At 36.7% G+C, this 72089-nt stretch overlaps 2 protein-coding genes across 5 annotated transcripts; one reads left to right on the top strand and one right to left on the bottom strand.

The window, feature by feature from the left end:
• Positions 1–36212: 36212 nt before the first annotated feature.
• Positions 36213–39647, top strand: LOC107805832 (uncharacterized). Of its 2 annotated transcripts, none has more exons than XM_016629922.2 (7): positions 36213–36511; positions 36611–36691; positions 36820–36996; positions 37648–37818; positions 38053–38265; positions 38347–38435; positions 38743–39647. In XM_016629922.2, exons 1-7 carry the CDS (start codon positions 36424–36426, stop codon positions 39391–39393), a joined length of 1470 nt encoding a protein of 489 aa, XP_016485408.1. In that variant the 5' UTR covers positions 36213–36423; the 3' UTR covers positions 39394–39647. The 2 variants fall into 2 exon arrangements, with proteins under 2 accessions (XP_016485408.1, XP_016485406.1); XM_016629920.2 differs by having other exon boundaries at positions 38737–39647.
• A 1973-nt stretch (positions 39648–41620) lies between these two features.
• On the bottom strand, positions 41621–48338 carry LOC107805830 (uncharacterized). Of its 3 annotated transcripts, none has more exons than XM_016629916.2 (6): positions 48083–48338; positions 47819–47989; positions 47098–47265; positions 42757–42954; positions 42398–42495; positions 41621–42318 (listed from the first exon to the last, which is right to left on the bottom strand). In XM_016629916.2, exons 1-6 carry the CDS (start codon positions 48210–48212, stop codon positions 41818–41820), a joined length of 1266 nt encoding a protein of 421 aa, XP_016485402.1. In that variant the 5' UTR covers positions 48213–48338; the 3' UTR covers positions 41621–41817. The 3 variants fall into 3 exon arrangements, with proteins under 3 accessions (XP_016485402.1, XP_016485404.1, XP_016485403.1); XM_016629918.2 differs by having other exon boundaries at positions 41621–42322; positions 48083–48336; XM_016629917.2 differs by having other exon boundaries at positions 41621–42322; positions 42429–42495; positions 48083–48298.
• Between the last annotated feature and the right edge of the window lie 23751 nt (positions 48339–72089).

Raw genomic sequence — 72089 nt, 5'->3', positions numbered from 1 at the left:
AGACTCTTTTTCATTGTCATTTTTAGGGGAAGACAAACTATTTTCCTTTTTATATATATATATATTTTTATTTTTATTTTTAATTTTTTTTTGAAAAATAAGACAGAACAACGATTTTTTTTTCTATTTTTTCTTTGGTTTTAATAAAACAAACTAATAAAACATTTTTTTTTCATTTTCTCGAAATTTCGGCAGAGTTTTGACAGTATTTGGGCATTGGTTTTTTTTCAAAAATAAACAGTCAATTCCCTAACCGCTATTTCTTTTTTTCAATTTTAAAATATTATTCATGATATTCAAAAGTCAGTCAACACACAAATCCGGATCAAATAAATGCGCAAGTAGCAGCAAGTAAGATGCATCAGGATGGTCATTTTTTTTGGTACACCTGTCCTAGACTGACCCAACCCCTGTGTTGAGTCTCCAAAGTCAAATGCACGTGATGCAAACAATCGCTCCTACTAGGGATCCGGCATGAAGCTGAGTTATTCTAAGTGAAAAAACCTGAGGCATATTGATCTAGCCCTGGCTTACCCAAGTGGACAGCTTGAGCCGAAATGGGGGCAACGTACCGGGAGCACGAAAGTCTGCCCGGCCTAGTTACTTGTCCCAACTTCGTCTTATTTGGTATGACTTCTAACAGAAAGGTGGGTCACGCGCACGTGTACACTATAAATTTAGAAGACTCAGAAAGAAGAAGGGTTTCGTAGCAGTTTTATACACAATTCAGATAATATTAAAGCGGTAAAAGTGTCATTTAGCACATTGGGCATATATCATGTAAAAAAATCAGATAATAAATAAAGCCAACTATAACAATTATTTTAAGCTCGAATTTCTAACCCTGAACCAGTGGTTCTGGGTTAGTTGTCCCCAGCAGAGTCGCCAGAGCTGTCGCACCTCCTTTTTACGCACCCGCGGGGGGCGTAGAGAGTTTTTTCCAATTAAAGGACAGTCGAAACGAGATTTTATTTCTTTATTTCAGAGTCGCCACTTGGGAGATTTAGGGTGTCCCAAGTCACCTATTTTAATCCCGAATCGAGGAAAAGAATATGACTCTGTCTATTTAACAGTCTGTGCACCAGAAATCCGGATAAGGAATTCTGTTAACCCGGGAGAAGGTGTTAGGCATTCCCGAGTTCCGTGGTTCTAGCACGGTCGCTCAACTGTTATATTCGGCTTGATTATTTTGATTTGTTAAATACATTTTTATTGCATGATTTTATTGTTACCGCTTCTATTTAGATTTAAAGACCCTTCTTTGAATCGAATCACGCGTACGTATATTCGTGTTATGAATTATATTTTTTAAAACATGCGGAGTTGTGTCACGCGCACGTGTACACAATGATATTGATAAAATAATTATTATTATTTTCGAATTTTTTTTTATTATTATAAAAATAGACTTAAGTTCGAAATTGTGCTTAAATAAAATTAAGAACGTCTGTCGCTCTTGTATGATTAAATAGTGAACTGCACATCTCGGGTTATATGAAATTAATATTGATGATCTCCGAAGAACCCCTTTTTATTAAAAATTTGCTCGAAGTTGCGCGAACGCATAATCCGAATCGCCTTTAGAAGTATAATCAAGTCACGCGAACGCATCCTTAATTATGCAAATATTCTTGACAGTAATATAAATTCTCTACAAATGTTTATTGCATCCATATATTTTAAATGTAAGAGTCATGAGAAATCACTATTTGAGATGCCTCTAAATTCCTTGAAAAGAATTCACAATTCATTAAGTGTTGACCGCAAATTATATTTTTTACGTGTGAATTATATTCCTCAAAAACCATGAGTTTAAAGAGTAAAATAAAAATAAAATAAAAATAAACAACGTGTGATTAATACTACCATTTTTATGGTAAATACAATATTTATCTACCCAAAAAGCGAATTGCGTATAAACTTAGGAAAACAATTGATTTAATAAATGAAGTAATATTTTTTTGAAGAATTTTCATTGTTATATTTGGAGCAAACGCTATTTACACATTTTTTGACTTAAAAAGTTACAATCTATAAATCTCATCCTTCTTTTACACCACTTGTTTTTAGTCCGAGGTTATAATTGTTTGGTTAATTTTGCTTACGAAGATTGGGTTTGAGATAAATAAACCAATTCTTATATTCTGCCTATGCGAATATTTGCAAACACTAACTCTATATTTTGTAAAAAATCATTGACATTATTTCATATATTAAAAGAAATGAGTTGATCGCGTTCCTAAAATAACTAAGCCATTTGTTATTAAGAAAGAGAACTAATCTACCAATTGATTTAATACTATATTAACCAACTAAAACAAAACTGAAACTTAAACTAATAAAATTTAAATGAGTAGAAAACATCCTTATAATCAAACTTCATTTACTTGCCATGTTGAAGCTTTTCATGACATGAATTTTCAGATATGTACCTGATATTGGAAGCAAAAGAAAATGATGATGAGAATCAGCAGCAATAATAACAGTACAATAGCAACAACTGCCCAGCAATAGTAACAACCCAGTAACAGACCGGTGGAGTAGTAATCCCAAAAAACAAAAGCTTTAAGCTTTAAATGAAACAACAACCATTAATACTAATTTCAAACAAAGAAAGAAAGCAGTAGATTTTTTAGCTTTTGTTTTTATTTTTGAAAGCTTAAATATTTTTCGGAATTTTTCTCTCTTCTATTCTCTGTCCGTTTTTTTTTCTCTCTATCTGTATTCTTCTTTTCTTTTCTTCTTCTCTCTTATTTGTCTTCAAGACTTCACATATATAACACATCCCATAAACCTTTTAATTAATTAAAATCAATACTTTTTCTCTACCCAACCCATTATCTTTCCACTCATCCCCATTACATTAAATAAACATATCACACCACCCCATTATATTTTGTTCCCCATGCTTTATTTAAAATAATGCAAGATTCCCCTTTAATTTAAATCTTGTCCCCCCTTTATATTAAATAATCATATCACAACCCACCCCATTTCATTTTGTCCCCCATGCTTCAAATAAACAATTTCAAAATGTACAATTCCTAAACTACCCCCTCCGACCTTATTGAAATTACCAAACTACCCCTGAACGTACTACAAATTTACCAAACTACCCATCAGCTATAACACATCAATTAATCAAACTTAACCAAAATATAGACAATATGATCAATTTTCTAACAATGTTCAAACAACAATATGAACATGGATGAACATCATAACAACAATATCACATGAACACGATTTTAACAACATTTCAACAATAAATCACATGAACACAAATTGAACAACAAAGAACAACTAAAATTTGTTTGAACAATATTTTAGCAACAAACAATCCTATTTTCGGATTCAACAACAACAACAAACAAAGTATGAAGATTTCTAAATTCAATCATATTGAACTTAAAATCAATTCTAACAACATTACAACAAACAATTCTTATATTAAACTTTAAACAAGATTATGAGAACAATTCAAGCAATAATCATAAATGGTAAACAAGAAATCAAACTATACAAAAATTCGGATTCAAGATCATCCGAACAAAGTATGAACATGAATGAATCTATTTTAAGACAACAAACATGACGGATTAAACGATTAAAACAATATATTCCTTTAATGCAACTAAATTCTTTAAACAAATAACAAGATCGACGAAGAAACAATTATGAATTTAAACTTGAACTTAACAATATTAACAATTTCTAACAATACATAAACACATGAAACAAATTGAAGAAATAGTTGATTAAATTTCAATTTGAATCTAACAAACATCAAACTAACAAATACATACTTAAACAATAATACAAACATGAAATAAACATGAAAACAACTAATTAAACTTCTATTTTGAAATCTGAAAATTAATTTAACAAAACATATGAACAAACTAAAAATTATTTCAACGACGAACAACGAACAAAACAAGGATTAAATCATTTAACGATTTGAATCCGGAAAATATCAAACAAAATATGGACAAAAATAAAACTCAAAAACAACTAACCGGAGATGAATCAACGACGCACTTTTGTTGTAAGCAAATCTGTCCGAGCCTCGACCAAAGCTCGAACGAAGGACGACGAAGACGAAGAAAAAGTAGCAGCAGCTGCAGCTACTGCCGTGACGAGCAGCAGCACGACGTCGAGAAGCAGAAGCAGCGGCGGAGGAAGGAGTAGCAGCGGCAGCGTCACTGTTGCGACGAGGCAGCAGCGGCGACGACCCCAGCAGTGGCAGAAACGGGCGGCATCAACTCGACGGAGGAAGCAAAAGCAGTAGCACGGCACAGTAGTAACGGGCATGACAACGATGGTCGTTTGGTGGTGGCTCGGGTGCTCGAGGAATGCAGCCATGGCTGCTAGAGAAGCAGTGGTCGTCCATGGATGACGCAGCTGGGTCGTTTGGTTTCTTGGACGGAGAAGATGGAAGTATAAGGGTCATTTTGTCGTAGCAGAAGCAAAAAAACGAAATGGAGGAGGAGTAGCCATGAACGTCGAGCTCAAGCTCGAGCTTGACGAAGAACGAAGGAGGAGGAGTAGGCATGAACGTTGGTGAAGCTGAAGGCGCAGCTGGGTCGTCCATGGTGAGGATGAAGGGCAGCCATGGGAGGTGGGGTTTGGAAGGTTTGGAGAAGAAGATGAAAAAAAATGAGAGGGGGGGGGGGGCGGATGAGTGTTTTGTGTTTTTAGGGTTTTCTCTTTTTTTTTTTCTTATTTTGTTGTTTTGTAAGATAATAGGATGTTGGGTTATGGACTGGGTCGACCCAGTTCGAAATGGACTGGGTCATAGGGAAGGTTGGGCCATTTTTTGGGCCTATAGCTTGAAATTGAAGAAGAGGCCCAATTCCGACTTTCTTTATATTTTCGCTCTCTTTTCTTCTTTTGTTTTTCTAAAACTAAATTATAAAATACTTAAACTATTATTAAGAACTAAATTAAGTTATAACAGCGCAAATTAACTCCCAATAACAATTAACGCACAATTAAGTATTAATTAAGCATAAAATTGTATATTTGGACATTAAATGCTAAAAATGCAAACGATGCCTATTTTTGTAATTTTTAATTTTTGTAAACAAATTTAATTAGTAACAATTATAGAATTAAATCCTACATGCAAATGCGACATATTTTTGTATTTTTTTATTAATTTAACAAATAAACAAACACAGACAAATACAAATAATTATCCAAAATATCACAAAATCTCACAAAATTTCACACCAAGGAAAATCATTTTATTTTGAATTTTTTTGGGAGTAATTCTCATATAGGGCAAAAATCACGTGCTTACAACAGTTACGAGAAAGTTATAGATGTAATTCAAATACGTGTAAAGTGTTATTCAAAACTAGACAAAGTTCAAATAAAAACTTATCAAAGTTATTTCAAAGAAACATGTGTATTCTTATTTTTTTTTTATCGTATGTTAATATCATTATGAAGTTGAGATGTCTTCTTCATTAAGTGTGGAATATAAAAGGGCCCTCTTTTATAAAATTCATGATTAATTTGGATATTCATGAAGTTAACAGAAGCATTTTTGAAGAATAAAAATGCAAATTATTCTATAAGTCCTTAGAAATAAAGGCAAGAATAAACTAAACGGAAGTTCAAGATAGTAACGAGAAAACTTCTTAATATTAAAAAGCTTAAGACTAAGTACGAACTTAGTCATAAACTGCGAATTGTTTATACAAATTGCCCCATGAAAGATCTGGGGACTTGAATTTCCAAAACAAACCCTCAAATGAGACCAAGGGTTTTACCACAATTTTCTCAAAAAACAAAACAACACAAAGAAATTTAAATTACTTAAACTTATCACTAAGAAGATGTAGGAACTGAAGTAGGTGCATCAACAGCAGCGGGCTCAACTGGGCTTGAAGGAGTTGGGATACCCGTATCAACTTCAACATTCACGGAAGCTTCGACCACGGGAGAAGGAAAATCTTGAGTTTGTTGAGCCTTCTCAATAGTTTCATTGATTTTAGCTAACTCAGATTCCAAGTTAAAAGTCTCTTGGCTAGATTCAACTAGGGTATCACGACGAGAATTCAAAAACGCCCAACTCACTTCAATGGCAGATTTATCCTCAAGGATTTCATAATCCCTTTCCCAGTCAGCAATTTCATTCTTTAATTTCTCATTTTCAGCCAAGGCAGAAGTGTAAGAAGCTTGAAGAGAGGCATGGGAACTTTCCAAGGCACAAACCTTTTCAAAAGAAGCTCGAAGGTCTTCTTGTGCTTGAGTCAAATTCTGCACGAGCTCTCCAGCATAAGCCTCTTTCTCACCCAAGAGAGCCTTCAACTCTCTAATCTCTTCACTTGCCTTGTATAGCTGCTCGGAGAAAGAGGTTTCAAGACGAGCCTTTTCTTTATCCGCTTGACTTGAGGAAGCTTTTTCAACTGCCAACTCTGAAGTCAAGGCATGTACCTGCTGCTCCAAGGTACTCTTATTTTCTTTTAAGTACTCCACATCAATATGAAGGCTTTCATACTGTTCCCTCCAATTGTACGCCTCTAATTTAGAATCACGCGCTAATTGCTCTGAGAGGGCAACCCTTTTCATCATCTCCGTGCCGATAAGATTGGCCTATATATATAAAAAAAAAAGGGAAATGAGAATCTCAAAGATAGAAAAATTTTAAAGCACAACAAAGAAAAAAAGGGGGAATACCTTTAAGAAAGCATGCACAATGTCATTCATCAAGGTCAAGTAACTATGGCTCTCTAGCTTGGCTCTCTCAATAGGACCAATTAAGGGCTTTAACCACCCATCTGCTTGACCCGATTTCCTCAAAATATTGCCCTCAGTGGGGACTTCAATAATCACTTGCCTCATAGCACTACTCCTACTTGAGGAGCCAACCTTAGCACAATGAGTAAATGGATGAGGAATTGTCGAAGGTTGAACAGTAGAGGTAGTAAAAACAGCCTGGGGAGAAAGGAAAACAGCCGAGATCGACAAAGAAGGAGTCACAGATACGGGAGTAGAAAAAGAAGCCAGAGGTGCTTCATCAAAAACTGGGCCTAAACTTTCACTACCAAACCCGCTGATAAAAAGTTGTTCAATATAGTCATGAGCAGCAGCGGGAACAACATCATCATCATCAGGAATCACAACCGGGGCCTCAACAGACTCGTAAGAGGAATAGAATGGTGGGGGAATGCATCTGCTTCATCATCAGAAATTATGCGTCTACGAGCCCGTTGCCTTGTTACCAAAAAGCCTCCATCTTCTTCTTCTTCAGAGCCTTGGTCATCAACGGCTTTTCTTTTCGATGAAGAACCCAAGATTATTTCTTGGGCCCTTTCCAAAGATATACGAGAAGTCGCGTCCACCTCGGCAGTAACTCCTCGAATAGAAAATCCTGATAGAAAGAAGGATTGAAATAAGTTCAGGAGGAAACAATATGTAAAGTAAAATAAAAAAAGCTTTTACCATGGGTTTTTACTTTCCAACCAAATCGTTGGGAAAGGGTCTTCCAAGATCGACCATCCATTGGTGCAATCTTCAACAACTTTTCTACCCAATCACGGAAATTGGGAACATCTTCCACAACTCCCATGCTGCTGAAAAAGAAAGGCAAAATTAGAAAATCAACAAAATTGAAGAAAAAGGTACGAGAAAGTTAGAAGACTCACGTGAAAAATTCCACTTCTCAGGGAAGGGAACATTCTCATCACCCACTAAACCAACAGTGGGGGCAGCAAACCTTGCATACCAGCCACGGTCTTTGTCATCTTCAGGGCTAACTAGAACTCTTTTGCTCCTGGCTACTAGTGTAAAAACACCATTGCGAAAGAGTCTAGGGGAGTAAAGATGAATCAGATGCGGGAAAGTAAAAGGCACACTGGCTATGTTGGTCAAAAGACTCAAACAGGCGACAGCCCTCTATATTATTGGGCCAATTTGACCTAAGCAAACATCAAAGAAACGACAGAACTCGAGAATAACAAGATCAATAGCAGGTTTGAATCCTAAAGTGAAAGGGTACGTATAGACAAATGAAAATCCGGTTAAGTAGGAGGTAATTCTTTGATTCGGTGGGAATAATGATAGGAAAGTCATGATCCTAATGGCAGTCTCTACGAACTAAAGAAATCAAACCTTCAGTAATTTGAGTGGGATAGATATCAGCACGATCTAAAGAAGATATTTGATTTCTAAAAGACTCTCTGTCATTGTAAAAAGATAATTTCGCAGGAACTATCTTTTCTACTAAAGGTTCACGAAGAGGTTCAGAAGGTTCTTTACCTCTAGAAGAAGATCTTTGTGAAAGAGAACCCCTAGTTTTAGAAGAGGGGCCAAAAATAGGCGAAGGAAGAGAAGAACCACGCAAGGATGAAGATCCTAAATTACGAAGGCTACCTCCTCTTCTGCTCCTACTGGGGACATCAGGGAAGTTATCAACTATGGGGAACCTTCTAGGGTTAGGGTTTGATAAAGACATGACAGTACGAGGAAGAAACAAACAAAGATTCAAGAACTGAATATTTTGAAAACTTTATGTGATAAAGACAAAGAAGAAAATTATATTTATACTACGAAGCAACCGTCAAAGGAAAAGGAGCACTGATGGAAAATTCATAATGAGAATTGATGCTTCGTGATTAGTGAAGCTGTGAAAAAGCCCTAAAAAGCACTACAAAGTTGCAGATCCAGTAGAAGGGTGCCATGCGTAAAGAGCATTAAATGGAAGTAACAAATGAGGTGTTGATTTTATTATAGCATTAATGGTGATAAAAATTCCCGTTTTAATGAATTCCACTTCCCAAATATTCAATTGATGAATAAATGGCAAGTGGAGGGACTATCTGTATTGGTAAAAAATTGAGTTTACATATTAAAGTTGTGTAAAGATGACGTGTCATGACACATAGACTGGCCAAAGAGTTACAACTGGCAAAGAGGCACGAGTTGCAGCAGATACGAGCAGAGGCAAAGAAAGAGGCACGAGCGGTTATCTAAAAGACGCAGCGCTCGTACTCATTTAAGTCCAAGAATCCAGGGGAATGAATCTGACACTACATGGGAGTATAAATACAGTATTTACTGAGCCTTAAATACTAAAAACGTTAGAGAATCTATATTAAATGCAATGATTATGTAACGTAGCATTTAATGTCTTTAATTGTCCATAATGGCCTTATTATGACAAAGGCAAAACGCATATCTCCAAAGTATCTATAAAAGGGAGAGAAGGGATCAATTGTAGGGATACAAAATATTATCTGAATATACCGATTTACTTGTTTTTTTCTGATTATATTGATAGCCAAATTACTTTCTTTCTTATATTCTTTTGATTATCAGTAACCGGAGTTCTTCTAAATTAAAGCTTTGACCGAAATCCCATTTTTTGGTTAAACACTTTCCTCATTTGTGTAAGTAGTATCTAATTTGTTATGTTTAGAAGTAAATTTGATAATGTATCATACTAATAGTAAAAGAAAAAAACACAAGAATAGTTGTTAAAATAATGCTAGTAGTTTGTCAAGAACATTATGGTATCAAAATTAAAGGTTAAATTTTTGGATGAACTTATATTCTTAAAATATTACATTGAATAGAATAGTTTCAAGTATTTTTAGACGTTCTAAGGCAAAAGAGTTGCAATTGGAATTAGGAGCGAGTGAGTGAAATAAACTAAATAGGCTTCATGTTGAAGTAGCACTGTTTCCTTTATTTTCCTTGTGTATACGGTCAAAATCGTATGCCTCCGATTTATAGGCTAGAAGGTCCATCCTAGACCCTAGTCCGGGCAAGGTTGAGTTCGAAATCGGCCGACCAGACTCGGGCTCAAAGACAGAGTGCAGTGTCCGGAGATAGGAATTCGAGGAATACCGAGGCCAAGTATGCTCATCCCCGAAATAGTACCGTTATAGATTTGTACCAGAATGAGCTGGATTCTTGTCACGACCCCAAAGTCATGGCGCAAATTTCGGAATAGGGTTGTACAATTCTGTACTAGGCGGTTAGACAACTGTACCAAGAATATCCCTATTGTAAATAGAAATATTCCTTATTTAGGGTTCCCCTATTATATAAAGGGGACCTCAATTATTTGTAACATCATCTAATCATTGAGCAAAGAATATACTCTCTACTTTTTGGCCTACTGTTCATCAGAATTATCCTTAGCTCTACTTTTCTTATTTAATTGTTTTTACTATTCTAACACCACCTCGAGGTTACTAAGCTCGAGGACACTATTGTTGAAATAACATTGGTTTGATTCACTTGTCTCTTTCATCTCTACTTCATATTTCTTGATTATTAATTGGTATTGAATCACATATCTTTAAAACCACAAATTAAGTTTAATTGTTATTCGTATTTTCGAGGTAAACAGTTTGGCGCCCACTGTGGGGATAAAGATAATAGTGATTATTTCTTTACTGATTCTCATTACACACATTGATTTTACACTTTTTCTTGTCAAGATTTTTTGATTCTCAAGCTGAAACATAACTAGCTCACAAAACGCACCCATTCATGACAACGAAGGTTTTGGAGAAAACACCAACGTAGGAATCAGTGTACCACCGATAAACCTAGGGGAAGTGTCGAATGTGGAACTTGTTGATGTTAGTTCGCACATTGCTTTGAATGCAGATCTAGGCGTGGACCCCGAAGGAAATATACATAGGGAAGCCCGATCTGGTGGCCAAAGAACACAAGGAATGGAAGATGGGGGAATCAGCCTCCAAGTGATATTTGAGATGCTGCAAGCTCAGCAAGTCGCCATTGCTAAACTTCAGAGTCAGAATAAGACTCTGAATACAGCCGAACCAGTAAACACTCGGCATACTGAATCAGCACTAGAAAGGCCCGATGAAAGTGGCTCAGGGACTAACCCCATGATCATGAGAATGCTCGAGGAACTAACTAAGAGGATCGAGTCTGGAGAAAAGAAAATTGAAGACAATGATAAGAAGGTGGAAACTTATAACTCCCGGGTAGACCAGATACCAGGGGCACCTCTAGTTTTGAAAGGTCTAAACGCCAAAAAGTTCATACAAAAACCATTCCCCCCCGAGTGCGGCTCCGATGCCCATTCTCAAGAAATTTCGCATGCCCGATATACCCAAATATAATGGGACAACCGACCTTAACGAGTATATTACTTCATACACTTGTGGAATCAAACACAATGACTTGAATGACGATGAAATCGAGTTAGTTTTGTTGAAAATATTTGGGGAACCACTATCAAAGGGAGCCATGATTTGGTATCACAACTTAGCTCCTAACTCTATTGATTCATTTGCTATGTTAGCGGATGACTTCATAAAACACACGTCGGGGCCATAAAGGTGGCCACGAGAAAATCGGACGTCTTCAAAATAAAGCAAAGGAACAATGAAAGGTGACTAGTTGAAATACAGGCCTTTATGCAGGGTCTGATTGAAAGGAGCTCGATCGCGTCTCGATAGTTGAAACAAAACTTGATCGAATATCCAACTGTGACATGGTCGGATGTGCACAATCGTTACCAATCAAAAATCAAGGTCGAAGATGACCAGTTGGGAGCCCCCTCGGGTTCAGTTCATCATAACAGATTCGCAGCCAAGCCCCCAAGGGACACATACCAGGAATCCAGATTCAATAAAAAATGGTATCAACCATATGCCGAACGAAGGAACAGCGGCCCGAGCCACAACACTCCTCAGAGAAATCGGAGAAACGATTGAGGTCAAAGTTCTCGGGGACTCATGAGTAAAAATGGGTTCGAAAAGCACACCGACCCCGCCAAGGCCCCCCGATTATCAGAGTACAACTTCAGCATATATGCATCAGGGATACTAAGCTATTGGGAGAATTAAAGACACCAAGTGGCCCAGGGCAATACAGACCAATCCTTCTCAAAGGAATCCGAACTTAATATGCAAGTATCATAGAACACATGATCATAGAACGGAAAATTGCAGGTAGCTAAGGGAAGAAGTGGCTCGGTTGTTCAACGAGGGCCACCTTCGAGAATTCCTAAGTGATCGAGCTAAGAATCACTTCAGGGAGAGAGATGCAAGAAAAAATGAACAAGAAGAACCACAACATGTAATCCACATGATCATTGGCGGAGTCAATGTCCCTCAACGACCTGTGTTCAAGTGCACTAAACCAGAGAAAAACATATTCGAAGCTATGTGCCCGAGGACGTCTTATCATTCTGTGACGAGGAAGCAGAAAGAATATCTCAGCCTCACAACAATGCCCTGGTAATTTCTATACTTTTGAATAAAATTCAAGTTAAACGTGTTTTAGTGGATTCAGGTGGCTCAACAAACATAATCAGATCGAGTGTCGTGGGTCCTGAATGGCTTCAACATGGCAAGTGAAACAACAAAGGGAGAAATTATCTTGCTAGTAAATGTAGTCGGGACCATACAAGATATGAAGTTCCATGTCATCGAGGGTGACATGAGGTGTAACGCGCTCCTCGGGAGATCGTGGATACACAACATGAGGGCAGTGCCTTCAACTCTGCACCAGATGATGAAGTTCCCAACAGAGGAAAGAGTAAAGATAGTCTACGGGGAGCAACATACTGCAAAGGAGATGTTTGCAATCGAGGAAGTGGTGCCGACTCCAGAGCCTTCGACCTCGGAGAAATCGAGCATCGTAGGTAAACAAGCGGCCAAATAGCAATCACCGCCTCCGGCTTCGATGCAACAGGTAATCGAATACGAAGATGAGGATTTCCTTACTCCCCGAACCTTTGTCGTTCCCGAAGAATCTGATGCAACCAAATCAACTATCGAGGAGCTGGAGAACGAAAACATGCCCGAGAAAAAGGTATACCTGGGAAGGGATTGACCCCCGAACTCAGGAAAAAACTGATTTAATTTCTTATTGATAATATGGATTGCTTTTCTTTGTCCATTTAGATATGATAGGGATTCCACCGGAAATCACCACGCATCGGCTAAGCACTGATCCCAGGTTCAAACCGGTAAAGCAAAAAATGAGGCCTCAGTTCGAGGTAAAGCATGCTTTCATAAAGGACGAGGTAACTAAACTTCTTAAAATAGGATCTGTATGGGAGGTAAAGTACCCCGAGTGATTAGCCAATGTAGTTATAGTTCCTAAAAAGTAAAAAAAAACTTAGAATGTGTGTAGACTATAAGGATTTGAACAAAACATGTCCAAAAGATTCTTTCCCACTGCCCAACATCGATCGTATGATCGATGCCACGACCGGCCACGAGATCCTAACTTTTCTCGACGCCTACTCCAGGTACAATCGAATTCAGATGAACCCGGGGACCAGGAAAAGATTTCGTTTATTACTAAATTTGGAACTTATTGTTACAATGTAATGCCCTTCGGGCTAAAAAATATAGGAGCTACATACCAACGCCTAGTTAACAAAATGTTTGAAGAACAAATAGGTAAAACAATGAAAGTTTACATTGATGATATGTTGGTTAAGTCCTTGCGCACAGAGGACCATTTGACTCATTCGCGAGAAACGTTCAAAATCTTGAGAAAATACAACATGAAGCTTAACCCGAAGAAATATGCCTTCGGAGTCGGCTTGGGTAAGTTTCTCGGCTTCATGGTGTCGAATCGTAATTTTAGCAAGCCTTAGAAAAATTAAAGCGATATCTATCGAGCCTGCCTTTGCTTCACACCCCGAAGGTAGATGAAAAACTTTACCTATATTTGGCAGTGTCCGAGATAGCGGTGAGCGGGGTACTAGTTCGAGAAGAGCAAGATATGCAACTCCCTATTTATTACATAAGTTGAACTCTAGGAGATGTTAAAACTAGGTACCCTCACTTAGAAAAATTAGCACTTGCATTGATAAACGCATCTCAAAAGTTAAAACCATATTTTCGATGTCATCCTATATGTATATTAACCACCTATCCCCTTCGAAACATTTTGCATAAGCCCGAGCTACCGGGCCGATTGGCCAAATGAGTCGTCGAACTTAGTGGATACGATATCGAATATCAACCCCAAACAGCCATCAAATCTCAAATCCTAGTTGACGGCGTGGCTGATTTTACGCCGACCCTCGTACTCAAAGTGGAGAAAGAATTCCTGCTAAGCTCGGGTACAACATCAGGGGTATGGACCCTTTTCACGGATGGTGCCTCGAATGTGAATGGGTCCGGGCTCGGCATTGTCTTAAAGCCACCCACGGGTGATACCATTAGGCAATCTATCAAAACTACAAGGTTAACTAACAATGAGGCTGAGTATGAGGCCATAATTGCAGGTCTCAAGCTAGATAAAGCTTGGGAGCAGAAGTCATCGAGGCCAAGTGCGATTCTCTATTGGTAGTAAACCAAGTAAATAAAAGTTTCGAGGTTCGAGAAGATAGAATGCAATGGTACTTGGATAAACTACAAGTAACTTTGCATCGCTTCAAGGAGTGGACTCTGGATCATATGCCTCGAGAACAAAATAGTGAGGCCGATACACTTGCCAATCTGGGATCCTCGGCCGAAGAAGATGACATTGTCTCGGGGACTGTAGTCCAATTATTTAGGTCTGTGGTTGAAGAGGGTCATGCCGAGATAAATTCAACGAGTTTAACATGGGAATGGAGGAACAAGTATATCGACTATTTGAAGAGTGGAAAACTCCCATCGGACCATAAAGAACCGAGGGACTTACGAGCCAAGGCTGCTAGGTTTGCATTAGATGAAGATGAAACATTGTACCGAAGAATATTCGGTGGACCATTGGCGGTATGCCTGGGGCCAGGGGACACCGATTATGTCCTTCGAGAAATCTACGAAGGCACTTGCGGGAACCATTCTGGTGCCAAGTCTTTGGTCCGCAAAATTATCAGAGCAGGTTACTACTAGGATAGCACGGAAAAAGATACTAAGGGATTTGTCAGAAAATATGATAAGTGTTAGTGATTTGCACCGATGATCCATCAGCCCGGAGAACAACTCCATTCAGTCCTATCCTCGTGGTCTTTCATAAAATGGGGAATGGACATAGTTGGACCCTTACCAATGGCCCCAGGTAAAGCTAAGTTTATTTTGTTTATGACTGATTATTTCTCTAAGTGGGTGGAAGCACATGCCTTCGAAGAAGGTCAAAGAAAAAGAAGTTATTGACTTCATCTAGGACCACATCATATGCTGGTTCAGGATACTTGCCGAGATTGTATGTGACAATGGAAAATAATTCATAGGCAGCAAAGTGACGGAGTTCCTCGAGGCACACAAAATAAAGAGGATCTTATCGACACCATACCATCCAACTAGAAACGGATAGGACGAGTCAACAAATAAGACTATCATTCAAAATTTGAAGAAAAGATTGGGCAATGCAAAAGGGAAATGGAGAGAAGTTTTACCCGAGGTCATCTGGGCATATCGAACGACATCAAAGTCTAGCACAGGGGCCACCCCATTTTCTCTAGTATATGGCTTTGAGCCCCTCATCCTCATCGTGGTCAGGGAACCCAGTGCTAGGTTTCGACATGCATCAGAAAAGTCAAACCACAAGGCCATGAATTCTAGCCTTGAGTTGTTAGATGAAAAGCGAGAAGCAGCGCTTGTTCGGATGGTCGCGCAGAAGCAAAGGATCGAAAGACACTACAATAGAATAACCAACCTTCGACATTTTAGAATTGGGGACTTAGTCCTACGGAAAGTCACCCTTAATACTCAAGACCTAAATAAAGGGAAACTAGGACCAAATTGGGAAGGACTGTACCGGGTCCTCGGAGTTGTCAGTAAAGAATCTTATGAACTTAGCACAATGAAAGGTCAACAATTGGAACATATCATTGCTCAAACAATACTACTAGTAAGGTATGACTTTATCCTTTTTGTCCATTTGAGTTTAAAAATAACTCGTTACAGATTTTCGATCGAAGGCATCGTTTTTAACATGAAGGCCTTAGGTCTTAAAACATGCATTGCACTCTTTTTCCCTTAGATTGGATTTTTCCCCAAATGGGTTTTATCGGCAAGGTTTTCAACGAGGCAACAACTATGTGCTACCTAAGGAGAACTCAACAGTATCCAAGGCTTCAATAGGAGGTTATATTTTTGAGAAAAATACTTCACGCCTAAAAAGGCCTCGATAGGAGAACTTTGTAATGAGCCAAACAGTCAAATGAATCGTGTCCATATAGAATAGTTGAGCCCCGACGGCAAAACATGTACGCATGTATCTATAATTTGAAGAAACATTTTAGTTATTTCAAAACACTTTGTGTCTCAAAGAAGTTTACTATCATACGAGCTTTACACTTACAATCCTACGAGAAGCGGATCAAGTGCCGAAACACAAATGCACCCTGAAATACTCGGGGACTGTCATTGACAGTCATCACAATCGAGTCATCGAAAACTCGGAATCATAAGACCTCAAAGAGGCACCCCTAGAAACAAAGGCCAAGGCCAATATACTCGGGGACTAACTTTTCGAACAAGTTCGAAAATCTATCGGGAAACAAGTCCAAGTGACATACCGAAGGCTACGACCATATTAAAGGATGTGACCATATTAAAGACTACGGTCATATAAAAAGGCTACAGCCAAAATAATGCGGCTCGGAGACGTTCGACTTCCACCATAAATTAAAGGCCTCAAACATTGAAAAATCGGTTAAATCAGGCTACCCTCGGCAAAAGCAAAATATATGTCATGACCCGAATCGGAGGGCCGCGACGGGCCCCTGGTTCCCTACCCAACCGAGTACCAACATAACGTATCTTTCTTATCGCACCATCATGGGTAAATGGGCCAAAAGGTCCATCATAATATAACCAAAATAAAGCATAAGAGAATACTCGACATAGGATGATCCAACATGTAATTCAAACTTATACATGTGACATACGAGCCTATAAGACCAAAATGATCACTTGTACACTGAACATAGGCTGACAAGGCCATACAATCTTTGATATACATGACACCTATCTACAAGCCTCTAAGAGTACATAAATATTATAAAGGTTGGGACAGGGCCCCACCATACCAATCAATACATATCCAACTCATATGACCAAATAGGCAACTCCAGAACAAGTGGAGTGCACCAACACCTTCCTGAGCTGATAGCCTACTAGGAGGACTATCAACCTATCTTTCAGGACCTGGGGGCATGAAACACAACGTCCCCAGGCAAAAGGGGCATCAGTACGAATAAAGTACCGAGTATGTAAGGCAATAAAGCATAAATAACAATAGTAATGTAAAGTGAGATAGAGAAGATATAACCTGTAGCATCTGAGGGCTACTGACATGAAATAAAATATATATATATATATATATATATATATATATATATATATATATATATATATATATATATATATATACATAAACTTTTAAAAACATACGCCTCTGTGGGCATTATCATCATCATATCGTGCCTGACCTCGACGAGGACTCGATAAAAATGTACCCGGCCATCATAAGGCTCGGTAGAATCATACCCGGTCATGTAGAGCTTGGTAAACCCAACTGATTAGTGGTTCCACAATAGGTGTCGTACTCGGCTGACTATAGTGCGGCTCGGTAGAGTAAAATAAATACTATATATAATGCATGCTAGACTCATGGAATCATGTTCTAAACCTTTCGGAGTGACTTAAGGTCATTGCACCTTCGATTAACATTATGGACATACATACCCTCAATATGAACCTCAGTAGGATTCAAGGATCATACATACTTGCTGTAACTTAAGCTAGTAGCTCGTTTACGTAAATTTGGGCAGTATCTCCCCTGTAAAAAGGGCCTCCTCCAATACCATATACCAACAACAACAGCCAGGGAAGTCCAGCAACCTATAAATATCAATAACAAGACACCATATAACAATAACAAGTCACAACTACTTCACGACGAGCGGCAAGCTCCGATTGGAATCCATATAACCCATATCACCCCTTATAGACATCTTATATTAACTTAACAGCATTATTAACATGGTAATTAAGTAATTCATCAATGATTCCATCCTTATACCATACATTTATCACAAAGGAAATAATCCACAACTCCAACTATCTTCAATTAGCAACTTTATTCACTAGTTCATGTCTAGTCCAACCATTTAACTTAATCAACATCAAGATAACCTTAAGCACCTGCAAGAACACAATACGCATACCTCCTACAGTAGCTTCAAGTTTAAATCCAAGTTGTAAATAGCTTACAACATCCCTCAATGGCAACACAACACCATAGAAGTGACTTAATCTAATCAAAATATTGTCTTGTAGTTCATCACCCTAACAACCTAACCAACATACAAGCAAGATTAAGAACAATTAGTAGGCTATTATACTCACCTTAGCCAGTATCAGCAACTTGAAGTTCAGCAAAACACATCCCACAACTATCCTCAATAACAACACAGCCTCAAAGAGGTGTTATTCTTCACTAGAACTAACTTTTGATGTAAAAATATGGTGTAATCCATTTGCAAGACTTGAAATAACCTAAGGTTGATATGAAAACAATGGGAGAGTATTTACAGAACATAAAACACTTAAAACAACCTCCAACACGAGCTGGAACAACACAAAAATCAGCAACAATAAGAAGAACAAGAAACTTACTAGCGCCACGGGATTCCCGACACTTGATTTGTGTTGTTTGCCCTTTGTTTGGGTCTTGGATCATGAGAGAACCTTGAGAGAGTGTTTTTAGGTGTCTAGGGTCTGAAGAGAATGAAAATTAATGAGTTAAAACGGGGTTAAAGGGTCTGATATATATCAATATATCTCAACCGCCTATGTGGGCCCCATAGAGAGATGCTTGGCATAGTATCGCAAAAATGTGAGTATCTCTCTACTCCGATATCGTATAGACAAACGGTTTAATGAGTTAGAAACTAGACTCATAGATCTTCAATTTGGTAGATATATCACCCAATAATTCCAAGCACATTGGGAGAAAAGCTTAGTTACATTTGACCTAATACTAAGCACATTATGAATGTAACTTGTGATGACATTTGCCAGCTTTTGTTCCACAACTTTCTTGCCTTCAAAAAGTAGCAAATGACTATCATACGACTAAAATAACTCATATCATAACCTCCTTATCATGTTAAGAACCATATTCTCACTCTAAATTACATGTTAAAACATTCCAAACTTGTCAACATTCGACGAAACTTATCTTCTTCAATTTGTTTAGCTTCTAAGCCTTCCAACCCTCCTAGAACTTTTTGTTCATGATCTTAATTATTTGTAGCCTCCAAGGTAACATGATTAACTTATTTTATGTACTTTCAAAGATGATCTCATTTCTATGCTCACATCCATTGACTTACAAGGTACTCTTACGTACGAAAACGTGGGACGTAACAACATTCCCCCCTTTGAAACATTCGTCCTCAAATGTTGACTGATGTGCTTATCAGTGTCATAACCTATAGCTCTTACGAATACTTTAATACTATCCTTTCCACCTAGGGAACTATTCGGTGAATAGATCTAAATGCCAGGGCATTCCCCCACTTTAGGCCTCTTTCTCAAACCATGACTTGTGGTCAGAATCCTTCCAATCTCGTAAATGTTTCTACCTTCTTTCATGCATCCTGTTTGATTCTAACCTTGTATGTGGGCCTATGCAACACTTCTCTCCTTTTTCCTCCAGCTTTTAGCCAATATCTAGGCCTCACTTTATGAACATATACAAAACTTTGACAAGTTTTCCCTCTGGGCATCTATAGGTGTACAAAATTTCTTCGCTCGATACTTTGTCGAACTTACGATTATTGCTCTACCTTGCTTCTTAGCCTAAGTTATCTAGCTTATGGCTTTACTATATCTAGGTAGGTCATACTATACCCCAACTCTTACTTTGGTTTGTTATTACCGAGGTCTGCTACCCAACTCCAGGTTACTCTTTCGCTGCTTATCCTATATATATAAATCTAAGTCCTTTAAATCTTAAGAATGACAGCTTGATCTCATCTCATACTTTGGAACTTTTGTCCGTTTATTGGTTATCCGCCTTAATGTTGATCTATAATCTACAACTGATAACTTGAAACCTCTCACGTAATGCATTGTCAATAGGGCTTACGTCTTATCGTGGAGCATTTGAAGTGATTTCCCCGATCCACCTAGGGACGATACTATACTTATTCATAGCATCCCAACGTAATTCATCTTATTGGGGGGGGGAGTTAATTCTAATCCCCTTCAATTTATGAAATCCCTTTTCTCAAAATCATTTCTCAATCAAAGGCCTAAACGTCATCCTCTTATCTATCACCATTACACCCTTATTCTACTACAAGGGTAGCATTTCATCTCTTCTAATTGCTCCTAGTCTTAGACACCTCCGAGTTTGTTTAAGCTATACTAAGATTTTTATAACAAACAAAAACCATCAGCTCTCTTGTTTAATGGGCTTAATCCCGAGGTCTTACCTATTCTTGTCACCTTCTAACTCACCTTTTCTTATCCTTACTCATATCTTCCTAAAACCTTGTCGCTCTACCATACTTTATCTTGCAACCTCACATATCTATTTATACTTATCCGCAACCTTCCTTCAACTTGCTTGCACCATAGATTTAACTTACTAGCACCTTAGATTCCCTTTCGTGCCTTTTCAGTTGTCTTTAAATGTAAGCAATTATTTTTCCTAGTCATTCTGCCACTTGTTGCATGGATACTTAGCTTATCATGGTGACCACGAATACTGGAATTCCCTGTAACTCATATGATCTCAAATATCACCTTTGATTTTGTTTGTTCATTAGCCATGATAGGTGTCACTTTCTTATGGAGTGTGTACAATATTATGGTGAGACTGTTGTTACAAGACCATTTCTTCTTCAAGTTACTATGCATAGGTTGAAGAATTCTTCCTTATATCCTCAACTAGTCTTTCTTTGTAGTACTTAGGGGAGAACCTTTGACTCTTGTAATGCTGTGAGCTCATTATATCATATACCCAAAAGAATTTTTGATGTTCTTACTCGCACATCATTATCCTTAGTTACTTACCTCCACGCCCTTGTGCTCGTAGGGTTGCTTCTGAATTGAAATTTTGACTATCTCTCCGATGTTTCTTTTATCTCCGTAACACTCATACGGTACCTTTAACTACCCTAAATCCTATTTGAATATTTCTCAAGGATCACGATCTCATCATATTTGCGAAACTGAATTCCCTATGTTGGGGTTCACTACGTTTATCTTGCACAATCTGCATGATTTGTCTGCCCTCTTATCTAGACCTAACTAGGCTCTTCCCGAATCAACTACTAACTACTCATTAGTCCATTCTCATAACTATACTCCGCGTAATCTCTCTTGGTATACGTCATTTGTCTTAACTTACCTCTTGTACTGGATCCTGATGTATCAAGTGTCTATTCGCACTTATTTATCAATAATATCCTGGCTGGGAACTCTTACTACCTCTCCCCGGCGTCGTGCTTGCATAATTTTCTGGAGTCGCGACATATCTCTAGGATCTGGATAAAGGCAACCTCATCCCTTTCGCCTTTTTACCAAATTCTTCCTTTACTATTTCATAGTTATCTGGACCACATATCTCCGACTTAATACCATATCACACCATCATCCCCCCTTTAGGAGAGTACAAAGATTTAGTGCTACAACGATCTACCTATAGATGTTTTACCTCTTCATCTTTAGTGTCTTTTCACATCATCAATGACCCTTACTTGCCTTATGGTAACCCTTATATACCAGGGATAACTGAATTTCTTACGAACGAAGGTGACACCTAGTGTAACTGGCACACTTAGTCCCTTTAGCTTAACTCTGCTCACATTGCTTGCTTTTGGGAAGCGTCTTCCTAAATGAACTTTAAAGGTTATTCTTTTATTTTCCATTCTATTATTGCCAGAATGTTATCTCTAAAACACTCACGATGTCGACTATTATCAAATCTTCTAATCCCTAATACATATTCATTTTATCTCGTTCTCCAGTCCATACTGATTTCTATTACTCTAGGGTATAACTTTTTCTTCTGGTCATCACATTGGAATCACCAACTTATTTCTCAAAAATGAGGATATGACATTTTGGCTTATACTTTTTTATTGTTTCAACGCATGTCTCCTCTTGTCTTTCCCTTCACCTGATTGTAGACTCTGCTATCCTGTCATATTTTGATTTACCATTATCACCCATTTATCACATCTTACTCATACTACTTCATTTAATCTCTTCTTATTTTTCGGCTAATATTTCCGTCTATCACTTTATTCTGAAAACTTTAACAAAATATTCTTTCACTTTTAGATCCCTTTGCTTCATCTCACCGGCTCTTCGGGACGCCTAACTTTTTCTTCTCTCTTTTTTTTAACTAAGGGCGGGAGTCATACTAAGGTAAATATTTATCCCTTTAAGGATTCGACTGTCTATCTTCTGAATTTTCTGAACATTCTATTATACATATCTGGTTGTACTATTCTAGAGTGCACCATTTGGGTGTCTCACAAGGAGATCTATTACAATGTTTGCACTATCCTTCAGAAATGTTAGCTAATGATAACAATCCATCCACCATTTTGGGTTACTCTAACCCCATATGGATCCTGATATCCCATTTTTCTCTTAAGTTATATCTATTAGGTCCCTTAGGGCATCATTGAGATAGGTGTGGCTAATTGTATATATATCTGTTACTGCTGAAAGTAACTTAGAATGCTTATATTTCTCTGCTTGAATTGTAAATACTGTTAATCTTCTTTAACTGGGTACCTCGTACCCTTCTTCACCTTGCTTCTTTAATTGCTAAAACTTGTGTCTACCGTCCAATTCTCTTATTCCTTTTTACCATATGAGTGGATGATATTCTTGCCTTGGAGATCCTTATCAAAAATCTTACACATCTTAGTACACACATGATCAGCTAAATACCTCACATTTAGTCATCATAAACATTATGCAAAATCGATTTCCTCTAACTCAACTCTTACACAACCACATTCAATCTCTTACCAATTGTTTTTCTAGATATAGGTATCATTGTATTACGAATAAAATAGAATTTAGGAGTTCGAATTCTTACAACTGAGCTCTACCATACGATCTAGAGTAAGAAGAAAGAGTGACAATCCTAAATGTCCTATAGCCTCTTGCTTATAAGGGTGGTGCACAATACACCCATAAACAAGACTCTACTAGACACGACCTGTAGACTCCCTATGATAGAAGTGCTCTGATACCACTTTTATCACGACCCAAATCGAAGGGACGCGATGGGCACCCGGTGCCCTACCCAACCGAGTACCAACATAACGTATCTTTCGTATTGTACCATCATGGGTAAATGGGCTGGAATGGCTGTCATGATATAACCAAAATAAAGCATAAGAGAATACTCGACATAGGATGACCCAACATGTAATGCAAACTTATACATGTGACATACGAGCCTATAAGACCAAAATAATTACTCGTACACTGAACATAGGCTGACAAGGCCATATAATCTTTTATATACATGAAATCTGTCTACAAGCCTCTAAGAGTACATAAACATCATAAAAGTTAGGACGGGCCCCGCCATACCAATCAATACATATCCAACTCATACCGATCAAATAGGCAACTCTGGAGCAAGTGGAGTGCACCAACACTTCCGCTGAGCTGATAGCCTACTAGGAGAACTATCAACCTGTCTATCGGGACCTGCGGGCATGAAACACAGTGTCCCCAGGCAAAAGAGGTGTCAGTACGAATAAAGTACTGAGTATGTAAGGTAGGAAAGCATAAATAACAATAGTAATGTAAAGTGAGATAGAGAATATACAACATGTAGTATTTGATTTCCTCTGAGGGCTACTGACATGAAATGCATTATACATATATATACATAAACTTTTAAAAACATACGCCTCTATGGGCATCATCATCATCATATCATACTCGACCTCAAAGAGGACTCGATAAAAACATACCCGTCCATCATAAGGCTCGGTAGAATAGTACCCAACCATGTGGAGCACGGTAAACCCAACTGACCAGTGGTTGCACAATAGGTGTCGTACCCGGCCGACTATAGCGCAGCTCGGTAGAGTAAAATAGATATTATATATAATGCATGCTAGACTCATGGAATCACGTTCTAAACCTTTAGGAGTGACGTAAGGTTTGCACCTCAGATTAAAATTATGGACATCCATACCCTCAATATAAACCTCAGTAGGATTCAAGAATCATACATACTTCCTTAAATTAACTTTATAAGGGAGGAAAAACATGGACAACCTTAGTTTCTAGGAGTAGATCCTTTATGAATTAGCGCTTCGTTTATGTTCATTTCACTTTAGATCATGCCAAAAGAAAGTAGTAAGTGCTTTAACATACCTTAACCACATTGAGTCCTTAATATCTTCCAAGAAACTCTTCAAACAAGTCAACTCAATCTATCATAGCATACATAGATTCAAAATCAGTGTCTGTAACTTAAGCTAGTAGCTTGTTTATGTAAATTTGGGCAGCATCTCCCCTGTAACAAGGGCCTCCTCCAATGCCATATACCAACAACAACAGCCAGGGAAGTCCAACAACCTATAAACATAAATAACAAGACACTATATAACAACAACAAGTCACAACTACTTCACGACGAGCGACAAGCTCCAATTGGAATCCGTATAACCCATATCACCCTTTATAGACATCTTACATTAACTTAACAATATAATTAACATGGTAATGAAGTAATTCATCAATTATTCCATCCTTATACCATACATTTATAACAAAGTAAACAATCCACAACTTCGACTATCTTCAATTAGCAACTTTATTCACTAGTTCATGTCTAGTCCAGCCATTTAACTTAATCAACATCAAGATAACCTTAAGCACCTACAAGAACACAATACACATACCTCCTACAGTAGCTTCAAGTCTAAATGCAAGTTGCATATATCTTACAACATCCCTTAATGGCAACACACCACCATAAAAGTGACTTAAGCTAATCAAAATATTGTCTTGTAGTTTATCATTCTAAATACCTAACCAACATACAAGTAAGCTTAAGCATAATTAGTAGGCTGTTATACTCACCTTATCCAGTAGCATCAACTTGAAATTTCAGCAAAACACATCCCATAACTATCCTCAATGACAACACAACCTCAAAGAGGTGTTATTCTTCACTAGAACTAATGTTTGATGGAAAAATATGGTGTAATCCATTTGCAAGACTTGAAATAACCTAGGTTTGATATGAAAACAATGGGAGAGTATTCAATAGAACAGAAACCACTTAAAACAACCTCCCACACGAGCTGGAACCACCCAAAAATCAGCAACAACAAGAAGAACAAGAAACTTACTAGCGCCACGGGATTCCCAACACTTGATTTGTGTTGTTTGCCCTTTGTTTGGATGTTGGATCATGCGAGAACCTTGAGAGAGTGTTTCTAGGGTTCTAAGGTCTGAATGTACTGAAAATAATGACTTAAAACGGGGTTGAGGCATCTTATATACATCCATATGTCTTAAAACCGTCTATGTGGTCCCCATAGAGAGATGTTTGGTGCAGTCTCGCAAAAACGTGAATATCTCTCTACTACGATATCGTATAGACAAACGGTTTAATGGGTTGGAAACTAGACTCATAGATCTTCAATTTGGTAGGTATATAATCCAATAATTCCAAGCATATTAGGAGAAAAGCTCAGTTACATTTGACCTAATGTTAAGCACATTATGAATGTAACTTGTGATGAACTTTGCCAACTTTTGTTCCACAATTTGCTTGCCTTCAAAAAGTAGCAAATGACTATCATACGACTAAAATAACTCATAGCATAACCTCCTTATCATATTAAGAACCATATTCTCACCCTAAATTACATGTTAAAACATTCCAAGCTTGTCGACATTCGACGAAACTTATCTTTTTCAATTCGTTTAGCTTCTAAGCCTTCCAACCCTCTTGGAACTTTTTGTTCATGATCTTAATTATTTGTAGCCTCCAAGGTAACATGATTAACTTACTTTATGTACTTTCAAAGATGATCTCATTTATGAGCTCACATCCATTGTCTTATAAGGTACTCTTACATACGAAAACATGAGGAGTAACAATATAAAGGGCTTCCACAAATTCAGCCCTTGAATAATTTAAAGGGATTCGATAAATTCAGCCCTCGAATAATTTAAAAGGCTTCAATAAATTCAGCCCTTGAATAATTTAAAGGCTTCGATAAATATCAACCTTCGAAAAAACTCAAGAGGTATTCGATTATTATTACACAAACAGTTACTAATAAGGTTCCGATACGTCGAACTCCCAAAAAACTCAACGGGTACAAAAAAGCACATGCTAAGGCATAAAACAATTTCACTAAGTCTTTTAGCCAAAAAGAGGGAAAAATTATAGCCATTTTAGAGGCCGAATCGGCCTAATTTAAAGAGCTTAAGGGCCGATGTATAAGAGCCTAAGGGGCCACTTAAAGAGCCTAAGGGCCAATATATAAGAGCCTAAGCGCCAACTTAAAAAGGCCTAAGGGCCAAAACATATAGAGGTCGAGATCCCTTTCTCACTCAACTCAGACTCAAGAACTCTGACGTCCCAAGCTCACATCAAATCGATTTAAATTTAGCTCGAGGATTAACAAAACCCTAAGAGGTATTATATTGATCAAATAAAAACCTAAGGGTTTATTACATTCTGAGTCCGAACCGACACTCGAGCTGATTATTCGAATTATCGAAATCTTTCACAAATGAGAACAAAATAAAATTCAACACAAGTCGAGGATAGAACAAAAATATACTTTATATTCATAAGGGAAGTTTTACAAATCATATTTACAACGCCCACAAGGGGCCCTTGCACAAAAAAGAAAAAAGAGAACCTAATCTATTTTCGGGGCCACATCCCCGGGAGCGACGTCCTCAGGAACTGCGCCTTTGGCAGTTTATCTTTAGAAAGTCCCCCTTCCTCGGAGGCACCTTCTTCTCCTTCCCCGTCCCTGGAACCACTCACAGCGTCCTCATCATCGGAAGAGACGTGAAACCTGGCATCAGTTTCCCGCGCCTTTGCTTCGGCTATCTCTTCAACAAGGTTGAACCCTCGGGCATGGATTTCTTCGAGAGTCTCCCTCCGGGCCTGGAACTTGGCCAAATCATTGCTCCATTTTTCCCGGTCGGAGGCCTCTCTCAGCTCAGCTTGAACGGCTGCAACATCCCTTAAGTATACAATAATGGATTTATCAGCCGCAACCTTCATCTTCTCAGTTGTAGCCTTGGCATGTACAACTTCGGCCCGAGATCTAGCAAGCTCTGCCTCTAACTCCTCAATTTTCCTGGCCTGAGCCAGGACTTTTTCTTTAAGGCCCTGGAGTTGGCTCTCAGTCGAGGTCTGTTGGGCTGTGATAGCTTTCTTATCAGTAGCAAGCTGATCCATATTCTTTTTCCATTTATGGTAGTCAGCCCTAACTTGATCAACCTCGCCTCGAAGCTGCCCGATCATTTCCAACTTCTGCTGAAGCTGAGACATCGAAGTATAAGACTCCAAAGTAAGGCCAAGAAGTCTATATCTATTAAAATCATAGTTACCTACTCATCTAGCTCGGTCTCGTTTTCCCGAGCTTTGGCCAATTCAACCCGAAGGTCCTTAAGCTCTTCCAACTTTTGGTCACAGATGAGCCTCATGGCCTTCTCTTCACCTGAAACCTTCCTAAGCTCAGCCTCACATTGTCTCAGCTCGGCTCTAAACTTGACGATGGCCTATGCATGAAATGAAGATATGTCAGAAAAGGAAAAGAAAGAAAGAAAAATTGCAACACTGAAAGTTAGTATTTACCCGAGAAAGGAGATGTTGAGCCTCTTCAAAGAGGGTGGATGCATCGTTATGGGGCGGTATCATCGACCCTAGCAAAGTAACTCTGAAAGGGATCTTTGTCGAGGACTTTGCTCGGATCGGGCATGCGCAGAGCGTTAGCTTATTCGATTGCCTCCCCAGAATAAGTTGGCAAAGAAAGGGAGTGACCTGTTAACATGGCCCCGAGCTCTTCACTTGGGGCATTCTCATTAGCTTCGAGGGCTTTTGCGCTCACCCCCTCTGGTATATTTGTTGAAGGCAGAGGAATTATCTCAACCTCCGGGGACGCGGGGGGCCTTGCCGGAGTCTTTCATTGGATTTCCCTCACCGCGGGATGAGGTCTCTAGTTCTGAGGGCTTGGAGGTCTCGATTGGTTTCCTGGTTCGAGGCACTAGAGCGGACTTTTCACCATCATTCCCTTCGTCATCCGGAGAATCGTGGTCCAGATCTACATTCACATGAGCAAATATCTTCTGCGGCCTTTGAGCTGGGGCTTTCTTATCTTGAGGTCGAGCTTCGAAACCCTCTTTCTTTTGTTGTCTTTCCCGGCTTTCGAGACCGGGGACTCGGTCTCTTCCCCGGACAGGGCTGGCCTCATTTCAGAAACATCTCCTATGCCTGCAAATAAGCCTGAGTTAGGTGGCATCACTAATAGGAGAAAATATATCGAAATCCGGAAGGAGAACATACCATGATGTTTGGCCTCTCATTTACCCCTCAACAAGTCACGCCATTTGCACTCATCATACGAGGAGGTCGCGGCCAACTTCTTGACCCAGTCCTCGAGGTCAGGGATTGCATGCGGCATCCAAGCATCAACTGCATGAAAGGGTGAAGGCATCACACAATGCGAGAATAAAACATAAGGGAACACCGAAAAATGAATTTTTTGCTTACGTTGGAAGTTTCATCTCTCAGGAAACGACATTCTTTCCTCGGGGATGATGTCTGAGGTCTTCACTCGGATGAATCGACTCATCCAGCCTCGGTCTTTGGTCTCATCATTATTGGCGAAGAAGGCTTTCTTGGATCGACATTGGAGCTTGATCAGTCCATGAAAAAGTTGAGGTCGATACAATCTGATAAGGTGATGAAAGGTAAACTCCAGTCCCTCGGCCTTGCTAGAAAAATAGTGCAGCATAATAACGATGCGCCAAAAGGAAGGGTGGATCTGCCCTAGGGTGACCTCGTACCTTTTACAAAAATCAATCACTACCGGATCGAGGGGACCCAGTGTGAAGGGGTAAGTGTAAACACTTAAAAAACCCTCCACATGAGTTGTGATGCTCTCCTCGGGAGCCGAGATCTATATAGTAACCTCGTCCCCCCACCCGCACTCCTTCCTCAGAACCTCGAGATGTTTCTCCTTTATCAAACAGATGTACCTCGATGCATGTTCACATTGGCTAGATATTGCATGTGGGTTTTCGACATCGAAGTCCTTCTTTAAAATGCAGGTGGTTGGAACAATCTCATGGAGGGCCGGCGCTTTATCTCCGGCTGATTGGGAAGTAGAAGAAGACGATGCATTTTCCTTTTGAGGGACTGTTTTAGAAGTTTTCGCCATGATTTTGGGTTACGAAAGACGGCGAGGCCGGGTTGTTTCTGGTATTAAGAAGAGGGTAGTAGCAGAAAATAAAAGGGAACAAATTAAGAGAGAGAGAGGTATGGAGGAGGTTCAGAGATGTTTGAAAATTGAAGTAAAGCTTTCTCAAAGGTAGGAACTTATATCTATAGATGGGCTGCTATGGTTTAACAATGCTAGTGGCCGACCAACACTGTTGTGCATTTAATGTTTTGGGAAAGCGAACCAACGGGACATTTCAGTCACTTCGAGCGCCTACGTCACGAGAGTGGCATCATCGTTATAGACTCCAGAGGACCGAGGCTCAAGTTGTTTCTTATCATCTTATTCTAAGAAACGTGGGGATCATCTGTATACGGCCAAAATCATATGCTTCCGATTTATAGGCTCGAGGGTCCGTCCTAGGCCCGAGTTCGGGCGAGGTCGAGTTCGAAACCGGCGGACCAGACTTGGGCTTGAAGACGGAGTGCAGTGCTCAGAGATAGGAGTTCGAGGAATACCAGGGCCAAGTGTGCTCGGCCCCGAAATAGTACCGTTGTGGATTTGTACCAGAATGAGCTGGATTCTTGTCACGCCCCTAAAGTCATGGCGTAAATCCCGGAATAGGGTTGTACGATTCCGTACTAGGCGGTTAGACAGTTGTACCAAGAATATTCCTTATTGTAAAAAGAAATATTCCTTATTTAGGGTTCCCCTATTATATAAAGAAGACCCCAATCATTTGTAATATCATCTAATCATTGAGCAAAGAATATACTCTCTACTTTTTGGCCTACTGTTCATCAGAATTGTCCTTATCTCTACTTTTCTTATTTTACTTTTCTTACTGTTCTAACACCACCTCAAGGTCACTAAGCTTGAGGTCACTGCTGTTGAAATAACATTGATTTGATTCACTTGACTCTTTCATCGCTACTTCATATTTCTTGATTATTAATTGGTATTGAACTAAATCACATATTTTTAAAACCACAAATCACGTTTAATTGTTACTCGTATTTTTGAGGTAAACACTTTGTTAGCGACGGATTTTGAGGAATCGCTTACAAGTTCAAAGAGCTGAAGTTTTTAATGAAGCCAAAATATATTTGAAAAAGGTTGCAATATTTAGTGCAAAAATCTAATAATTAAAAAAGAAAAAATGAAATAAAATAATTAGTTTATTAGCTAAAGTTAGTAGACTTTTCTAAAGATTGGGATAAATAATTGGTATGACATCAGAATATCAGATGAAGAAGATGTGTACAAAAGAAATAACGCAAATAGATTTGAAAACGATGTGAATGGACATTGGCACACTAACCATTATACACTGGCAATTGGCCTAAGGGATTGTTTGGCCGGGAAACAAGCTATCCCAAGATTAATTATTCCGAGTTTGCTATTTCAATATCCCTTAGGGATAAAAGTAACATTATAATTACGAAATTAGTTATACCGTGATTTTATCCCAACTAAACATGAATAAACTCATTTCAAAAATTAATTATCTCATATTTCTCATCAAACGAGCCCTAGAGGTTGTCCTCCAACAAAAAAACCTATCACAATTTAAATAGTAGTATCACTAATTCCATATGCTATCTAATTTTACCTATCATATACCCAAAAAAAAAAAAAAGACCAATGCTTATTTAGTCTCATATCTTGATTGTCTTGTGTCACGCAAATATGATCAACATTTTGAGTGTTTGTTTCAACGGGAATTCTTTCGATGGAAACTCCATATTTGCTTAATATAAGTCTTATTTAATATTTATTGATAATTATTTTACACCCGACAATGTTCGACTCGAAGCTAGAAGCAAGTACGCCTTGGCGCATTTTTAACTTTTGTTTGCAGCCACACATTTGAATAATAAGATAGGATTTTCATGACGAATTTACATTTCGTCCTCTATAAATTATGTTCAAGAAGATTCACAACAAAATGTTTAATTAATTTTCTTATGTTATAGTGTAATAAGTAACAAGTAGTTATGCGGCCCAGTGGCGAATCCACCTTTCAATGTGGATGTGGCATGACACCCATTAAGTTGGCAAAATTTTTATATACACATGCTAAAAGTTTCTTAAATAAGGTTAAATATTTAATTTCGGTCACATGTAGTCTCAAACTAGACAAAAATGTCATGACTGAAAAGGCATTTTGCAAGTTTTTCTTGTATATACGGCTCATGTTCGAAGGTAAATATTTACTTACACAATACCAATTTAATAAATACATAACACTTGTATTTACAATTAACACTAAATCATAGTTAATATATATTTTCACATTAATTTATTATTTAACCATGATAAATTATTACGATTTGGTATGACACCGGGTGTAGTAAATAAAAGTATTGCTCTTAGTCTCAAATATGTGGGTTTTCCTTTTTTCAAAATTGAAAAACTAGAGTCTCGATGAAGATTTTGGGTTGAGATCAAATTCAATTTTTATAATTTCTTTATTTATCATATCGTAAATTTGTACGCTTTTTTATGGTTGTATTCAGTTTAGACCATTTTGCTTTTAAATTGTAATAAAAATTTCGCGCGCATAGCATAGAGAAACATGAAAATTATGGTTTAATTTTTGGAACTTTTAGTTTATCTAATTTTATATTTACTTGTGGGGTGTAATTTATTTATTGAAGATGTTTTTTCTTCTCTTCTTATTCTGTATTGGTGTAATCCCTTATCAAAGATGTTATTCTTCTTGTGCATTTTTTTAATAGAGAGGGTGTAATTCTCTAAATAAAATAAATTATTATTAATTTTACATAGTAAAAATTTATTTAATATATAAAAAAGGATATCATCCCCCTAGTGAAAATATGGTTTTTACTTCTATTTTTAATAATAGAGATGTAATTCCTTGTTGAAAATGTTGATTTTTTTTTCCTTGATAAAGAAGTAATTTTCATATTTGCACATCAAAAACCAATTAAATTGACCTTAATAAATTCGAAAGAGACAAAACAGAACCAGATATACTTTTTTTAAACAAATTTTATAGTCAAAGTAAGGAGTCCATTTTCAGAACTTTACTGAACTAATGAAAATTATTTATAAAAGTTACTTTACTTTGTTTTGTAACTGAAAAGTTATTATACTTTGCACGTTTTAACTCAAAAGTCACTCAGCACTTTTATTTTTTGTATTTTTTCAACTCAGCCATTTAAAGAATAAAGAATACCGATTTAAACTCTGACTCAATCTGTTCCATGCCACTATATTTGATATGCTATAAAAGTGTTGAGTGACTTTTTAGTTATAATATGCATGATAACTTTTCGGCTACAAAATAAAATAAAGTAACTTTTATAAACGATTTCCGTCGGTTTAGTGACTTTTCGTTCGATGTACATTAAAAAAAATATGGCATCCGTCACCTTTAGTTCCTGGATCTGCTTCTCATACAAATTTTCCTATTTCAACTGGGAACACAATTGATTATGTACGACTATAGTAGTTGAATCTGCATGTGCCTACATAAGAGGAGTCCGGGACAAATATAGGCAAAGGCCAGTATCAAATTGAATAACAAAGGAAAATAGCACTACACAAGTTCTTCCACATTCCTTCTAAAAATACCATTCTCAATTATATTACAACATTGACAAAAAAGAGAAAATAATAATAATATAGCCTTAGCAAGTTGTATGCCAGTTCTAGAATAACTACTTTTATAGATACAATCAATGTTTAGATTGACAAAATTGGACCACGCATTTCCCAATAGCCCCACGAATCTTGCCCTTATCGTCAATAGCTAGCTATATAGTTGTGTAACAATTGAAAAATAAAACAAATTTTGAATTTGATGAAATTGTCGAATAAGATGTTAGCCCTTTTATCACAGGTTAATGTATAATTACGAATAATTCAAATGGCTATAAATTGTTCAAACATTTCATAAGCTGCATTAGCCAAATTATTTACCGGAATTAAACCTATATTCTTATGTGCATTGTCCCAAATTAACAATTTTTTTCTTTTTTATGTTTATGACATTCAATGACCACTAAATTGGCATATTCCTTTGCCTCTCTCTAAGCATATTTAATAGTGGTCTATTCTGAGTAAACTTAGAAAGTTTGATTCATTTAATAATCTTCAACTACATATCTAAACCAAAAATGCCTGACGTAGTCATAATATTTTATTTAAGAGTGTGGTTTAATTTGACGGTGTCCCGGTACCATACATTAGGACGATTAAAGATATTTACGAGGGAACGAGACCCGAGTGAGGACCGCGGAAGGAGAGTCGGATCATTTCCCAATGGAGATGGGGTTACATTAGGGATCAGCTTTTAGCCCGTTTTTATTTGCTTTAGCATTAGATGTGCTGACGTGTAACATACAAGGGGAGGTGTCATGGTGTATGCTATTTGCTAATGACATAGTTCTGATTGATGAGACGCGAGGCGAAGTTAATGCTAAGTTGGGAGTTTGGAGACAAACGCTGGAGTCTAAAGGTTTCAAGTTGAGTAGGTCAAAAACTGAGTACTTGGAGTGCAAGTTCAATGAGGGGATGCATGAATAAGAAGTGGAAGTGAGGATTGGTACTCATGTCAGCCCTAAAAGAGATAGTTTCAAGTATCTTGGGTCAATTATTCAAGGCAAGGGGGAGATTGACGAGGATGTTACTCATCGTATTGGAGCGGGGTGGATGAGATTGAGGCTCGCCTTGGGAGTATTGTGTGATAAGAATGTGCCACATGGACTTAAGAGCAAGTTCTATAGAGTGGTGGTTAGACCGACTATGTTGTATGGAACTGAGTGTTGGCCCGTCAAGAAATCCCATGTCCAAAACATAAAAATAGTTGAAATGAAGAGGTTAAGATGGTTGTGGGCATACTAAGAAAGACAAGATTAGGAATAAAGTTATTAAGGAGAAGGTAGGAGTGACATCTGTGGAGGACAAGTTTCAAATTTTAGCAGAGACAAAAAATACTAAGCGATTTCTTCTCATTTATCAAAGTTTAATGGATAAAGTATTTGTATCGGTGGAACTTAGTAAATACCTCTTAGAATTAATTGATGTATGCACAAACTCTCATGCACGTCATGTATATCAACTAAATTCAAGCAACAAGAAAAAATCATCTTAGTGATTAAATTGACGTAATTCAAATTGCATAGTTAAGCATTTACAACAATAACAATAACAACAGTAAAAATTTAGTGAATTTTCATAAGTGGGGGTTAAGAAGGATAAAATGTACGCAATTTTATCCGGAAGACTAGAAAGGTTGTTTTTAATAGACCTTCAATTAAAGAAAAGATGAAAGAAGCAATGATAACAAGTTAGTAACAACATAAAATATTTAAAAAAATCAAGCCAAGATAGCAATTGAACGATAGGTAGTAATAACAACTTAAGAATAATACGATATCATGCTAACACTAATGTTATCGAATCAAGCAAAGACAAAGGAAAATGTTCCACTATCTTATTAAGCACAAGGGCGGCTCGATGAATTTTGTGCCCTAAAGCCAAACATTATGAGGAATCTTAACTTTTTTTCTTTTAAATTATTATTTTATATTTGAAGTTTATTTTTCTATTTCTTTTAGATGCAAAGTTATTAAAAATTATAATCAATTTCTTCCATAAAGTCTTTCTCAATTGACAATGTAGTTAATTCATTTAACCTAACTTGAGACATTGTTGATCTTAGTTATGATTTTATCAATTTTAATTTTGAAAAACTTCCTTCCGCTGAAGTAACGGTAACATGAGTTATTGATATTATTCTATAAGCAATATAGGCATTTGAAAAAAATTAAATCTTTTTATTTGATCGAATATATCAATTAAACTGTTATCCTATACTCTTTTTCTTAACACTTTTAATTTAGAAAATAAATCTAAACCATCAATATCAGATTGATTATTATGCTTTAAGGAACATTCAAGATAGACAATATTTTTCTAAATTTTCATCATCTCTCGATCTCAGTTTTTTTGACGCTAAATAGAAAACTAAAAATATTTTCATATGCTTCGAATTGTTAAAATATATTTTGAAGTGAAAAAATAGTTTTGTCTACTATGTATAAAAAGTAATCAACTCTGAAAGACCCTTCGAGAGATTTTGAGATTTTATTATCAACATTCTCATCAAATTGTTTCTTCCTATATATCACACGTTTCTTACGAAATTTGGGTTCAATATTTATTTCAAATACAATTTCCTTGGCAAAAACCATAACAGTCGCAAATCCTTCCTCTATATTTGTTAAGAAAAAAATCAAAATTTTTCACTTCACATAACTTTTTTTAGCTTATATATAGTTTATTTGGTGTAACAAAAAATAAGTTTCCACTAATATATCGGCTTCTGTTGCTTTTTGAGTCGAGGGTCTCCTGGAAACAGCCTCTCTACCCTTCGGGGTAGGGGTAAGGTCTGCGTACATATTACTCTCCCCAGACCTCACGTGTGAGATTATACTGGGTTGTTGTTATTGTTGTTGTTGTAAAAAATAAGTTCCCACGAATATGACGCCTAAAATAGTTACTTTACGTGTTTTAGGAAAAGGCCGCCCGTGATTAAGCATTTACTAATCCTTATTAATTATTTGAATTAAAAAAATCAATTGCCTAACCTTGGTATTTGTAGTAAAAAAAGGATATATGATGAAAGATTAGGAACACAAAGATTGTACAAATATGATCATAGATGGATTCATCAAATATGATTCTCTCTTTGCTCCTCCTTTCTTCCAATGGTCATCTGTGGAGCCCACCCCTTTCTTTTTCGCTTTTGCCCCCCACCCCACCCCTGTCTATCTCATCTTTTTATTTTCATTCACAGCTTTTCCCTCACTCACTCTCTCTCAAAAACCCCAACACTTTTTCTGCTAAAAGATCAAAACTTTTTCTGCTAAAAGATCAAAAAAACCCACAAAGCCACTTCTTTTCCAACACCCTTTTATTCACTCAGCTCATTTCTTGAGCTAGGGTTTCTTTACTCTGGCTTGACAATGCAATAGTTTCACTCCCACCATTTTCTTGCATTTTTTTCACTACCAAAAATGGTTAAAAAAAATTCAGCTTTGATTCTCACACTTCTGCTTCTTTCTACTGTTTTCTGTTCAGTTTCGGCTACTTCTTCACCTTCAAGTAAGTGTATATACACATTCTTGAATTTTACTGCATGTGTTTCTAGAAGCTTCTGCCATTCTTGATCTGTATTTCTTACTTGCTGTTTTGTGTAAGCAGAAATCGTGAATGTGTTTGTTTCAAATGCTGTTACAAAGCTGATGAAATGGGTTTGGTCAATCAAATCCAGTACTAAAACTGGTATGTATAATGGATCTCTGTGATGTTATGCCTTTTTATTTTACAACCCCATTTTGATTTTTCTTTTTAATTTTAAATTTTTGGAGGTAAAAAAATTCATTTCTGGTGAGTAATGGTGTTTTTTGCAGTGATATCTGGGCGTCCAATGATGAAATTTGAGAGTGGGTACAATGTGGAGACAGTGTTTGATGGAAGCAAACTTGGGATTGAGCCTTATTCTGTAGAGATTATGTCTAGTGGAGAGCTCCTCATTTTGGATTCTGCTAATAGTAATCTTTACAAGATTTCTTCCTCTTTGTCTCAGTGTAAGTTCTTTCTTCTTTTTTTATTTTGGGTGTTTTTAAATATTCTAGGTGATTAGTGGCATCAATCTTGAGTTCTTTTTCTTTTTTTTTGTGTGTAACTTTGGTCTTAGTTTTTTGTTGCTTGTATAAATTTTTGTATGCCTAGGTTGTCTGTGCCCGCGTGCATACATGACTATTTCACCGGTTACCTGCTACCTCCTACTCACATAGGGTATACGTAGACTAGGTTTTCTCATTTGGGGAGTGTCAGAATTTTAACAAGGTTTGACATGAGTGTAAAAGAATCGTGATCTGAGCTAGACATTGTACTGAGTTTTAGCTCAGAGTTTGCACATTTTGGCTACATGTGCCTGGTGCATTGTGTTGTGTTCTTGTTAATAACACTACTCCTTGTGGCTTTCACTTTGTGAGTAGTCCACTGACTGTTTCTCCAGAGTACCTTATCTTTGCTTTTCATGTTGACTTGAAGATGCTTTGCTCTTACCATTTGATTCTTCATGTTTGCTGCAAATTCTTTTGCTCTGTTATATGTGCCGACATTTTTCTAGCAAATAATCTTTTGGTATTTTCTTTCTAATAGTTTTTTCTTGAAGCTTCTTTGTGGTACTTCTTTATTGTGGAAATTTTAGTCTAACTGGGGAGAATTGACAGATACCAGACCTAGGTTGGTGGCTGGATCAGCTGATGGATACTCTGGACATATTGATGGAAAATTACGGGACGCAAGGATGAATCATCCGAAGGGTCTTACTGTTGACGACAGAGGGAATATCTATATAGCAGATACTGATAACATGGCAATTAGGAAGATAAGTGATGCAGGTGAGTTACTAAACTTTGACCCTGAAAATGATAGAGTAGCATTGCCCGGTTTGTTTGTGTTCATCGTACATGTCTTTCAAAGTCTCCAAATTTCTGGTCCCCTAACTTTTGATAAAATAGGGTGATTTCTGAAATCTCCATTTGGTATCTTAGTTTTAAGAGTCAAATGTGGGGACTAATGTCTGCAAAGTTAGAATGCTCTTCAAATTTATGCTATGAAATTTCCTTGTCCAGGGATTACAACAATTGCCGGTGGTAAATGGAGCCGTGGAGGCGGGCATGTTGATGGACCAAGTGAAGATGCAAAATTCTCTAATGATTTTGATGTGGTCTATATGGGAAGCAGTTGTTCCCTGCTTGTCATAGACAGAGGAAATAAAGCAATTAGGGAGATTCAACTCCATTTTGAAGACTGTGCTTATCAGTATGGTAGTGGTTTTCCGCTAGGTTAGTAACCTTGCGTTGTTCTACTTTGTTCAAATCTATTGCAGTTGAACATGTTATGGAAGAAACGCGAATTTGCTACAGGAATAGCTGTACTTTTAGCAGCTGGCTTCTTTGGTTACATGCTAGCGTTGCTGCAGCGAAGGCTTAGTACCATTGTATCTCCTGAAGAAGTGAGTATCAAGTTCCTTACTCTTAGTCACATTACTTTGTAAGCATTGCAACGGGGACTTAGATTATCAAGGATATAGAGACCCTTCTTTTGCTTATAGGCTTGCCTATTTCTATGTTGCTTGGTTACAATCACTGAACTGAACAAGTTTTAGAGAAGAGTTCTAAGATATTCGTGTAACTATTGTTAATTAGTAAGTTAAAACTCTATTGTGCAGACAACTTCTAATTAAATGGTGTCTTGTGTCATAGACATCCCATACGCGATCTCATTTACTTTCTATCTCTTCTGTCTTCTTGAAGGATCAGAACACATCCATTTTCACCAATCAATATCAGAAGCCAGCTAAGTCATCATTTAGGCCTCCCCTAATTCCAACTGAAGGCGATGAGGAGAAGCTAGACGAAAGCATGTTTGGATCTCTAGGGAAGCTAATTATGCGTACGGGAGCATCAGTTTCTGATGTTTTAGGAAATGTATTTCCTGTGCTGAAACGTACACCATTGAACCATCATCAATATCAACAGCAGCAGCAGTATCAGCAACACACATGGCCAGTACAGGACAGCTTTGTAATACCAAAAGAAGATGAGCCCCCATCCATTGAAACCAGAACACCTACCCCACGAAAGACGTATGCATTCATGTCCAAAGATTCTGAAAAAATGCAACAGCTGAAGCAAAGCCGTGCTTTTTATGGTGGATGGAGTGCTGATGTTCAACTACAGCAACAGCAAACTCAGAAGCAGCTACATCATCATCGATATCATTCATCCGGACCTCAAACATTCTACGAGCAAAGCTCAGAGAACACAAAGGAAGTAGTTTTCGGAGCAGTTCAAGAACAAGGGCAGTGCAACACAGTGATAATAAAGCCTTTGGACCATGCAAATCCTGTTTATGATCGACAAAATATTCGTTCTCGGTTCAACTCTGCTGGATATTCTCAAGGCTATTAATCAAGCTACATACAGAAACTTCAGGAGTTCTTAAAATTGCTTCTTGATGGCCTAGAAATGAGAAATATATCATGCACTAACAGCCATCAAAGTACAAAAATTTTGGAGAAAGGAAGCCCCGTGTTAGAATAGCTTATAATGTTTATCTAGTAGTCTAAATTGCTGTAGTGAATGCTGTATAAGTGAGTTGAAAATTATTACTAGTACAAAAAAAATGTTCTATATATATCATGATCTGATCAATTCCCTAGGAATTCCATTGCTTCTATTGCTTTTTGAGTACCAACCTGGATATTAATGTGAAGACAAGATCTATTTCCATTGCTTGTCCTTTGCACATACCCTGAACACTAAAGGGGTCCAAGTAAAAGAAAAAACAAAATGGTAAAAAACAAGAAAGCCAGCCAAAAAAGAAGTTTTCTCCTTACTATTTGTTCCACCATAGGTAGCTAGAAAAAATGAAAGCACAAGTTGTATTACTTAAACAACACCTGGTAGAACAATGAGGTATGGGCTGAGTAAGGAGTAAGGACATGAATATATACTATATAGGAAATATGCACTTGAAGCCATTAATGTTCATTGATTTTTATATTGCTCCTTTGTTAATGCAAGAATGTTTGTAGATCTTCCAAATAGTACAATATTATTGGAGTTTTTTTATTTGTTTCTTTTAATAATTAACTGTACTGATGTTACAGTGAGAGAACCCACTCACATGGGCACGTGATCAATGGTAAACTACAGTTAAAATTGGAGTAAGACAAATGAACTAAGCATTCTTTTCAACAGATCTATTATAATGCTCACAAAGTAAAAATAATTACAAAAAAAAACTCTTCATTTTTTTAGAAACTTAAAAATAATGAGTACCTTATCAAGCTTTTCTAGAACTTCTTCTGAAAACTTGAAATCCAAATTAAACATTTAAAAAAAAATGGAAGCCTAATTATTTGGTCTTTTTTTTCCTGTAAAAATAGCACGGGCTAGCCAGTTTTCGGACTGGTCATTCAAAAATAGCCAGCGTTTTCAAAGTCATTAAAAAATAGCCACTATTTTGCTGCAACACGGAAAGTTCCAGCATAATATATTAGAGATCGGTGCACATGTGTATGAACTTCCAGCATATTACGCTGGAACTCCAACAAGCGGAAAGTTCAAGTATAATACATCTCCTTTATATTATGCTGGACCGGTATATTATACTGGAATTCCAGAATATTATACTGGAGTATTTTTTCGGATTTTGAACAGTATTTTCGTTCAGATTTATCTTTACATGAAAAGTGGCTAAATTTCGATTATTTTGAAATTGTGACTATTTTTGAATGACCACTTGTAAATCTAGATATTTTTGAATTTCTCTTTTTTTTTTCTCTCTATTTTAGTGGATTCCATTTTCCACACCCCACAAAGCCCAAGAATAAAAAAGATTACAACTTAATTTGAGAACTTGACATTGGATCACCCAAACCATTATCATTTGATTTAGTGCCATGGTTTATAAATCCCATACAACTTCCCACCCTGTCCCTTGCACCCCAATGGATAAAAGAAAAGGAGAGAAAAGTTTTCCCCAACATCACCCTTCAAAGATATTTTCTTTCTTTTTTTTGGACCATCCCTTTGAAGATATCTTAACAGATGGGAGGTCCTATATTTATCACTCTTGTTGCCATATCAGGTTATTTAGTTGGACCGTCCATTGGCTCTATTATACAAGATAGCAAGATTTCAACTGGTTCCAGACAATTGTACATCCCCAGCTATCCTGCTCTACCTTAGAAAAGTCCATCAATAAGTCTTGTACTATCTATTTTCACTTTTACTTGTCCACTATAATAAAAATATATTTTCACTTTTACTTGTCCACTATACTAAATTAAGAGAAAGACAATTTTTTTTTTTATGTTTTACCCTTATCATTAACTACTCATTCCTCAAATCATTTGTCAAGACTTTTGAAAATGCTATCATAATTGTAAGTAAAATTATAAAACATATATTTCATTTATTATTTTACAAGGGGCGTGAAAAGTTGGATAACATTGGAGCGACAAAAAATACGCTAGGGGTTCCATCACATTGCACATGGACGTGAGTGAGCATGAGCTAGGGTACCCACATCATGGACGGATGTGAGAAAAGTATAATCAACCCCAACTTATTTGGAATTGAGACGATACTATATTTGCACTTATATAGACTAAAGGGTCAAAATCAGATGGAAACAAAAACAAATAGTTTTTTCATACAAGACATCACTTCATTGAAACAAGAAAACACAGACTAGAAATATTAACTCAAAAGGGCCTTGAGTCATTTGCTTGTCCACTATGTACATGAAAGTGGTAGCAGATAGACCGATGAACTTTCAGAACAGTTGCAAAAGTTAATAGTAATACATACTACTGCTAGACTTCACTAAGTTACGTTCTTTTTTCGGTTAACTAAGCTCGAAATGCTCGATGAAACTTCACGCCCTGAAGAAGCAATCCCCTGTTCTGCAAACCCTTTTAGATTAGCTAGTATCATGCTATCTACAACAGAAACATCGGTACTTTTGCTCACTGCATCATCTTGATTAGTAGTCAGCTCGGAGTTAACCAAACTTCCATCAAAAGTTATCAAATCCTCCAAAATGTTAGCTGCCACCGGTGATTTTGCTGATTCTTTGCTTTCAGAGTCGTCAAAACTTAAGAGAGGAGCCAGTTGTTTACGAGAAGTCTGGCATACTACTACTTTAGGACTAAACATTAGGCACAGATGGGAGAAAGTAAGTAACACGAGCTTCCTTAAAAGTGAATAGATCTTTGAGTCAACAACTACGCTTCTGATGCCGAAGCAGAACATCAGAACTTGTCTCTCCAGACTGATTAGGAAGTGCTTCCATGTCATGTTGCGCCGAAGACGACTGCCATGTTCCTGTCTAGAAAGTTCCATTAGAGAATATGTGAGCATTTGTCATCACCGGAACTCAAAACCGACCACTATTGATACTTACATTAGGGATAACATAAGGACGGATGACCAACCCGAGAATCAAGCAGACCAAGCAGGGAAGCCCCACGGTTAAGAACCATGTAGAAACTGCTCTTAGAGCTGAGAAAACGTTAAAAATGTTAAACTATATTATTTCGAGTAAAAGGAAAGAATAGTATTCAGAAATACAAAGTGAAAAACATCCAAAATATGAGACTTCAAAAGGTTTATGGAGACTTAAATTCCATAGTCATGTTGTTTACTAACCAATCCACAAGCCATTAAACTGCAGAATCTGATGAGCAATTCCAACCTCAAAATCACAAAAAGGGAACAAATGCAAAAGGAGACGAGCAATGTATGCTTGGATTAATGTATTACCAGAATGAGAATCTCTTGAACAATCCTCGGCCTTAAGCTGTATTTGCCGCACTAACATAGTGCCACGGTCAGAGATCATTAAAGTGCATCTCTCAGGAACAAAAGAAAGTTCAAAATCAGCTGAGAATGACGCATTTAATCCAGGTCCATCAGCACGGCCTGGCTTTAGTGAATAACCCCCTGCTATTGTAGTAACACCTGGTATCATCAATGATTAAGGAGTTGTATTCAGAATCAAATGTGATAATATTAATAATTAAAAAAATATATTACTGATTACTGAAACAGCTTAAACTAGCCACCATGTAATATCACCACCATTTGACAGTTACAAACTCCCCGAGGAAAACTCTCTGTACTAAACTCCCCCTTAATAGAAAAAGGTTGATGAAGAAGAGAAACACCAGGGAGTCACAAAAAGTTGCTAAATAGAACCCTTAAAAGCATGCTTCATAAACCATATTGTACAGCATATTTTCAACCAACATGAGAAGCATAAATTGGGGTTGATTACACATTACACCACTGGCAGCTAACATGGATTTAAATTATAGTCAATTATTGTCCCCATGCCCTTCTTCTTTGTCCAAACAGTTACATTTACCCAGCGTCCAGTGGCTGTCCTGGGGATCATCATCTCTTGACGGTTGAAATCAGCAATTCTAGGTGTATGCCTAGAAAGCTATGTTAGAGGGCGAAAAGCTGGTTCCAAGTAGTCTTAAAGTCAGAAAGTCTCCATTTCCTCTTACTCATCCATGAAGTTTGCTGTTCTCTTTTCAAAGTAGTGCTATTCTTGACCTTCAACAAACATGAACCAACGCCATCTGACAGCCACATCACTTTCTAAATACATACAAAAAATGTTCTAATGCTTTTTTATCAACATCCTCTTTTTCCATAAGCCTAAAATTTGGGCTCCCCTTAAGTCTCTCAACCTTATCGTGCCACTTGTGACCCAAAATACAAAGATCCTGTTTAGCATGACATATAATGTTTCCTAGCAGAAATGCTAAGTGCTGGTGTTGGCTTTATAAACAAGCGGTTACATGTTTGGATATAAGTGTTGAAACTGAAACTAAGTTGTTGATGGGTTTGGTAAAAGCATTATTTTCTATTAAATAACTTAAACATCCTTAAATTTGTTAACACTATAAAAAGAGCTATTACTACAGGATTTTAATTATACATACAAAATAATTTACGTTTCAATGCACTTTCAGTCATGAGATAATTTTAATACAGATAAGTTATTTATTTGAAGTGGTTGAATTAGAAAGATATTTGTTATTAAATTTCAGTAACATTTGATATTGCTATCGACTTATCTAAGTAGCTACGTTGTCCCATGCAAAGAAATAGCAAGGGAGTCATTTTTTAAGCCAACGTAGCAACCCAAATTGCAAACAAGATATTATTTAAGGAATTAGATAGTTTGCCCTTTTTGTGTATTACTATGAATATAAACAATTGAGTTATCTAGTACATATTATTTAGTTTTAAAATATATAATTCAAATACTATTTCAGAGAGCATGTGAGATTGATGATTAGCTGCAGCTATTAAAGCATGCATGTCTAATTCACTTACATGTTTGCTTATGCATGTAATGACCATTCTTGGAAACTGTTCAGATACCTTAAAACATTTGATATCAAATTTGTTTACATAAAAAAGGTGCACCTTAATAGAGTTACCTGATATATGTTGCTGGTGGGAGATATTAGGTATCTCATTGCAGAAGTCTTCATTTCTTTGTTAAATTTTGTACCAAGTCAAAGGTGCCGCATAAATTGGAACAGAGGGAATACCAAATTGATTTGAATACAAAGACCGAAAAAACATTCATATAATTACAAGCATCACAAATTTCATTAGGAATCATATCACGAAAAGTCATCGAATAGTTAACACTTTGTTCTTCCACATTTATGGAGTTGGCTCTTAAGATTTACCAATATCACGAACATATATCTCAATCTTAGCGGCTCGGAATATATCATCTACATTGCATTACTTCCTAATATAATTGTGAATGGCCATCATAGCAAGAACGATATCTTAAAGTGCCAATGTAATAGTAATGCATATGTCGCAAGATAGACCGTCTTGCTTTCCTAATCCCAAATGTCAGCTCTACAATATTTCTACAAGAAGAATGCAAACAATTAATTTTTTCTTCACGTCCTCTTGGTACTCACAATTGTTGTGTGGCACCGATAGAATTTTACTAGGTTGTATCTCACATTATCTCCTTTATATGGAGACATATATCACGTCATGCGCGAATATCTTGCATCAATTTAATAGTACTTGTTTCCTAATTGATGTAAAAAGGTGAGCTCTAGTCTACGAAGGGCCTTACCAAATATACAAAAATCATGAGTTGCTCCTTCCCACCCAACCCATGCAAAATATAAAGCACATAGTTAAGTCTACAACAATAAGAATATTTTGAGTTGGATACCCTCTACGTCCAATATATGCTATCTCTTAACCTTATAGTTATCTAGCTTTCACATGTTCACCATCAAGTTCTCTTATGCAATCTTATAAACATATATAAATTTAACTTAAGTTTGTAGCAGTGAATGACAAAATTATCAAAATATAATAAAGTATGATTATCATAATCGTTACTTATTTTAAAGAAAGTGAGATGTCGTCGGTTACATGGCTTGAGATCTCTTGCACCATCATTGATATTTACGTGTGTTCTAATAATATCTCTTGCAAACTTACGAACTACCCTTAAAAAACTATGAAAATGTCTATATTGAGGTTTGATGTTATCTTATTCTAAACTTGTCACCCCTTTCTCAACTGCTTAAAAAGAGTCCATTCGGCTTTCATGTAATCCAAATGGATTCTTTTTAAGCAAACGGTGAAAAAGTGACAAGTTTACGATGTGATGATATCAACACTCAGAAGATACAATCCATAAACATTGTCATAGTGTTGTAAAGGTCGTTAGTAAGCTTGCAAGAGATATTATTAGACCACAAAAATTATAATGATGTGTAGGAGATCACAAGTTGTGTAACTTACAATATCTCCATTTCTCTAAAGTAATATCTTTTAAATAATTATAATTTATTATATTTTTTTTCAATTTTCACACTGCTACAAACTTAAGCAAAATTTATTACATTTGAGCACTTGATGGCACACATGTGAAAGCTAGATAATCGTAAGGTCGAGTGATGCCATATATAGGACGTAAGGGATGTCTAACTGAAAAATTCATATTGTTGTAGACTTTAATATGTGTTTTATATTTGCATGGACTGGGTAAAGAGCAGCTCATGATAGTCATATATGTGGTGAAGCCCTTCGTAGACCAGAGCTCAACTTTTCACATCCATTGAAAACAAATATTATCTAGTTGATGCAGGATAACATCCACACAAGAGCAGGTATATGACTCCCGTACAAAGAAGATAAGATATCACCTAGCACAATTTTATCACGGTACCACACAACAATTGTGACTACCAATAGAACAAAAAATAAGTATTTGCATTCTTGTAGAAATAGTTTGAAGCAGACATTTGGGTTCGGAGAGCAAGGTGGTCTATCTTGCAAATGATGTATTACTATCACATTAACACTCACGGGATATCGTACATTTGTACTTGCTACATGACGATTCACAATTATACTAGAAAAAATATGATATGGATAATGCATTCCGAGTAACTAAGAGTGAAAGATATGTTCGTAATGCTAGTACACCTTTAAGAACTAAGAATATAAATGTGGAAAATTTGGAAGAACAAGGTAATAACTATTGGATGGCTTTTCCCGATATGATTGCTAATAAGATTTGCAATGCTTGATGTTTGTAATTATATGAATATTTTTCGCTCTTTGTATTCAAATCAATTTGGAAATATATTTGAGGTGCACTTTTACATAAACAAATTTGATATTCTAATATCTTAAGGTGTTTGAATAGTCTCCCTAGAATGATCATTATCACCCCATTAGCATTGAATGCACAAGCAAATATGAAAGTGCACTAGACACTCATTTATAAAATCAGCTCCAGCATTTAAAAAGTATTTTCCGAAACTTGGTGCTTAAAAGCTACATAAATTCGCCAAATGGGATCTAAATGTGGCCGAAGTTATTGTTATGCATCACTAAACATCAGTCTAATGAATCCACCCTCAACCTCCATCACTATCATAGTCGTCCAACTTTTTACCCTAACCAAACACCAGATATGAATCTCTAGTATAACATTCTTTCAATAAAAACACTTTAAGCCAGATCAAACACGATCAGTAAGACTAGACAAAATACCCAAAATAAGAAATTATTGCAAGTATATCTAGATACCTGACTTGCTAATCTTTCTAATTGCATGCTTGTTCCAAATATCAGCAACATAAATATTCCCTTTTGAATCAACAGCAAAGCTTTTGGGTTTGTTGAACTTAGCCTTATCCAGAGAACCATCCACATAGCCAGCAGTCTCACTACCAGTTAACTTCGAAATAGAAAATTCTGCAAAATACCCAAAAAATTCTCAAGAAAATGAAATAACACAATTCTGCAATAATCCCACTCCGTAAAAATTAACCCTTCCCCCAAATAGAAAAAACAAAGTTACAATCTTTATCACGTATGAATGAGTCTTTGTTAAATGAAGTATACCAAAAAAACTGTCCCAATGAAACGAACTAGCCCCAAAAATTGTTCCAATAAACTGAACTAACCCAACTTAGCAGCAATCCCACTTCATAAAAATCAACTCTTTCTCCAAATAGTTTAATAAAAATCTAATCTTTATCACAATTTACTATTTTTGGTACATGAAACATACCCATAAATTATCCAATAAACTGAACTAACTCAATACTGCAACAACCCCCACTTCATAAAAATAAAACCTTTCTCCAAATAGTTCAATTAAAATCCAATCTTTATCACATTTACCATTTATGGTTTATGAAACATACCCATAAATAATCCCAAGAAACTGAACAAAGCCACTTCAGAAAAATTAACCCTTTTCACCAAATAGGGGGGGGGGGGGGTTAATCTTTATAAAATTTACCAGAGTTTTTGTTGAAAGATAAGGTGTAAAAAGTACTGGCAGCAGAATCAAGAATGATGAAATTGCCAGCACCCATTACAGAAATTATGGAGTGAGGGTTAATTTTGATCTTGTGGCCATCAATCAGTGTCTTAACTGAGTAACCATCCTCAAAGATCACTTGAGCATGAACTGTAAAAATAAAAAAGAAGTCAAAATTTAGCTTTTTTAGTTTTTATTTTTAGTCTGAAGTGTAAAGAGTAAAAAAAGGAAACAAAATTTTACCTGGGGTAAGAATTATATTGAAGAAGAAGAAGATGCAGAGGATTGAAACCAGTGAATCCATGAGATTACAGAGGATGAGGCAATGGATCTTTTCTTTCTTTTTTGGCTTAAGGGCTAAGGTAAATGTCATCTAGGTATAGGTTCAACAGAGGAATCCAAGGGAAAATTATTATAGTGTCAGACTAGTAAAAGTTATTCTTTGTCCCTTGAAGTAACGTTGTTGAAATATTTAACCCTATGATCTAGTATTTCGTTTGACACTTGAGGACCCCTTTGGATTTGGTTTAGGAGTTGATTTTGCAGTCAATTATGAGCCCGTTAGGATTAGCGGATTGGGCTTGAAGTGCTGAAAAATATTTTTAAGTGCTGAGATTAATCTTTTAAATAAATATTTATGTGTTTGAATAGTATTGCTAAAACTGATAAAGTTGATGTGTTTGGTAAAAAAATGCTGATAAGTTATTCTTTTATTAAAAAGGCTAAAATACCCTTTAAAACTTTACAAAAGATTATAAATTAAAAAATTTCTTTGCAACGAAAATGGAATGAAGAAAAAGTTAGAAAATTTATTTTGGAAAAAGTATTTAGTAAATTACAAAATATTATTAAGGATAAACTAGTAAATATCTTAGTCAAACTAAAAGTGTTTGTAAGCTGAAAAGCTATAAAACGGGGGTGACCAACTTATGACTTATGGCTGGTTTTAGCTTATAAGCACTTTGAGCATTTATCAAACTCGTAGTTAAGCCAAAAGATGCTCATAAGCTTGTTTTACTGGCTTATAAGCTTAGCCAAACACCCTCTATGTCCGTCCATAAGCAACTTATTACAAAAATTAGTTAATTCATAAAATATTGCTAATATTAGCCAAATGATACCAATATTAGCTAATTAGTTATTTGTAGTAAAAAAAGGGGTTAATTTTTTGTTTTCTTTTGAGTGAGTATTGTTGGAATAGATTGGGTACAACTTAAAGCTTTTGAATCTTAATTTTGGGATGATTTGGTGGAGTTTTGAGGTAGTTTGAATTGAAAAATTGAAGTAGAAGATGAACATGGGAAAAAATTATATGTGTATTACATTGTGTACCACATATGTATCATATGTTTATCAAATATGTATCACATGCATATCCATGTATACTTGTGTGTGAGATACATGCATGACACAAGATTGATGCACATGTCGCACAAGAAATTTTTAAACTCAATTTTTAACTACGAAGTTTGATACCAAACCAGTCCAAATCACCTCCATTCTTGCTCAAACTTTGTATATTGCATTCAATTAATTCCAACCATAACCATTGGAAAAATCTTTTCTCATCGAATCTTTTTAATATATCATTGGTAATGAATTTTGATTTTAAACTAGTCTAACTCACCTTCCAACTTCGTCAAATTTTGTATATTGCCTCATTTATGTGTTTTCAATCAATCACAACAATATCCCCTGTATTTTTTGAATGTTGTATATCATTGGTAATTTTTTTTGGTTATTTTTGATAACATGACTAAGATGACAAGTTGTTAGTAAATTACATCTTTTTTGATACATTCCCGTAAGATTTCCTTGATATATGATGTTCATCGGGTGTTAAAAAAATATAAAATTCTTTTTCACGAAATTAATAACTTTGGACAATAAGAAATTGTTCTTCCAAACAACATTAGCACAAACAAAACTTATAAGTTAATTTGTCTCAAGAATAACGGTCGTAGCAATGTATTAGTGATTAAGCATAATGATGACCGAATTAGACACATCAATGTTTCTCAAAATTTCATCAAATTTTAATCAAGTTATAATGAACTAAATCTTGGTTTCTAACATTTAATTTCATATTCGTAGTAATTTAGAAAACAAGAAGACATGAATGAAGCAAGAAGGTCACGTAATTCTACAAGGCACAATTTATAGTACAATTTACCTCCGAGCATGATTAACCCTGGCACATGCATATACGCTCGTCACCTCATATATGTATCACCCCCGCATGTAGGAAATAATGACAATTAGTAGGAAAATTCTCTCAACAAAGTTAGACAAGACACTTACCTCAAACAAGCCAAATCGATACACTAGAAGTGTCATCCCGCTCAAATCATCCTCCGAAAGGCTCGAAACTAATCAAAAGTAACTCAAAATCATCAAATAATGCCATAGGAATCAAATTCAATCGATAAAGGTCGAATCTTTACACATTTACTCAAAGTCAACTAAAAGTCAAACCCGGGCGCGCACCTCGGAACCCCTACAAAACTCACAAAATCGGACAACTCATTTAGTTACGAGTCCAACCATACTAGTTTCACTCAAATGCGACTCCGAATCGATGTTCAAAACTAAAAAATTCACTTTAAGAAACTTTAGACAACCCCCCCCCCATTTTCTCTTATGAAATCATGAATCAAATGCCAAAAACGAAAATGGAATCATGGAATATAATCAAAATCGAGTAGCAAACACTTACCTCAATACACGTGATGAAATTCGCCTCCAAAATTGCCCAAATCCGAGCTCCATAACTCAAAATGTGATAAAATATCTAAAACCTTCGAAATAGAGCACTTTATAACACTCCTCCAGCAATACTCATCGCGAACGCTGGAAGACCATCGCGTTCGCGATGAACAAAATCATATCGGCACAAAAAGACAATAAGTGTTCACGGTAGAGTCCTCGCGAACGCGATGCACAACAGAACCAACCCTTTGCGAACGTGGCTGCTACTTCGTGAACGCGCAGACATCTTCCCCAGCTCCTCAACCACGACTCTATGCGAACGTGGCACCTCATCGCGAACGCAGAACACAATCAGCTTACCTTTCGCGAACGCATTCCATAACTCGCGTCCGCAGAGGAAAAATTCGCAACAGACCAAAATACACTTCGCGATCACGGTTGGACCTTCGTGATCGTGAAGAACACCAGAAGCAACAGGTAACAACAGAAACCAGCAATAACAACATGGCCTAAAAAGGTTCGAAACTCACCTGAGCCCCTAGAGATCCCGTCCGAACATACCAACAAGTCTCATAATATAACACTAACTTTCTCGAGGCCTCAAATCACACATAACCACATCAAAACCATGAATCACGCCTCAAATCGAACTTAATGAACCTTTGAACTTTTAACGTCCAAATCCCGCGCCGAAATATATCAAATCAACCCGGAATAACCTCAAATTTTGCTCACAAGTTTCAAATGACATAACGAAGCTACTCCAACTCCCGGGACCAAAATATGAACCCGATAACATCAACATCAACCCTCGGTCAACTTATGAACATTCCAAATCTTCAAATTGCTAACTTTCGCCAATTCGTGCCGAAACCTTTAAGAAATATCCAAATGCAAATTCTGGCATACGCCCAAGTCCAAAATCACCATCCGGACCTAACAGAACCATCAAAACTCTGATCCGAGGTAAAATACGCAAAAGTCAAATTTAGTCAACCTTTCTAACTCAAAGCTTCTAACATAAGAATCTTTCTTTCGAATCAATCCAGAATCTCATGAAAACCAAAACTAACGATTGACACAAGTCATAACACGTCATATGAAGCTACTCAAGACTTCAAACGGCTAAACAAAATGCAAATGCTGAAAATGACTGGTCGGGTCGCTACATCCTCCCTCACTTAAACATACATTCGTCCTCGAACGTGCCAAGAGTCATTCCAAGACCATCAAATCACGGGGTAACCTTACTACACACATACCCGGGGGTGATCCCACATCACCCCAACCCATATAAACCTAAAAACACCATATAATTGAAGATCATTACTTCAACCTTAGTCCGCAAACCTTAGAACCAAATTTCCAACATTTGGAATTCATTAAAAGACCCGAATATCGCATTTACTCATTGTATAAGTCTGAACAAGTTGTATTAAGTCACAACCATAACCCAAGATATAATCACATGATATACCACATCACTTAGTTACTAACGACAGTAACCACTGATCCCCATAGCTGCCCAAAAGCAAATAAGGTCCGGTAGTGAACCTCTTATCAAATGAAACCTCGTTCAAAACCTTAGTACATTGCCGATGATGAAAGAAACATGCAGAATCTCTTAACCACTCATTTGATCAATAAGCCAAGAAGCTCACTCGTCCAACCAGGGCCATTGCCCAAATTCTTACCAGAAATATGGTATCATTCTTCCAAATATTCCTTACCCAAATACGATAGTGCAAATCTCAGGTCTAGAAACCTCATCTCAGCCAATACAAGCAACCCAACTGACCAGCCCCACCAAAAACCATATGGAACCCCTCACAACGTAGTCTCGAATACCAACAAGTAATAATTCAGACATGACAGATAGTAGTAAGAAAGTTAAATAAGAAGGCTACTAAGCAAGTTAAGCAGGCAGAGTAATTTTAACATTTTTCTATGAACTATTTTCAACAATGTGAAAGCAAAATACATGAAATACGCATAAGGAGCTACATTTCATCACAATATTATTGTGGCACGCAACCCGATCCCATTATATCAATCCACATAGTACCCGTCAAGCCATAATACTCGAGCTCACTGATCACATGTGCGTCAACATCAAGCACGATAAAGTGCATAAAATATAATTGTAGGAAGATGATTAGGCATAACAATACTGAGAAAGAAAAGCACGACTATGGTGCCATGAGCAAATCAACATCACGAGGGTCATCTCACTCATAACGCCATAAGGCCACAATGGAATTACAATATGCGTGCGAAAAATTAAGTAACCTTCACCACCCACCATAGCATAAGAGAGAAACTTATAACATAGACCAAGCACGAATAACATCCATTCCGCCCGATGATATACCTGTGGTAATAGCTGCGCATGAGCAAGCAAATCCGATCTGATACAGAATACACATTCTTATTAGGCTCACAAATAATCCCCAAACCAAATTTCGATCATTCCCAAAATAGGTAATTAACCTACCAAAATCCATAGCAACCTTTCCATAACACCTACCATCAGTCATCCAATCCCCAACATTTCTTCAAATTTGCAATCAAGGAATAGTCTGTCAACGAGAACATCCACTATCTGAACCTCATAAATATAAGAATCTTCATATCTGATCTCAACATCGCTACTCAAATGGCCGAGACGCCACTCACACTCCATCATTTTACAGAAAATACCCACAAGTCAAAAATACAATGCGCCTGCCAACGTGCACTCTCACCCTCCAAAAGGCTCGAAACTAACCAAAAGTAACTCAAAATCATCAAATAATGCCATAGGAATCAAACCCAATCGATAAAAGTAAAATCTTTACACATTTACCCAAAGTCGATCAAAAAGTCAAACTCAGGGCCACTGCTCGGAACCTGACAAAACTCAAAAAATCTGACAACCTATTCAATTACGAGTCAAACCATAGTAGTTTCACTCAAATCCGACTCTGAATCGATGTCCAAAACTCAAAATTCACTTTAGGAAAGTTTAGACAAAAAACCCCAATTTCTCTTTTGAAATCATGAATCAAATGCCAAAAATGAAGATGAAATCACGAAATATAATCAAAATCGAGTAAAAAACACTTACCCCAATCCACGTGGTAAGATTTACCTCCAAAATCGCTCAAATCCGAGCTCCATAGCTCAAAATGTCCAAAACGTTCGAAATAAAGTACTTTATAATACTGGTCCAGCAATACCCTTTGCGAACGCGGGAAGACCATCGCGTTCGCGATGAACAAAATTACACCGGCACAAAAAGACTCTACGCATTTGCGGCATAGTCCTCGTGAACATGATGCACAGCAGAACCAAGCCTTCACGAACACGAAGACATCTTCTATGGCTCCTCAACCACGACTCTATGCGAATGTGATACCTCATTACGAATGCAAAATATAATCAGCTTACCTTTCGCGAATGAATTCCATAACTCGCGTCCGAGAAGGACAAATTCACAATAGACCAAAATATACTTCGTAATCGCGAAGAACACCAGAAGCAACATATAACAACAGAAACCAACAATAACATGGCCCAAAATGGTCCGAAGCCCGTCCAAAACTTACCCGAGCCCCTCGGGATCTTGTCCGAACGTGCCAACAAGTCTCATAACGTAACACTGACTTTTTCAAGGTCTCAAATCACACATAACCATATCAAAACCATGGATCACGCCTCAAATCGAACTTAATGAACCTTTTAACTTTCAACTTCCAAAACTCGCGCTGAAATATATCAAATTAACTCGGAATAACCTCAATGTTTGCTCACAAGTTCCAAATGACATAACGAAGTTACTCCAACTCCCAAAATCAAAATTTGTACTCGATGTCATCAACGTCAATTCTCGGTTAACTTATAAATATTCCAAACCTTCAAATTGCCAATTGGCGAAACCTTCAAGAAATATCCAAATGCAAATCTGGGCATACGCTCAAGTCCAAAATCACCATCCAAACCTAAGGAACCATCAAAACTTTGATCCGAGGTCAAATACGCAAAAGTCAAACTTGGTCAACCCTTCCAACTCAAAGCTTCTAACATGAGAATCCTTCTTCCGAATCAATCCCGAATCTCCTGAAAACCAAAACCAACAATTGACACAAATCATAATACATCATATGAAGCTACTCAAAAGTCAAAACTTCAAATGGCTGAATGAAATGTAAATGCTGAAAATGACCGGTCGGGTCATTACATAATTAAATAATTAAGGTACTAACAACCAATAATAAGAATAATTTAGAATTCAAAGAAGAAGAAAACCCAAATTTAATACTGGTTCAGTTCACCAATGTAGTATTTAATGTAATTTCTTTTCAATTTGAAGGGATGGTATTATGATTAACTTTTTTTTGGTGAAGTAATTAATTTTATTGCTGGCATCAAGAAGATGCATAATAATTGCAAAAGAGTTATAGAAAAGAAAAAATAATGTCATCTCCATTACAAATGTTCAAACTAATACTAAGGAGCTAATAAAATTCAAATAATTATCAGGGGAATTTATAGGGAATAAATAAACCCAAGTGAATAAAAATATAATACAATTAGCTTTGAGAGATTGGAAAGTAGTTGATAATCCATTAAAACATCTGATATTCCTTTCCTTCCAAATACTCCAAAAGATAGCAGCAGTAACCATCTTCCAGACTTTCTTGATGATGCAATCAACTTTCCAAAAGGTTTAACTCTCAAAAGCCTCTCTGATGTTATGTGGCATGACCCATCCAAGTCCAAAAAGAGAAATAAACATATTACGTAGATCTGCTCTAATTGGGCAGTGTAAGAAGAGGTGGCTATGTGATTTTGCCTCCCTCTGACACATGTAACATCTATTGACAATCTGAAAATTTCTTCTGACTAAGTTTTCTTGTGTTAAACATGATCCATGAAGTGCAGTCCTATTAAAACACGCAACTTTAGGTAGCAATTTAACTTTCCATATTAACTTCCAAGGCCAGTGGTCGGTGATTGCATTTTGAGATTCTGATAACTTGTAGGATGCTTTCACGGAGTACCTTTCCGCATGTGTATTCCCCCATATGAACTGGTCTAATACTAGGTTGTCACTGGAGTAGTCATTCAGTATGGCTAGTAACCTGACTAGCTCTTCATATTCCCAGTCTTGCAAGTTCCTTCTCTATAGTATGTTCTAGGTGTCGCCCTCCCTATACTGCAAAATTATTGTATATGGATCTTTGGATATCTAAAATATTGCAGGGTAATCATTCTTCAAAGAAGTGCTTCCTAACTACTTGTCCTTCCAAAACTTGATATGTTTACAAAGTGTTTGTTCATTGAGAATTCTTCCCATATCTTACAAATGTTCTTCTAGACTCCAACTCCATGGGGTGCTCTTGATGATTTAGTGCACCAATGATTCAGGACTCCATTTTTGGCGTTAGAAACTTCCTTCCAAAGACATTGTTCCTCCTATGTATATCTTTATATCCATTTCATTAACAAGCATTTTGTTATGAAGTGCTGAGTTTTTTATGCCTAATCCGCCTTGGTGCTTTGGTAATTGAACCTTAAACCACTTGACCAGATGAAATTTGTGATGCTTGTTGTTCCCTTCCCACATAAACTTTCTTCTAATCTTGTCGAGTTGTTTTAGGAACCTACTATTGAATGGATATAGAGACATATAGTAAGTGGGGATGCTATCAAGGATACTATTAATCAGGGTCAATCTTTCACCCATTAATATATACTGCAACTGCCATGAGGCTAGCCTTTTTTCAAACTTTTTAATTACCCCATTCCATATAGTTTCTGATTTAAATTTGGCCCCTAGTGGAAGCCCCAGATAGGTAGTTAGGAAAGTCCCCATGCTACAACCCAATATTCCTGCCAATTACTCCAGGGTATGCACCTCATTTACGAGGTAAATCACACTCTTGAGCATGTTGATATGCAAACTTGAAAGAGCTTAAAAAATAAGGAGAGTTGGATTTAAATAGAGCACCTAATTTCTGTCTGCCACACAGAAAATTAGTGTGTCATCTGCATAGAGAGAACGTGAGATGTTTACTGAATTGTTTCTCTCCACATCAAATCCACTAAGCTACTGCATCTGCTTAGCTTTGTCCAACATTTTACTTAATCCTTCCATTGCTAGGATGAATAAGAATGGAGATAAGGGGTCTCCCCTACCTCAAGCCCCTTTGTGGAGAGAAGAAACCAATTGGACTTCTGTTGATCAAGATAGAGTATTTCACAGTGGACATGTTAAATTTAATTCATTTGATCCACCTTTCTCCAAATCCCATCTGCCCGAGAATGGATATGAGATAAGACCAATTTAGTTGGTCAAAAGCTTTCTCTATGTACAGCTTGCATAAGATGCAAGTTCCCCTTGCTTTAGTTACCAGTTAAGAACCTCATTTGCTATCAGTGAAGCATCTGTAATATGTCTTCCCTTAATGAAGACATTATATTGATTTTAGACCAATTTTCCCAACTCTTTCTTCAATCTTTCTACCAATACCTTAGCTATGATATTGTATACACTACCAATGAGGCTAATTGATCTATAATCTCTAAGATCCTATTTCTTAGGGATCAATGCAATGAAGGAAGCATTGCATGATCTATCCATCCAACATTGCTGACGGTAATGACTCATAGCTGCAAGGATGTCATGCTTGATGAACTCTCATAACTGTTGGTAGAAGGTCATTGTATATCCATCAGTTCTAGGTGCTTTGTCTGGTACTTGACTGTATAGCTGTTAACACCTCGTCTTCAGCAAATGGAACTTCTAGATCACTCCTCTTTTCACCTGTGATGGATGTTATGTCTTCAAAATTGACAGAATGTCTCCAACTTTCTTGCTCAGTGTATATCTTTTCATAGAATTCTAGTGTTTCCTTTTTATCAGCTCTTTGTCCTCTATGATTTCATCACCAACCAAAAGTTTGTCTATATGATTCCTTATTCTCTATGAATTGACAATCTTTTGAAAATATTTCGTGTTCATGTCTCCTTCTCTTAACCATAGGTACCTGGACTTCTACCTCCATGATATCCTTTCTACTTTGGCTATCTACTGTATTTCAATTCTCATACTCAACATTTGAGTGGATTCGGATAAAGTAAGCTGCCTTCTTTTTGCAGCCTGCTCAAATTCCATGAGTTCATCTAGTGCCTTGGTTTTTCTGGTTTCTATCTTCCCAAACTATTCCTTGTTACAAGTAGTGATGTCATTCTTCAAGCTTTTCAGCTTTTGTAGGAGAATGAAGTCTGCGCTACCTGTGAAAGTGTAACTTTGCCACCAGTTCTTCAGCTTGTCTAGGAATCCATCTTCTTATAGCCACATGTTTTCAAATGTAAAATAGGAAGGAGTTGCATCCCAGTCCCTACTTTCCAAAAGTATTGGTCTGTGATCTGATATCACTTTCGGAAGGCCAATTTGTGACATTGCTCTAAATGAGTTGTTCCATTCAGGACAAATGAGAAATCCGTCAAGATGCCTGTAAATAATTTTCACCATTAGACCAGGTATAGTGAGCCCTATGCATGGGTAAATCGATGACATCAAGGTCTTGGATAACCTCTAAGAAAATTTTCATAGCCCTGGATCTTCTGATGCAATTTAACCTTTTACTCTCAAATCTGCACACATTGAAGTCAACCACCAAGACCCAATATCCATCATACAATCCTCTCACCCCTATAATTTCTCTCCATATAACCTCCCTATCTGGCTTAGAATATGGTCAATAAATACCTGTAAACCACCATTTAAAATTTTCTTGAGTGCTTTCCAGCATACAAAACATATAGTATAATCCATGATGAGTGTCTAATTTCTTCTATAGACTTTTGTCCCATATCATTATAATACCTCCCCTAGTACCACTTGCTTTTATCTTACCCCAATCAGCCCACATGCTACCCCATAAGTGCTGAATCATTCTGATATTTCGGTCCTCAATCTTAGTTTCACGCAAGCATAAGATATTCACCTTCCATTTCTGAATGAAAGAATTAATGGTAGTCTTTTTCCCCTCCTCATTCAATCAATGCACATTCTAACTCAAGATTTTTAGCTTCATCCAGAGAATAATTTGTAGTACCTACCCCCGGCTCCCTTGTTATGTTGCCCTTTCCTATCATAATTGAGCCCACAAACTAACATTTTTCTTTCCCCTTCCCCTTTATTCTTCTTCCCTTTCACATAATTTTCCTTTTGACTCCTGCTGCTGAATTTGGACTTGTCTCCTTTGCTCGATTCATAGAATTATATTCAGGAGATCATGTTCAAACCCATTAGCATTGACCCTAAATGTCTTGCATGCCTTTGACATAGTAATTTTGGTCCACTTCAAAGTCTCGATGAGAGAGGGTGTGTCAATTGGCTGACAATTCGAGAGGCCCTCGTACCATGTTAGTGGAAGAGCTTCGCAGATTGCATGAGAGGAGAACTATGTATCTGAGTTACTTATCAAAACCAAATCCAACCTTTGATGGGTGATACGCAATGGTCTGTAGATTCTCAATTGAAGGGTGGCCTCATCATTTGCATCTAATTGGCTAACTTTTTAGAGTTAGCTTTTGATCTCTGCTATGCCTGGTGAGAAGTGGAGATTTCTTGTGTTGGGAAGATTTTAGATCCCAGAGAGTCGATGTTTGTTATATTAAAAAGATTTGTGTATGAGTTGGGCTTGTGCCCTACTGCTCTACAGATAGTCTTTTCTTTTAATAAGTTTTTATCCTTCGAATGGGCTTTCTTGTTTGGGCCTTTTTTGTAATCGTCTTTGTAAGCATCTAGGCCCACTTTTTTAATTGTATTTGTAGGTCCATTACCCCTAACCCTAGTAACCCTTTATTCTTTGGGTTAATAGGTGGTCTAACATTCAAATTAAAGTTGTCCAATTGCCCACCCACGTGCGTGATTGCTGCCCTTGATGCATGTCTTAAGATACCTACTTCTTGTGACGTACCTTTCCCTTCACCGATGATTGGTTTACCGGTAGGTCTGATTTTGGTGTGGAAATCTTCTAGTATTGAAATTTCAAAGCCCCAATCATCCTTTATCAGCTCCAAATTTCTCGGCAAATCTCCACTGCTAATTTTAACACAGACGCGAGCCCATAATAGATGCACGTTGTGATTAGTGTCTTCGTCAATTCCAATGAAACCACCACACTTGTCGCCTATGAATTTGAAAGTTTTTGAGGTCCATGCGTGGATAGGAATTTCGAATTCACCCATTTGTGATTTGATTTTGCTTTTGTCATCTCTAAACTAGCCACCAGAGACCACCATTTTAGAGTCAATCTTCTTCCATTCCAAAATCAATCGCCGGCTATGACTCTATTTGCTAACAACCTAGAAGGAAGCTCAAACAAGAATTGATTATGGCTGATTAGTGTGACTCTGAGACCAGTTGTGACCTGTCATCTACCTGTGAGCCATTTTTGAATTATCTTTGCATTCAAACTAGTGCTGAAAGGGTCATTGGACTGTCCTATAAGGCATTTTGACAGGAATTGCTTATTTCCATATTCTTCCTTCAGAGGATCTAGACTTTGGCCTCTTGTGGCCGGCCATTGTGAAATCCTTGTTGCTTCCATATAAGGCATGGACTAATTTGTATTAAGATAAAACCTTGGATCTGCATATGACCCTAAATATCACTGTATTTTTTCCCTTGCTACCTCCACCCATCCTTTGTTGTAATTGCTCTCTGGAATAATGACAATAGCTTTTTTCTCTCGAAAAATAGATTCGACTCTAACAAAACTTCCCGTAGGAATTAAAATTCTATACCACCCTGAAGGTGTAAGTTTGCACCTTCCTACCCCATCTTCTACATTTATTACCAGTTCTGAAGTGAGGCCTAAATTAATGCTTCACATATCCAAAGAAGATTGCTTTCATTAATCTTAATACTATTTGTAAATCTTCTACTGTGCTCAGTAATAATAAACCATATGTCAATTTCTTTATTAATGCTAACTAATTCAAAGGTTTTCTGCTTGAAATAAGGTATTCCCCGATCCATAACTAGGTAAAGATAGGTTTTCCATCAAAAGGAACTATGCTAGAGTGTGAAGTGGAGGAAATGAGAGATAGAGAGAGAGAGAGAGAGAGAGAGAGAGAGAGAAAGAAACTGACACGTTCACCTAGAGAGGGCAACAAGTAACTTTTGTACACATACATGTTTACCGCAAACAGGTGCAATTGAATTTGTAACATGATTTATAGTCACGTGCATTAAATTAATTAATAAAATAATATAGCACAAAGAAAAGAAAATAAAGACAATTAAAAAAAGAACAAGCATGAGCCGTAATAACTAGGAGGAATCTCTCTACGGGGATGACTCTGGTTGAATACTCAACCTTTAAGACCAATTCGAATCCGAAATAAAAGAATATAGAGAAAAAAGTAAGTACGATATTTTACTATATAATTTCCTCCCCCTTACAATAGAATGAAAGTCTATATTAATGCTGCAATAAAAAGGTCATAAAAAATAATAAAGGGTAATAAAGCCTAATAAAGGCTAATGAAGAGGAGGAATCTTGTAACATTTCTCTAACGGTCATATCTTGAATTGCTTCTTATCCGGCCACAGATTTGTATCCGGTATCAACATCTTAATTACCACCAATTGGCCATCCTTGACACGTGTCACTTCCAATTATCCCAACTTTTGAGATCGATTTTTACCGTATACAGATAGTCGTCCCACTTTTCGATTACTTAATGTGATGTGATGGGAAAATGGAAGATTTTATCCTTTCCACCCTCGTCATTACCTTTAAAAATCTTGCCAGAAAATCCAATAGGGACAAAAACGGGGAAAAGAGAAAAATAGAGCAAAACTTAGGGATTCAAATGACAATTCTGCCACTTAGTTTTCTTTCGTCAATTATCGGTTAGTGCTAATAAAGTACTACCACGACAGAAAGCTTGATCTCGGATTTTTAATGTTCACCCGTAACTTTTAATCTTTGAGTTTTAGCTCTTGGATTTTTAGTTGTACCCGAAACTTCTTTTTTGAGGTTAACTCTTGGGTTTTTAATTCTACGAATTTTTTATAACCTCACAGCTTTAGAGATCTAGGATGTTAATGACAATAAAATTTTGTCCTTTTGGTTTTGATAAAGTTCGAGAATTTAATGCATCCAGTTAACTTTACGACCAGAAAATAAGGCATCCGACCTTATAGTGCTTATGAAGAAGACGTCTCATGTTCATCTGGGCATAATTGTTCGGATTTAAAATCCTTTTTTGCTTTTAATTGTGAGCAAATTTTAAGAATGATTTTGTTCCGTTAGACATATACGAGAATGTTTTAGAAGGTACAAGTTTTGATTGAGATATGCCTTATCAGTGTTATGGTTTAATAGAATAATACTATACTGGTCCAGTCATTAGTCATTAAGCGTGGAAGGGATTTTTATTATTTAATATACATATGGATAATTAACGGATTATCAGTTAAGAAAATTGAATAATCCTCCCCCAAACCAATAAGCCAATAACAAAAAAAATTTAATATGTTCCCCATCCGTAAAATCGATAATCTGATACAATAAGCCATTAAGCCACTTTTGCGATTCGGTTTTTGGTTTTGATTAGGATTTGAACGCCCATAAGCATGAGCTTTGATGAAAGAATCTGCAAGCATTTCAAAAGAATCAATTGATTGTTCAGGTAAAAGTGAATATTATGTTAAATCCATTGGGTTCGCCTAAATTTTTTTATCAAGACAGATTCGATCTCATGTGGAGCCAAATCATTTCCCTTCACAACTGTAGTAGAAGTTGTAATATATTCCTGTGAATACGATGTTCCATCATATTTTGAAATATCCGATATTTAGAATGTCTTAGGGATCAACTCCGGAGCCGCACTAGATTTGAATGGCTATTGAATATACTTTTTCGAGTCCGGGCCCTTCAGGACCGGAGGTGCGCCCGAGATCTGATCCATCTGAGTATGAAAAACTCTTTGGTATTCTGATCCATTCGAGCATTTATTTCCCTCATATACCTCAAGAGCTCGGTCTTGAAAAGGCCGTCTGCATTGTTTTCATTTCCAGATCTGTTGCTTGCACCGCCTGCTTGGTTGTTATTCGATCTAAACTCCTCTCTTGAAGCGATATTACTGGTTCTTCTGATTTATAGGCATGACAGGAGAGGCTCGAACTCCACCATTTGAATTTTTTGATGTTACCGATAACGCATATTGAAGCTCAGTCATTATCTGGCCCTGTCTTGAGAGATGATTCATAATTTTCTATTATTGTGCTCTCAAAACTTTTACGGTAACAACCACAGGCTCGTCATCCTAATCATCAAGAGTTGGACTCCTCGCACGTCAAGTATTTCATTCACCCGGATCGAATTTGATTCGTTCCCATCAATATGGGTTTCACTCGTTGAATTGTCTTGTTGAGCCCTCTCATGTAAATTCGTGATTATTGTTAACACCAACGTTGAGCAAGTTGTTGACATTGTTATGTGCCATAATTGAAGTATGTTTAAAATAGAAAAACCTTTAAAGCACGTTAATATAAGATGAACAGAATCAAAATAACACCACAATTATCTATGCTTCATGCTATACGCCAAATTGTTTACACGCTAATAGGTACAATTGAATTTGTGACGTGGTTTATAAACACATGGACTAAATTGATCTAATTAATAAAATAACACAATGCAAAGGAATAAAATAAATAAAATTAACGAAAGAACAAGTATGGGCCGTAAGAACACGGAGGAATCTCTCTATGGGGATGACTCTGCTTGTATACTCAGCCTTTAAGAACACTTTGAATTCGGAACAAAATAATATAGAGAACAAAGTAAGTATGATATTTTGCTATATGATTTCCTCCCCCTTACAATAGAATGAAAAATTAGAGTTATGGTGTGCATGATCCACAAATCATGAACCCTTAATTACCAATATTAATGCTACAATAAAAGATAATTAAAATGTGATAAAAAATAATACAGTCAATCCTCTCTATAATAGCCTCGTTTGTTCTGATATTTTTTGGCTTTTGTAATGAATGGCTGTTATAGACCTATAACAACATTTGACGTTTAAATATTTTTTGGTTGTTATAGAAAAAAGTTATCCAAAATCAATTATTTTTCCTTTTTTAATATTACATATAAAAGATAAGAAAATTATTTAAATTTAAAATCTCAAAAGATATGCATATTTCACTAGTTAAATATGAAGAAAGCTAATACATTATTAATAAATTTATAACTAAATGTATAAAGATTTAAACTCTAAGGCAGACATTTTAAAGCCACCGAGAAAAATAAATTCTCTCAAGATTGATGGAAGAACTTTATAATTGTAGTTTGTTTCGTAGATTTTATTCTCTTACTAGCGTTATAACGCTTGAATTGGCGAAGGTTCGTGTCCAAATTTTCAGCAAAAAGGAATCCAATAGCTTTTCTTTGAAGACAATCTAAAGGCTTATCAGTTAAATTTTATATCTAAATATCATTTGGAATTTGTCCAATGAAAAGTATATCATCTGTAAATCTACAAATCTTATATTTTATGCAAGATAGAAACTTTGTTTTATAAAAAAGATTGTGTGCATTTTACAAATATTATAGTAATCGTAAAGATTTTATATGGTTATTATAAAGGGGTAATTTTAGAAAGAACGTTCTACTATAAATATGGTTGCAATTGTTATTGGTAAAAAGCTATTATAGAGAGGTAAAATATAACTTAAAAAATCGATTATGAGGAAAACTTGGTTTTTATAATGAATGTCTGTTATATAAGGATGTTGTTATAGAAAAGTATAACTGTATAGGGGGCCTAATAAAGGCCGGAGGAATCTTGGTGTTTTCTATAACATTAATAAAATGGTCATATCTTGAATTGCTTCTTACACATGTTTGTATCCGGTGTCATCATGGTTGAGTCACCACTGACTGGCCATCCTCAACATGTGTCACTTCTTAATTCACCCAACTTTGAGACAATTTTTTATTGTATATAGTACTATAAATCTATAGTTTTAGTTCCTCGATTACCGCGAATGAATATGCATCAAGTGTGGTTTAATATTTTCTCACCACCAACAAACTCTTGCCCAACTCTTTTCAACGGTTGAGAGACTAAAACTTTAAATTTTTCTAATTACACTCAAGGGGTTTTACTATCTTCTAGAAGTTGAGATAGTCTTCTAAAAATGTTCGGAAGTGATTGCAATAGTGAAAGAATTGTGAGCTTTGGAGTGAAGAAGTACATTAGAATTTCTATGCCTCAATGCTTCAGTTGTTGCTTTCTTTATTCTTCAGTATCTCCTTTTATATTTGAGTCTTCAAGCTTTGATCCATCTTTTAGCAGTTGAAACTTTCATGCAAGTCCAATTTCAGTTGTGATCTTTGTCATTCTTGTATAACTTTTAACTTTTATTGGACTTGCTAGACGAGCATTTGTCTTCTTTTCATATATACTTAGTTGCTTAAGTTGACTTGCAATTGATATGTGTCTTGATGAGCAATATTGATCATAGTGAATTTTGTTTTTTGAATAATCAATTATGAAACTATTAAAAATTTAGAGTTGAATTATAAATATAACTTTAAAACTCAATTTTTTTGAACTTTGAACATCTGATAAGTTATGTAATCAGAGAGAATAACTTGTTGTATTTCTATTCATGAATACAAGAGATTTATACACTTACACAAGACTCTATCAAAGAAAGCTAAATCAAACAAAATAAAGGAAAATATCCTAAGGATCAACTCCTATAATTGAATCACCTATCTATGGAAAGTAATCTATTTACATCTCACTAATTATTTTATAACACCCCCTCAAGCTGGTGCATAGATATTGATCATGCTCAACTTGTTACAAAGGTAATTAACTCGAGTTACATGCAACGCCTTTGTGAAAAAATCATCTAGTTGCTCTCATGTCTTTACGTAGCCAGTGAAAATTAAGTTTTCCTGAATCTTCTCACGAATAAAATGACAGTCAACCTCAATATGTTTAATTCTTTTATGATACACCGGATTTGAGGCAATATGAAGAGCAATTTGATTATCACACCAGAGTTTTGCTAGTGTATGATGCTTCAACCCGATCTCAGTTAAAAGATAATGTATCCACATAATCTCACACGTAGACTGTGACATAGCTCTTTACTCGAATTTTGCACTAGATCGAGATACAACACTTTGTTTCTTACTCCTCCACGATACCAGGTTCCCTTCAACAAAGAGACAATAGGTTGTGGTAGATCTTCTATCAATTTTGGATCCAGCCTAATCAGCATCTGCTAACACTCAACACGAGTATGGCCGTGATTGTTATACAATATGCCAAGTCTAGGAGCTCCTTTCAAGTAACATAAAATTTGTTCTAAAACTACCTAGTGTTTGGCCGTAGGCGCGGACATGAACTGGCTAACAACACTTACTGCAAAAATAATATCTGGACGAGTCACAGTGAGGTAGTTTAACTTTCCAACTAACCTCCTATATCTCTCTAGATCATCAAAATGATCGCCATCATCTTTCATAAGATGCACATTATGAATTATTGGAGTACTACAGGGTTTGGCTGCCAACTTTCCAGTTTCAGCAAGTAGATCAAGAATATACTTTCTCTGAGACAGAAGAATTCCCTACTTTCTTCTATTTACTTCTACTCCCAAAAAGTATTTCAACTGGCCCAAGTCCTTCGTATGAAACCTAGTGTTCAAGAAAGACTTGAGGGAAGAGATCCCTACATAATCACTTCCTGTTATGGCAATGCCACCAACATATACAACACGAAGGATAATGCCAGCTACTGATTGCTGATAGAAGACTAAGTGATCGCATTTGCTCATTTTCAGCCAAAATTTCTGAACTACCTCACTAAACTTTCTAAACCAAGCCCCGGGACTCTGTTTTAAGGCATACAATGACTTCTTTAAATGACAGACTTTCCCATATTCCCCGTGAGCAATAAAATCAGGTGGTTACTCCATATACACTTTCTCTTGAAAATTACCATGAAGGAACATATTCTTGATATCCAGTTAATGTAAAGGCCAATTTTCAGAAGTGGATAGAGAGATGAACAAACAAACAGAAGTGAGCTTGGCAACTGGAGAGAACCTGTCCGAATAATTCACCCCATAAATCTGAGCATACCCTTTAGCCATAAGTCTGGCCTTAAGTCTCGCCACATAATCATTTGGATTAACTTTAACAGTGAAGACCCGCTTATATCCCACTGGCTTCATTCCTTTTGGTAAATCCACCAAATCCCACATGTGGTTTTCCTCTAAGGTGTATATTTTCCCAATCATCGCGTTAGACCATCCAGGATGATTCAAAGCCTCGTTCACTGTTTGGGGTACAGAGATGGAGTCTAGAGAGGCAATCAAAGATCTAGACGCAGAGGATAAGAGGTCGCAGGATACAAAATTAGCAATGGAATATGTGGATTTGCAAGTACGTGTACCTTTACAAAGAGCAATAGGGAGGTCAAAGTTGTCAGAAAGATAAGGTGACGGAGGATCTGATGACAAAGAAACTGGTGCAGGATATATGTCATTGGTCTCTTTACTCCTCGAGTAAACTTGAACAATTGGTGGTATTTCTAGCATAGATGGAGTAGGTTCGGAGGGCAGAATAATCAATTGGTTCTTAATAGAAGAACTGGGAGATGGAGGAACAATAACGTTATTTGATTATTCTGTCAAAGTACGGGTAACTTGATAGACTAACCACTCATAATCATCATCCCCCTGACCCGTAGAAATAGGAGGTGCATAGAAGAATTGTATAGTCTCTAAAAATACCACATAAGTTGACACCAGATATTTGCCAAGTTCAGTAGAATAACACTGATACCCCTTCTGAAGACGAGAATAGCCCAGAAAAAAAACACTTCAATGCCTTGGGATCCAACTTAGTAACATATGGTCGAACATCGCGAACATAACACGTGCTTCCAAATATCTTACGTTCCACCGGAAATAGTGACTTGTTAGGAAAAAGAATACTATAAGGCGCATCATCAACGAGCACAGTAGATGGCATCCGATTAGTTAGAAAACAAGCCGTTGAGACCACATCAACCCAAAAATGTTTAGGAACCTTCATTTGGAACAAAAATACCCTAGTTGTCTCAAGTAGATGCCTATTCTTTCTCTCAACAACTCCATTTTGGGAAAGTGTATCAACACATGAAGATTGATGGAGAATACCGTGTTGTCTCATATAAGACCGAAACAATTCTGATATGTATTCTTTAGTGTTATCAATCCTTAGAATAAACACTGAAGTATTGAATTGAGTTTTGACTTCAGCACAAAAGGCACAAAAGTGAGTAAACACTTCAGAGCGACTCTTCATAAAATAAATCCAAGTCATTCGATAAAAATCATCTACAAAAGTGATAAAATACTTATGCCTAGTTTTGGAAACAACAGGGCATGGTCCCCAAACATCAGAATGAACTAACTCAAAAGCTGACTCAACCCGCTTATTAACCCTTGGAGCTATTGAGCTGCAGTGGTGTTTTACAAACCGACATGACTTACAGTCCAATGAAGAAATATTCTGAAACTGATGACAGAGCTTCTTGAATAAAGGTAGAGAGGGATGTCCCAATCGACAATGAGCTTTAAAAAGAAACACAACACTAGAGCATGCAACAGACAGTGACTCCTATTCATCAAGGATGTAGAGATCACTAGATAAATATCCTTTAACAATAACCTCCTTCATTGTAAGATCTAGAAACAAACAATGATCGGAAAATAATGCGACACAATAATTAAGGTTTCTAGTGATTTTACTAACAAAAATCAAATTAAAGGCCAAATTTGGTAGACTTAAGACAGATGACAGGGCAATAGAGGAAGTTGGTTTAACAGTCCCAGATCCAACGCTGCTACAAGTTGATCCATCAGCTACAATAACTGGAGAGGGTTCTTTGTGTGACCGAAAGCTAGAAAAAATATTCGCATTACCTGTCATGTGATTTGTAGCACCTGAATCAATCACCCATTTATTTGAAGAGGTGATAAGACATGTTTTATCTAACCCATCAAAAGAAGTAACTGAAGAAGATTCTGTAACTTATTTATGATATTGAAGAAATTTCAAAAACTCATCTGAAACCAAGATTATTGGACTAGAAGTTGTAGCATTATTTCCTCCTTGCTAACCTTTTATAGCCATTTTTTTCAACTAAAACTCACGATCAAAGAAACTAACAAAGCTTTGTAGTAAATTAACTCCTCAACAGGGACAAAAGAGAGCCAAAGAGAGAGGCGAAGCCAAAGTCTCAACCAACTTTTAGAGAAACCAGGATATAATAATTGTTTTTCTTAATTCCAACAAAGCTTCATTGGAATAAGACCAGTTATCAGCATATCAGAGAATAATAGTCTGACCCACAAAGAAAAACTCCAAACAACACTCAAAAATCTAAGAAACGGTAACAAAAATGAAGCAAAGGGATCTAACCAGATCTGCTCGAGTAAAAACAGGGATAATTTGAATTTTCCGAAAAAAGTAAACTAACCCCTTAGTAATATATGTTACTGAAGCAATTCTTGAATTTAGATTAGAAATCCAAAAATTACTCAACAAATAGAGTATCAGATAGATAGCTTGACCAAAGAAACAATATTGAAGGAACCTGGCAGATAGCGAACACCAAAAAATAGAACTACCCAAACTAAACTCTCTCAACCCATAGTCCTTTTGAACAGAAACCACCAGATACCTGTCGGAGATAGCAAAGTGATGTCGTCAAAGTAAAACAGGTCATAGTTTGAATCTCGACGCACCCTCATGCGCTCGCCGGAGAATCTTGGTCCGAATGAGTTTACCGGCGCGTGAACTTCACGTGTTTATCTTCCGGCCACCTGATTCTGGATACTTAAAGATCTAAGTGTTGCGATTCTTCCTGAGTCAGTGGTTGTTGGTTGATTTTAACATCACAACCACCAAACATAGTTGCTGCTTAACTTTCAATGAAGTAACCCAGCTGCCGACGACGGAGACGGCTCAACCTCGGCGAATAGGCAACCTTTGCTCTTATACCATGTAACCAGAGAGAGTAACTTGTTGTATTTCTATTTATGAATAGAAGAGATTTATACACTTACAAAAGACTCTATCAAAAGAAACTAAATCAAACAAAATAAAAGAAAATATCCTAAGCATCAGCTCCTGTAATTGAGTCACCTATCTATGAAAGTAATCTATTTACATCTTACTAATTATTATGTAACAAGTTAAAACAAAAGTATAGTAAAAGTGCGGGAACTTAAATGAAAAAAATTCATTGGAGAGTAAGTAAAAAAGAAATATAAGCATCATACAGATTATCAATGATCAAACCATATATAACGATAATTACCTAAAGAGATAACACCATTGTTATAAGAAGAAAATAAATGATAAAGTTAATAGATGCATTAAACAAAGAACTAAGAAGAATAAAAAAGGAATTTTGTAGCTATGCACTCAAAATGCTATTTGACAACATTGGTACACATAGCTTCAAACTGGTTTGTTTTTAAGTTATGTTATTAACTCAACACTGATCATGATAAACAAAGTTGATTAATTCTTTCTAGCATAATAATCATAGCTGGTTAAATATGATAGTAATGAAAATCCAATTGATTCAAAAGAAACATAAAATATTTAATAAAGAAATATGTGTATACAAAGTAAAAACTAAGGCATTCAAGCTTCTATAGTTATTTTTCTTTTTCTTTTTTATTCGACATCTTATATTTATTTAGAGATCTGATTAATCCAAATTATAAAGTTTATTAAAAGGTTTTAAGACCCGATCAATTTAGATTTGATTCGCATAAAGTTTATCATGTTTGATTAAAAATGCATGAATCTCTCCATCCCGCTATCCTAATTTTATAATCACGTATCATATTTCTTTGTGGTCACTTATGTTTTTCTTTTTAGGATTTTTTTTTTGGAAAATATATCCATAAAAGAAAATTGTTTGAATAGTAGTTACTTGAAAGTAATTGAAAGTAGATATTCTTGCTTCAAAACATAAAAAGTGCCCCAAAATGACTCAAAAAAAACCGGTTAAGAGCACATAAGTGGCTCTCTCTCTCAGTGCACGTTAAGCAAGGTCTGCTAACTTGCCTGGTAAGAATGGCGAGACAGAGGAAGAAGAACTCTATAGTTAAGGAAACGAATGCAGATGAGAAAGATAAGGTAGATGATGAAGATACAAGATTAGTTACACCAAAAACGGGGATTCTCCAAGCTTTAGACTCGGTGCAACTGTTCCATTTGATGAAAGGCATGGGTAGTGCACCAACTGTTTTGAATGGACAAGAGAGAAAGAAATCGGAAGAGTTGGTGGCAATTCAAGCACAGGCAGCTCCGATAACTAAGACTCCTGCAGATCCAGCATTAAATGAGACGGATATGGCGACGACAACAAGGAAATTGACTTTCTCGTCTGGCATAGGGATTTCAAGACCAAATCTAGCTGTTGTGGTTCGAGGTAATAGATCTATACAACAGGGTTTGAAATTGAACTATTACCCCCTATTGTTAAAGATGGAAGGAAAATTGTTAGATTAAACCTTATAGAAGTGGAAGAGCGGAATAGGAGATGGAGGACTAGCTTAATTGGCTATGTCATAGGTAGATCTCCTCAATTCAAAGAGATGCTGAAGTTTGTGCATGGAGTTTGGCAATTTGTTTCAACTCCGCAGGTACTAATGCATGATGAAGGCTACTTTATTTTCAAATTTGAGTCTGATGAGGACAAAGATTTGGTCCTTCAAAATGGACCATACACTTTCAATAACAGACCTATGATTTTGAAAGTATGGGAACCGGACTTCCAAATGTGTAAGGAATCCACAAAAAATATTTCAGTGTGGGTTAACTTCCCTGGGCTACCTATACAGTACTGGACAGTGGAGAATTTAGGGAGAATTGCAAGCTCGATTGGGAACCCAATTTGCATTGATAAACTAACAACACAGGAGGCTAGATTATCCTATGCTCGTATGTTGATTGAGATGGATGTGTCCCAAGCACTACCTAAGACAGTGCTGATAGAAAGTGCTGAAGGAAAGATAAGGGAGCAAAAATTGAGCTATGATTGGCATCCTTCCTTCTATCAAGACTGTCTCACAATAGGTCATGACACATGGAAATGTAATGACCAAACAGAGATAGAAAATTACCCAGCACCTGATGCCAAAGGACAGATAAGTGTACAAAAAAGAGGGAAAAAGAGTAACCACTAAATGGATTGTGAAACAAAAGACAATTGAGGAAGCACAGGTTCAAGAGGTTAGAGATGAGACCAGCAAAGAAGAACCAACTGCACCACCAGTTATCAGTACAGAAATAGAGCAGCAGGACAATGATTTTCAGATAGCTAAGTCAAAAGGAAAATATGTATAAAGTCCCAAGGATAAAAGCTCAATGAGAAAGGGTATGACTGATGAGACTATTGAAGCTATACTACATAAAAACAAATTTAATGCCCT

This window comes from Nicotiana tabacum, chromosome 20 (genome assembly GCF_000715075.1).
Source record: "Nicotiana tabacum cultivar K326 chromosome 20, ASM71507v2, whole genome shotgun sequence".
Taxonomy (NCBI): Eukaryota; Viridiplantae; Streptophyta; class Magnoliopsida; order Solanales; family Solanaceae; genus Nicotiana; species Nicotiana tabacum.
The sequence above is the reverse complement of the archived record's forward strand: the minus strand, read 5'-3'. Positions and strand labels throughout refer to the sequence as shown.

Bases quoted from the DNA above. Each gene is read 5' to 3' on its own strand.
- LOC107805832 (XM_016629920.2), top strand. From the start codon at position 36,424: ATGGTTAAAAAAAATTCAGCTTTGATTCTCACACTTCTGCTTCTTTCT. The intron at 36,512-36,610 runs GTAAGTGTATAT...TTGTGTAAGCAG, and splicing joins GGCTACTTCTTCACCTTCAA to AAATCGTGAATGTGTTTGTT. The intron at 36,997-37,647 runs GTAAGTTCTTTC...GAGAATTGACAG, and splicing joins TTCTTCCTCTTTGTCTCAGT to ATACCAGACCTAGGTTGGTG.
- LOC107805830 (XM_016629916.2), bottom strand. From the start codon at position 48,212: ATGACATTTACCTTAGCCCTTAAGCCAAAAAAGAAAGAAAAGATCCAT. The intron at 47,990-48,082 runs GTAAAATTTTGT...TTATTTTTACAG, and splicing joins CAATATAATTCTTACCCCAG to TTCATGCTCAAGTGATCTTT. The intron at 42,319-42,397 runs GTAAGTATCAAT...CTTTCTAGACAG, and splicing joins GTCCTTATGTTATCCCTAAT to GAACATGGCAGTCGTCTTCG.